The sequence below is a fragment of the Rattus rattus genome, chromosome 11 (genome assembly GCF_011064425.1).
Source record: "Rattus rattus isolate New Zealand chromosome 11, Rrattus_CSIRO_v1, whole genome shotgun sequence".
Classification (NCBI taxonomy): Eukaryota; Metazoa; Chordata; class Mammalia; order Rodentia; family Muridae; genus Rattus; species Rattus rattus.
The window spans coordinates 53,438,706-53,510,794 of record NC_046164.1 but is presented as its reverse complement, the minus strand read 5'-3'; the positions used below and the strand labels follow the sequence as shown (position 1 = coordinate 53,510,794).

The following is a 72,089-nucleotide window of genomic DNA, read 5'->3' as shown; positions in this document are numbered from 1 at the left end:
GTATTCTGGCTGTGTCTCTCAGGATCATTTAGTTATCTTTAAAGCCTTCATAGATGCTGCTGACATGCAAGTCCCCATCTCTTAGCCTCTGTGGGCTCATCCCAGTAAAGAGTCCTTCCTGAATCTTCTTAACCCAGAAACCAAGCAGGCTCCTGTCAGCCTTACACCCTATCCCCCAACACACCCCTGGACGCTATGGATGCCATAGGCCCTTCCCAGAACAAAAGGATCTGTGTGGCAGTTGATGCCTCTGCCACGGACACACAGCCCTAGGCCTTACTTAGTACCTCAGAATGTGACCTTACTCTGACAGACTGCAGGTGCCCAAGGATGGTGGGTCCCATCCAACATGACTAGCATCCTTATAAAAAGGGACCTTTAGACCCCGGAGCACATGTAGACAAACCACAGACGGCTGAAGACAGGTGTGGGGAGACCCAGCTACAGGTTCAGGAGCCCTGAAGATGGCCAGTAACCTTGAAAATCAGAGGCCTGGAGGGACCAGCCTGCGGGATCTTGTTACTCCGTAAATCCCTTCTCTCCACCTAGTCTGAGGCCTTACAGGACTACACAGTCAAGTAATAAAGGAAAGAGAGAAAGCTCAGCAGGGGACATTTGTCAGCTGCCCCCTCTCTTTCTGGAAAGCTGTCCTGGCTCCTGATCAAGGTTCTTCTGTGCAAAGGGCCTGGAGGAGAGAGGTAGAGGGGCAAGGGGACTGGTAGGATGCTGTCATTATGCAGCAAGGCGGGTCCAAGATAAGGCGAAGCCTATCATTGGATGAGACGGAAGGGTAGGCGGGGAAAAGTCTAGGAGGGAGGGAGGAAGAGGAGGAAGGAGAGGAAAGGAAGATGGAGACAGGAGGGGGAGAAGGAGGAGGAGGAGGAAGGAGAGGAAAGGAAGATGGAGACAGGAGGGGAGAAGGAGGAGGAGGAGGAAGGAGAGGAAAGGAAGATGGAGACAGGAGGACGAGGAGGAGGAGGAGGAGGAGGAGGAGGAGGAGGAGGAGGAGGAGGAGGAGGAGGAGGAGGAGGAGGAGGAGGAGGAGGAGGAGGAGGAGGATTCTGATCCTGGTGGTCTAGTTCAATTTTATCTGGTCTAGGTGGGCGTTTCTATCTTTATTACTTGGCAGTGAATTTATTCTGTGGATGTGTTGTAGATTGAGAATTTATAATATAAATCTAATTGTTGACTACAAGTTTCTAGAGCTTTGATTTTACCGGGTTACAGGGGATGTGAGCAAAGTTCCCGGAGGGCAGGGAGACCCTGTCTCACTTCTGGACACAGTGTTAGGCTATAGAGTGCCTGGGGCTAGTGTGGTGTGGTGCCACACTAGAATGGCCCACAGAACGCCGTGTGTGTGTGTGTGTGTGTGTGTGTGTGTGTGTGTGTGTGTGTGTGTGTGTGTGTGTGGCGTGGTAACAACCCGCCAAGGGGACAGTGTGTGAAAGCCGCTGGCAGAGAAACAGCTGGCGCACGCAGTGGCTCCCGTGGATCTGCGCGGAGGGAGAACACGGATACCGGTAGCCACCAATCCATTTTTATTATTACCACAACAGAGACAATCAGGAGGTATCCCGTGTGCTTGTCAATTACAAAACTCTCCTGCCCAGCATTCTCAACTCACAGTCATAGTCCCCAGGGGGAATACTGAGAAGCCAGCCTCTGGCCAGGATCAGTGAATCTCAATCAGAAAGACAGCAGTCCCCAACTCCTAGCCTGCCCCAGGGTCCTACAGCACAGCAGATCAAACCACAGTTGACTGTGACAGGTCCCGACTTGGTTTTAGCAGGAAAAGAACAATGTGCTTGAGAGTTCAAAAGTTTCCCAAGCAAAGGAAGGAAAAGGTCCATGCAGGAAAAGCCACTCTCCATCCCAAAGCCAGTGCCAGAGGGAGCAGCCCGAGACCCACATGAACGAAGGCAGATGAGGGGTAGTCCAGGGAAGGAGACAGCTGGCATGGGGCTGTCATGATTTCTGGATTTCCCATATCTACTCTTTGATGGCTTGTCACCATCCACACCCCCCCCCATGAGATGCAGACTGTCACTTTGCAGCTATGGACAGTGACAATGTCAGCTGTCCTCTGGGCAGATGCAGAATTCCGCTGACCAGAAGAACTTCATGGAGGAGTGCTCACGACGTCACTTGGATCCCATGAAGCCTGTTCTAGCCTCCAGGTCCACAGACCCTGAGGTCTGAGGATGAAGAATCTTCTGAAACATCTGGGAACCCGAGGGCTACCTAAGCAGGTGTCACATATCAGCTTCTACCTCTGAAAGGTGAACAAGAATGGGAGGCCAGCTAGGTCCCCATTTGTTAAGTGGACGACAAACCTGGAAAGCTCCTGGGTCCCTACACTGGCAGCCTCTTCAGCACACAGTCTGGGCCTTTTCTACCAGTAACTACAGTCACTGAACTCAACCCTGGCCTGGGACTGAATTATGTGGGAGTTGAGAGAGGAGATTTTCTCCCAGCCTATTCAGTCTGCAGGAATGGCATATGATGGGTGTGTGTGTGTGTGTGTGTGTGTGTGTGTGTGTGTGTGTGTGTCCATCCAAGTCAACTCCCTCACCATCAGTTTGTCCAGAAGCCAAGACATTGTCCGAGGAGGCACTGGACCCTGGGAGCACCACACTTGCTGTGGAAGCAGGTCACTCACCAGTGCCCCTCAGCACTTCACTGTAGAAGCCGCAACACTGCATTACAGATAAGGAAGTCAAGGTATAAAATGACTTTCTCATGAGGAGGATACCTGCAGAGGAGAGGAGACACCTCAGGCTGGCCTGGTGAGTAGTGCAGACATGAACTCAGTCTCTCAGTCTTTCCTTGATATGTGAGGCATCAGGGCTGGACATTCTTAGAACTGATGCCTGAATCGTGCTTTCATAGATGGGAGCAGTGAGATCAGAGTATAGAAGCTTCCTCCATGTCAGCAGGCTCAGGGTGGCGCCTCACTGGGGCCTCTCTTGTCCCTTGAGGTATTTAAGCTAATCTTTGGTAAGAAAAGGCAGTAATTTCTGAGCTGAGGACATGCTGGGATGTCCTGTACCAGAGTGTGGAAAGGCCAAGGTATCTAGAGGAGCCAGGGTGTCCAATCTCTGGATTTGAGGAGGACAAACAGTTCAGATGAACTAAGCTTGGTCTAATCAGTACCACCCATATCCTGGGGCTACATCTGAGTCACTGCTTTTGTTTTTCTGTCCCAGAAGTCTGAAGCAACCTGTGCTGTGCTCAGTCTTGAAGCTGAAGACCTCAAAACTAAATCATGGGACCTACTCAAGATGACACGCTGGACGGATGACTGAACCAGCTTAGCCCACTGGCAAGATCCAACAAGATACCTACTTTTAGATGGCCATGAGCTGAGAATGGACTTGATGCTTTTAAATGACTGGAAAAGAAAATCAAGATGAGTGTTGTGTGACCTGTGAGAACCATCAGAGATCATATTGAGGGACTAGCTTCTCCTGGAGAGATTCAACACTCAATATCTACTCAGCCCAGATAAGAGAGCCCATGACAGATGAAAGCATGGCTACCACCATAGTCCAGCTTAGCGAACCAGTGAATATAGGTGAGGGGTTATTTACAGGAGCAGAAATGCCTCAAAGAGAGCTACCTCAACAAAACTACACTGGCATGGATGACTACTCATAGTAGCTGGATACCTGGATCACATTGCACAGGCTACAGGCAGCTCAATGGACTGGTGACAGTCCTTTCAGGTGGCTCAGTTGGTCAGAGCTCCTTCTGGTCAGCTCAAGTGGACTCTATCTCTTCCAGATTGCTTAGCTAGTTTCTGCAGATACTGTTCTAAGGCATGCTGTGAAGAGACACCATGACCAAGACAGCTTAATTTTAGGAATAACATTTAATTGAAGGTTTGCTTACAGTTTCAGAAGGTGAGTCCATGTTGGAGAGCATGGTAGGAGCCAGGCAGACATGGTACTGGAGCAGTAGTTAAGAGCTCACATCTGATTTGCAAATTGCAGGCAGAGTGAGTTTAGGCCCAGAAAGGGCTTTTGAAACCTCCAAGCCCACCCCGCAGTGACACACCTCCTCCAACAAGGTCACACCTCCCAATCCTTCCTAAACAGTCTACCAATGAGGGACTAAGCATTCAAACATACAAGCAGATGAAGGTCATTCTCATTTAAACTACCACAGGGAGTGACTCACAGCAGTCTTTACCACTTATCTACTTTGGGGGAAACTAGTGAATCTGGTCAGTTTCAGGAACTTCCTGAAACTATTTTGTGTTGTTTGCTTCTTATTGTACCAAAGCTTTCCTGTAGATGGAGTGCTTCACTTTCCCCTCTTAGAATGCCCTACTGTTTCACCTCCTTGTAAACATCCTGTCCTGAAGCAGCCTGTCATTGAACTTTTCCTTTACCTCTTGTCTTAAGAAGTTTCCCTCCACAATGGAAGGTTTTAACCTTAGAGGAAACTGCTATACAACGATACTTCTTTCAGCATCTATGTCTAAAGTTTCACTGGGATGGCCTGGGCTCCTTCATCTCTAGATTGTGGCTCTCTCAGATGGTTACAGCAGGGTGGCCTCAAATCTGCTACCTGGCACATCTTCAGACAACAGTACCCAAAAGCACCATATCCCAACCCTGTATTCCAATATTTCTAAGGGAAGCTCTAAGACCAGAGTCAGCCTGAGCCCAGGACTCACTACTCATCACTGTATGAAAGGGGTTTGTGCCCTTTGGGAACCACAATTAAAATTTGTTAGCCTCTAGCTGTGCTGGGATGCCAAGTAGAAGTACGTGCCTTCAAGAGGTGATATCCCCGTCTTTAGAACCAGGCCAAACTGTTTCTAATGAATTATCCAGTCTTGGGTATTTTGTTATGGCAACAGAAAACGGAGAGCACAGCCTCTACCCTTGTCATGAGTCTAAACAAGTCGGTCACCAAACACCTCTGCAAGATGAAGATGATACTCCCAAACCAGCCCACCACAGGTCACAGGATGTCAGGAGGGGCAAATGTGGGAGGCACTTTTACAACTTGGAAAAGAAATGAGGCAGTTGGGGGAGGTAAGGCAAGTGAGTACTGCCCGGCTTTTGTATGAGATGTCAGTAAAACAGACCGTGGTGGTAGATACTGTAGAGAACCACCTGGGAGACCACCTGCTAAACATGACTATGAGGAAGTTTCTAGATTAGGTTGAGATGGGAAGGCCCTGACTAATACATTCCACGGGCTGCGGGCCCCAAACTGAATGAAAAGAAACAGCTCGCGAACGACACCAGTTACTTTTCTGTGGCTGTTACAAAACACCATGACCAAGGCAATTACAGAAGGAAGAGTTTATTTGGGCTTCTAGTTCCACAGGGTCAGAGTCCATAGCGGCAGAGTGAAGGCTCAAAGCTGAGGGCTCACATCTGGCACCACAAGCATGAAGCAAAAGGCAAACTAGAAATAGTACAAGTCAAAACCCATACCCAGGGACACACTTTCCCTAGCGAGGTCACATTCCTAAATCTATCCGAACAGTGCCACCAACTGGGAACCAACTGAACAGAGCCACCAACGAGGGACCAATTATCCAAGTGCTCTAGACAAAGGTAAACATCTCATTTACACCACAGTAGTTGAGCACCGGCACTCACCTCCATTTTCCCTCCACGGTGCACTGCTTCTTCAACACTGACACTTGGGATCAGTGTCCCTGTCTCCAGCCCAGAGGTGACTTGAAGTATGTTCCCAACCTGGGCCTTCTTTCAGGGATGGGCTTCCACCCTCAGATGATTTTTTTTCTTAAAGCAGAGCTGGATTTATAAAGATATTTTTAATAAAGATTTAAGTATCAGGTTACTATAGAGAGAGGTGCTGAGGCTGGGGGTGGGGGCGCTGTAAAACACAGCCAGTATGAGTGTGGGCTTCTCAATGGAGACTCCTGAGGTGACCTTGAGTGACTAAGAAGGGTCTCCAACCCAAGTCACCCTGCTCTTTCTGCTCAAATTCACAAAATGTCATTCTGTTGTTTCAAACCTGGTAAAGGTTACTTCTGGAGTAAGCTTTGATGCCATAGCTTCTAGCGACAGTGTGAAGAACATAATTGCTAAGATCCCACAAAATGGACCACAAGGAAGGCAGTTAATTGGGAGTGGGAAGTGGCATCTGGTGTGAGGGTGCTGCCATACTTCAAGATGTTCAAAGACATGAAAAAGGAAACACACCCCAAGTTCCCGGGAGTGTTTGGGGTGGGGTCAGTTTGCAAGGAGGGGGGAGGTTCTCTAAAACCTACAAGTCACGTTCTGTGGAGACAGGCTTTGATCTTGTTAAGGTGGAATCACAGATGCTGCAGTGAACTCCTCTCCTCACAAGAGAGGCTACAGTGCCGCCTTCCCTTCTTAATACATATGTAGACAACGGCAGAGGTGCTCTGCCCCCCCCAGCCCCCTGCTGGCACCATAAATGTCGACACTCAGCTGATCTTTTAAAAGTGAGACAAACAAAACTGTGTGCCGAATTGGATGTTTTTCCCCACCATCTGCATGGCAATACAAGTTCAGGTTGTAATGGCATCCGCTCTCCATCAGTATTAGGGAACCATTTAAACATCCAGAGCCATTTACTGATTATAAACACAGTGGAAAAAAAAAAGGCAGCAAGTGGCATGTGTCCCCACACCTGCTGCCTCCCCGCGTCAGTCAATTTCATGCCTAGGAAGCGCCGGGCTCCGTGGGGATGGCTCTATAAGCAGTGTGGTTGGTTATGAGTTCTACTTTATTTTCCTTTTCCTCCCCCGTAGGGACTGGCGGAAACCAACTTGGCCCCAGAATACAGTGGCTGCAAATAAATGGAAATAAACAGAAAATAGACAATGATCATAAATGCACACCAAAAATGCTGATTTCCCAGTGTTAAAAGGTCCATTTGCTTTGAGTTAGTAAATAAAAACAGGCGCATTTTCACTGGGCTTCAGCAACAGCAGAGATTGTTCAAAAGGCTCCTGCCCTCCCCTGCCTCACTGCATCCAGTCTCCTAGGAAGAGGTGAGTCTCCAGGCCAGTGGACAGTGATGACATCAAGTGCATGGGGCAAGTGCAGACAACAGAAGCTGAGGGACACACAGAAAGGGTGCATTTCACAGGGAAGAAAAGGCCATGGCCAGAAAGATGTTCTGGGTTTCTGCACCCTCTCAGGCCCAGACATGAGCTGTGGGTAGCTCCAGCATCCAGGACCAGCCTCTGTTCCAGCTCCCACAGAGCGGCTCTAAGTGGTTCTCCACAACTGGCTTCTTACCTGGGAAATTCCAGGAGGCTCACAGATACCCAAGGATCCTGAATACAGATTTGCAGGCAAACTCTTCCAAAGGAAGGTTCTGATTTAGTTTTCTTTTGATCTCCATCTCCTTCCTTTTGTCCCTCCTTCCCTCCTTTTCTTCCTCCCTCCTTCCGTCTTTCCCTCCCTCCCTCTCTCCTTCTGTCCCTCCCTCCTTCTTTCCCTCCCTCCCTTTGTACATGCAGAAGTCAGAAGACACAGTCAGGATCATTCCGCTTTTACAGGGGAGCATCCCACTGCACCAAGGACTCAGAAAGTAGACTCTAGTGACCGGCCAGCGCCTCAGGGATCCCGTCTCTGGCTTCCCAGTGCTGGGTTACAGGCATGTGCTACCACGCTCAGCTTCTTGTGTGGATCCTGGAGACTGAACTCCAGTCCTCAGGCCTCTGTCCCATTAATGGCCTATGAGCAAGTGTTTTGAAGAACTGGAGAATATCAGCTTTGGTCTGATCAGAAGCTCCAAGCTCCACTTCCACACTCCTGTCTCTCTAGTTTGATCAGGAGACACATCAGGAAGTGTTCTTTCCCCAGGGCCAGCCCACTCCCTCCTCTCATGTTTCCCAAGCATACCTTTCTGCCTCTCTTTCCCCCTGAACAACTGTTGAGATGTCCAGGTTCCACTGCTCTGAAGCCCGACATAGTTCCATTCACCTTCCACCCATCTCAGAAGAAAGGTGACCTCTGTAGCTAGGATAACTGCTACCACACAACCTTAAGAGCCCAATCCTACAGGGATTCTACTAGGAGACTTGGCATAGTATCCAAGAGCAAGGTCCTAAACAGAATGGGATACAAAATTCAAGTCCAGCCCAGGAAACTTAGCAAGATCCTGTCTCAAAATAACAAGAGGGCTGGGGGATATCTCAGTAATAGAGCATTTGTTAAGTGCACACAAGACCTTAGGTTCATGGGGGGTGGGGGGGACACCAGTATTCCCTCACCTTGGGGCCATGTCTGGTTGAGTCTGAGTCCCACCCACAAATATCTCAGATGTACTTTGCAACCAGAGGTGTGGCTAGTGGGGCCAGTGAAACAATGTGGAACTTGGTCAGTGCCAGTTACATGGGCAGGAAGTACTTACTGCTGGGCACTTTGAGCAGCAGACACTAGACAGCTTTCTGGGAAATTTTGAAAGTTTCTATGCTAAAGTTTGGCTTCTTTTTTTTTTTTTTTTTTTTTTTTTTTTTTAAAGCCTATTCTTCAGGAACATCTGATAAACTCCCCTCAACTAAGAAGTCCTTAACTGATAAGAATAAGCAGTTATCTGTTTCCGGAGGCATCTGTGTTTTTAACAGCACACACAAAAAAAGCCTTAAGACAAAGAAGAAAATCCAGCGGTAGGAGGCAAGAACCGGGAGGAAGGGCAGCTCTGAGACCGAGGCTCATCTCCCATAGCTGCAGTCTCGGTTTTTATTGCGATAGATAGGACGTGATAAATACCAAGCCAACACAGCTGCACCGCATAAAGCCCATTTCCGATGCTATTTCATTAAAGATCTTTTCCATTTTGGTGTGTTGTGTTAACAACCATTCAGTGATAGCTACTATCAGACCAGGGGCTACATATCCATCCTCCCCTAACCACTTCACACACATAAAGTTTCACTGGATGCTTATCTCAGTCCCGGGGGGTCTTGTTATCCTTTCAGATGAGTCAAAAGTTAGCTTTTGGAAGGTCAGGTCGCTTAGTGATCTGGTTTGCTTTTCTGCTGTGGTGATAAAGCCCTCTGACCTCCAGCAATCTACGGGAAGACTTTTTTTCATCTTATGCTTCCACCACAGTCTATCATGGAGGGCAGACAGGGCAGGAATCCAAGCAGAAACCACAGAGGAATTGTGGCTACTGGCTCACTCTCTGTTCGCTTTGTAATACAGCCCAGGCTCGCCCACCTACAAAAGGGGCTACCCACAGTGACCTGGGCCCTCCAACATCAAGACAGTCCCTCACAGACATGGCCACATGCCAATTTGATGGAGAAAATTCTACAATTAAAGTAGAATTCCCAGGTGATTCTAGGTTGTATCGAGTTGACAAGAAACCATAAGCAGGCCACTCTGTCATGATGTGGCAGGTTAAGGATGAAGGTGGTCTCTCACTTTGTAGTTATTATTTGACCATGACAGAAAGTCTTTGTAGAGATTCTCCATTGGATGATCTATCACTCATTCGGGGTCTATGGGTCACTTATAAAAAATGTGCTAAACCTCAAGTCTTGACACGTTTGAAAATAGAAATTGGAATTTTAAAATCATAACTTACAAAATGATGCCAGACTAGGGGCTGGGAAATGGCTCAGTGAGTAATGTGTTTGCTGTGCAAGCATGGGGACCTGACTTCAGATCCCCAGAATCCACATAAAAGCTGGGCATGGTAGCACCAAGAGAGGGGATAGGAGAGGATACCAAGGGCTAGTTGGCCAACCAAGTCCAGTCAAAATAGCAAGCTCCAGATTCAGGGGCAAGGCCCTGTCTCAAACATGAGGTGGAATGTGATAGAGAAAGATATCCAAAGTCGATCTCTGACTTCCACACATGCACACAAGTGAGTACACACACACACACACACACACACACACACACACACACAGAGTGATGTGAGATTAAAACAATGTCATCATTTGCAATGGCTACCAAGTGAGATTCATCCAGCTAAAGAACTGTATTCAGCATTATCTGAATACTATAAGTGGTGTACCCCAGGGCTGGTTTAGAGCAAAGAAGAGGGGTTGGGGATTTAGCTCAGTGGTAGAGCGCTTGCCTAGAAGGCGCAAGGCCCTGGGTTCGGTCCTCAGCTCCGGAAAAAAAAAAATAGAGCAAAGAAGAGAGGCAAGAGAGGAAGGGTACAGGAGCATGGAGGCCACAGGTACTATAGGTCAGATCCTGTGAGCAGGAGGCAGCCATGTTAGAGAAGAAAATGTTTACTAGAGAGCAATGCCTGTCAAACAAACAGGAAAAGCAGGCTAAGGCAGAGGAGTCACCAGCCTGACATGGTGTGCTTGCCAGCGAGGCGAAAGTCCCCAAGCAAAGTCTGCAGCCCATTTGGAGGTACGCACAGTGGCAGGTGGTCTTACGGCACAGCCATGTCCAGACACTGGCCAGTGACTCTGGCCTGGGCTTGACAGGCTACAGCTGTCCCTGAAGGTAAGCAAGAGCAAGGGGGCTGTCGGGTGAGGCTGCCCCGTACAGCTGGCAGGGAGTGGGGTGTGAGGTTCCCCTCGCACAAGGAGAGATGAGCAGGACTTCTGCATCTGCACCTCAAGGAAAGATTCTGGGATGTATTAGAGATGGAACGATTGGAGTTTCAATCAGACATGATGGGATTCGCAGCTGCATAAATATTTAATCCCTCTTCAATCTTTCATACAATAAATAGCGGAGTGTCCTGTGGCAGCTGCTGCTTTGGTGCTTGGAATATGAGTGAACAGTACGCTATTCTGGTGGTACTGATGGCCTACCCAGGGACAGAGGGAAAACACACACTTTCACCAACCTGTACATTTCATGCTATGTTAGACCTCTGCTCCTCAGCATGAGGCATGGCCAGTAGGCTAAAACCACTAGGACAGCTATCACAGAGGCACCTGCTACGGGAAGCCTAAGCCCTCACATACTGAATCGTAATCGGCCACAAAGCTCTGGGTGGCTCCCAGGACACCAACAGAGTCCCTTGAAGACAAGGGAGAGAAGACAGCTCTAGCTCTTAAAAGGTCATGGGAGTAGACGTCTCTCACAAGATTTAATAAAACCATGAGGAAAGTGAGTTAACCAAGGAAGTAGGTTGACCTTCCCAGGCAGAGAAAAGCCAGAGGCAAAGCTCTGAGGAAATGTGTTCTGGGGGACTGAGCAGCAGCAAGCTGACCACTTTGGCTGGACAGTAGTAAGGACAAAGGGGAGGAGACAGAAGGATGGAGGGAAAGGGGACAGGGTTAGATGTGGTCGGGCCTGGTTTTAGAGGAGCAGGAAGTAGGCCCTATAATAACATAGCCAAACCACGGGCAGCTCAAACCTATTACAGAGAGGTGGTCGGGCTTGACTCTGGGGAGGTTTTTAAAGTAAGTACAACATGGCTATTATTTACTTGACTGATTGGCAGTCTCATCGGTCTGTAGCCCCGGTGATCCTGAACTCTCAATCCTCCGGTCTCAGTCTCCTGATTGTAAATATTGCAGGAATGCACAATCATACCCAGATTTGCATGACTTCTTGATATAAATACAGAATGTGAGATAGTCAAAGCTGCTAGACTTTTGGCCTCACAGTGGGAAGGAGTATGAATAATTGAGGGAGGAAGGCTGAGGGTGAACACATTTTGAGGAGAGATCTAAGAATTCCCTTAAAGGACTATACATCCAAAAGACGTGTACTAGAGTTGGGTTCAGGAGCCTGTTTCATGGGTAAATGTAGGAGCAGACCAGCCGCCTTCCACAGTGAAGTTATGTAGAAACAGGCTCTCTACATCAGTCATGTTGCCTATACAGCAATCAGCGGCAGGCTAACACGCCCCTCCAGAAGTCAACTGTGACGTGAACTTGCTCTGAACGTCTCTTAGGTTATAATCTGTAACTTCAGGTGCAAAAAAGTCAGCACACATCAATATTTTCCTTAATTCTCAAATGTAATTGCAACACCAAAGGAAACTCATTAAAAGCCAAAATAGAGAGACACTGAAAATTAAAACAGAAAAAAAAGGTCATCTAAAATCAAATTAGTTTTTGGAATTTCCGCTAGAGAATGTGTAAAATTCACCAATAATCCACTTCACAACACATTTTCATTTAAATGTAGCATAATTTAATACAATATGGCTTATCAAGAATGTCACTCCTTATAGGCTCACATTGTTTCAGGCCCTCAAACAATTATTAATAATCTTTGCACTTAGTGTCCACTTGATCCTCATTGGTCTCCATTCCACATCTGATGAGACTAAGATCTGGAGATGTTATATCATGAGTTCACAGGGAAGTAACAAGGACACTCGAACTCCCACTTAACGGCAAATGCCTAATTTCAAAAAGCACATATCAGAGTGAGGTAACCAATCAGAAAAAGACACATGGTATGCACTCATTGATAACTGGATATTAGCCCAAATGCTGGAATTACCCTTGTGAAACTCAAGAAGGATGACAAAAATGCGAATGCTTCACTCCTTTTTTTTTTTCCTTTTCTTTTTTTCGAAGCTGGGGACCGAACCCAGGGCCTTGCGCTTGCTAGGCAAGTGCTCTACCACTGAGCTAAATCCCCAACCCCTCACTCCTTCTTTAAAAGGGAAACAAGAATACCCTTGGGAGGGAATAGGGAGGCAAAGTTTAGAACAGAGGCTGAAGGAATACCCATTCAGAGCCTGCCCCACATGTGGCCCATACATATACAGCCACCAAACTATATAAGATGGCTGAAGCAAAGAAGTGCAGGCTGACAGGAACCGGATGTAGATCTCTCCTAAGAGACACAGCCAGAATTCAGCAAATACAGAGGCGAATGCCATCATTAAACCACTGAACTGAGAATAGGACCCCCGTTGAAGGAATCAGAGAAAGAACTGGAAGAGCTTGAAGGGGCTCGAGACCCCTTATGAACAACAACGCCAAGCAACCAGAGCTTCCAGGGACTAAGCCACTACCTAAAGACGATACATGGACTGACCCTGGACTCTGACCTCATAGGTAGCAATTAATGGCCTAGTAAGAGCATCAGTGTAAGGGGAAGCCCTTGGTCCTGCTACGACTGAACCCTGAGTGAATGTAATTGTTGGGGGGAGGGCATTAATGGGGGGAGGATGGGGAGGGGAACACCCATATAGAAGGGGAAAGGGGTTAGGGGGATGTTTGCCTGGAAACCAGGAAAGGTAATAACAATTGAAATGTAAATAAGAAATACCCAATTTAATAAAGGTGGAGAAAAGAAAAAAAAAGCACAGATCAACAATAAAATATAAAGTTGACAGGTATGTCTTATTTTCAAATGACAGGTTTTTAAAAATTATTATGTTTTATTTTGTGTGTGTAATGCACAATGGTGTGTGTGTAGTCAGTTCTCTTTCCATCATGTGGGTCAACAGGTATGTCAGACTGGGTGGCAAGTGCCTTTTCCCACTGGGCCATCTTGTCTGCCCTGGAGTGTTTCTTTTAAAATTCACTAAATTCTCTTAAGTATCAACCTCCTACAGTCAGTAGCCATGACACGTGATTCCCATTCCAACTTAGACTTTACTTTCTGACTTCTGGGCAAGCAGTGATAATAAAACTAAAGAGTGCAAGACTTGAGTGTGGGTTATTTGTCCTTCCAGATTTCAACTGTAGTCATGATTCAGTGAAATAATATAAAGTACTGTCAATGATTTATTAAAAACTTATTTCATGTAATAAATTATACAATTTGTTTTTATTTTTAAACAGTCTATACCAAAAATATTTCTGGAATTGTTTCCCCTTTTGATAATACACAAGTCAGGAGGTTGATGTCCACATCACAGTATCGAAGCTCAAACTCCCACCCCCAGTCATAGTTAGACTCAGCCTTCCTTCACCTTTCCCCCAAAAGCTCCGGTTGGCATTATTTGATTTAAAAAAGAAAAAAAAATGGTATAAACACAATCTGACTTTGTCCAAGTCCTTAGCTTGAACTGCAGAATATTAGCTGGTAAGTTACAAAGTAATATTCATTAGCTGCAAAAGCATCATCTTATATCACACAGACCACGGGGTAAAATAAAAGTAAAATGTAAGGCATAAAGGAGGCATCAAATCAGACCTGCAGACTAAGGCTGGCCAAAGAGCAGAGCCAACAAAGCCAGACAAGGAAGCACCTAGCACCGGTTAGACAATCCCGATGCACACATGCATGTGCATGCACACATGCATTCTGCTATAAGCATGGCCAATTGGTTACCAAATTATTCAGAAATTATGAAATATCTAAAATTAACCAACTTCTGAGCATATAAAACTTGGTTTCATTCATATAAGGTCAGTCTCATCAATGTAAAACAAACCCATTCCCCAGCTTGGCAAAAATTAGTGCATCCTAGATTGGGAGGCAAAGGAAATCCAATTTTTATCTGCACCAAATTTTCAAAATTTTCTCTGAGAACAATATGTGTAGGATGACATCATCATACAGGTGAAGGCAGGTATAGGATAGAACAAGGCCTGTCATTGGACGAGAAGGAAGGATGGGTGGGAGAAAAGTTTTAGAGAGGGGGAGGGAACTGAAGCAAGAGAGAGGAGAAGCAGCAGCAGCTGAGAACATGGAGGTGGATGTTAAGATTCCTCTCTGCACATTTACAGATTGTTATGAATATTCTTAAGGGATGGATGTGTACAGGATTTCGTGTATCTAGATGAGCAAACTGTATGTTATCTAGGTGGGCAATTATATTTTATCAACTGGATCAGAGGTTATTGTGTTGTGTGTTCTTTTATTTGGCAATTTAATTGAATTCAAGAGAGTGTGTGATGGCGGGAGACACTGGGCCACCACGGAATTGGGATGTGTATGTCTGGCATGGTGGCAGCCTGCCTTGGGAACTAGACAGGTAGAGAGATTGTTGTCAGGATCAGAGAGTAGCCATCGGCAGTGTGATATGAGATGGAGCAGAGTGTGTGAGACACTTTGCTGACTGAGATGAAGATCTCTACCAGATGTCACGGGGCACCATGATGCTGACCCTAGTACAGGGTAAAAGAAACATTTTTTATAATTTTACTGCAACAAAAATTTTTTTTATTGCTGTTGTTGTTAATTGTTGGCTGCCTACTTCAGTGAAGAGACTCAGAACTGAACTTGTCAGGATGAGGTCGCATACTTAATATGTGTGTAAGTCCCACTAACACCTATGGAAGTGATAGCATAGCATAGACATATTATGTCTATCTAGGACCTCAGTGACAGTCCTTACTTTCCTGTGGTTAAAGAAATAAAGTCAGTGAATAATTACGTGCTGGGTCAAGGAATTAGAAAAATATTTATTTAAATCATACTTAAATTTACCATTTGTACATCAAAGGTGGAAGAGAACTGTATTACATAAGTCATCTTGTATAGCTGCATTCAACTACTACCACAGCCAGTAGGAAGATTTACAGTTAAGACAGGCTTACAAGGCTCTGTCACACCATCCCTGACAGGAAGAACACATCAGCAAAGACCTAGGGCCAAGTTAAGACTCAACTGAAAACACCTCTCCCTGCAATGTGAGTAAGGTGCACCAGAGACCAAACATCCCGCGATTCAGTTTTCTTCTCTAGGCAGCGTACTCCAGCCCAGTGCCTTTAAAAAACAACCTCTAAAGTCTACTTTAAGGCCTTATTATAAGAGGAGTTGGGCCACAGTAGTAGTGTCTTAGCCAAGGCCTGCACGGTGTCCTCCACCGTGAGTTCTGTGACCTTAGGGTCAAGCATGGGGCCAGGAGGAACAGAGCTGGAATTTAAAAGTGCTTAAAAAGGAAAGGGTTAATAACCAAAACTGCAGCAGATTTTATGCACCAGCAATAAAATGTTATACCATATCTATCATTCACATGTGGGTTCATGTAATTTATCTTCAATTAGAATTATTATCTATTCAGCAGCTGACGCCCAAGAACTGCTGATACTCGGCAGATGAGGAAGCATCTCGTCTCTGGACTCTGGCCTTTCTTAAGCAAAATGATGATCACACAGTATAGATCACTTGTTCTAGAAAATCATTTTGGCCTGATGCGTAGGAAGCTGCATTGCCAGCATTTCCACCAGCGGCATCATCTGACCCTCCCTTGTAGGCTCCACAGAGACTTGGCCTCTGTGGCTTCATCTCACTATGGTGCAGTCCCAGATCCACACAGAAAACGAACAGAGATTTTCAATCCAGTATTTACTCCCATATAAATTACTATAGTTACCTAAGAGCCACTTTAGTGTCTGGTCCCCAAAGGTAGAGTACATTAAGGAACCACCTAGATATCTGCAAGTGAGTTCTTTATCTCCATCCAGCCTTGACTTGCATGTTCATCAGTGGCTCACAGGGTCCAACTTACACACTCCAAACATTTTCCTGCTAAGTTCAACTTTATAAACCCTCTAAGATCATATACAAGGAAGACTCCCTTTTCATATATACAGCTTGGTGCCAAACCAATACAAGAGTAGAATCCAGAGGTTAACGCATTTGATCCATTGTGTTGGGAAAAGCAGGCCCATTTTACTAAAGAAATCCTCTTGTAGCATTTAATACACCAGGAGCAAATTTACAAAGGCATGTCCCCCAATTATTCCTCTATGACTCCTTCTCCCCATGAATATGCTTTGGGTGGAGTGACGCTCTGCAGAGCAAGTCTGAGAAACACGGCTTTGGCATAGTTGTTTCCAAGAGGTTTCACCAAGCCCCCAGTCTTGTTTTTGTTTTGTTTTTGGTGTTTTTGTTGTTTGGTTGGTTGGGTTTGTTTGTTTTGTTTTCTATAACTAACACAAATTATGGTTAGGGGTACTGGGCATAGAATTCCAGTCACTCCAGAATTCCACACATATACAATGAAGCCAGTCCAGTTGAGGACACTTGCCCTTAAGCTTATGACTTGGCTCTGTTTCCTTGGGAAACGTCCCTTCTATAGGCACTGAGACAGCTAAATAAACATCTGGTACTTAGCAGCATTAGAAACAGATCTTTCTCAATTCTGTGTGATTGGGGGAAAAACTCTTTGAATGCTGAAGAATGGCTAAGAAGCAGCACTCTGTAGTTGAATGAGAATTACATGTAGCTTTATATTTTATATTAGTAAGAATCGTCTGAATTGTGTTCACTGCAACTGCATGTTATAACCTGTTAAGAATCATAAAGACTGAGGCAATCTAAGGATAGAAAAATAATCACCAATGGCTACCCTCAGACCAGTCTCTTCCTTGATGAAATATTCTCCATAAAATTCTCAATTCAAAAACTTTGCATGTACTGTTTAAGCTGCTTGTATGAACTGGCAAAAAGAGAGCTGTGTCATAAAGCAGGGCCTCGGTCCACGTGACCAAGCGCATCATCTAGTTTCAGAGCCATTTCCTCAACGTCGGCATCTTCAGCTTTGTTGCCGTCAGCTCCAGACACAGCACTTGCTTTACTCTGTTCTTTCCTTACTGTGTTTAAACACTTGTCAAGTCTCTTTATGAACAGGTCCACATCCTGCACCTTCATCCCGATGGCTGCGGCTGCATTGAGGTAAGCACAGGGGTAATTATCTGTGTGGGACATGAAGCCTCGGAAAGTATGGCCACTCACAGTTTGCACAGACCCAAGAGGCACAGCCCTGAAAGGGAAAAAGATTTATTAACCTGACATGTCTCGTGATGTTGATAGATACCACCCACCCCGAAACAAGGCGACTGTCTCACTAAGCTATACAGCCACCAGTTAAGAAGCTAGACACAGGCATAAATTGTGGCCGGTGCAAACAAACTGTCAGCTTAAAATGAAACTGTAAAATACAATTGCAGAGTCCTGCTTAGTAATGACCATTTACTCAGCTTCTGTAATAGAGAGCAGGAAGATCATCTTCATATCGTCCTCAGAGAAGTAATAAGACATTTAGTTTTAGGCCAAACCTAGAATCTGACATCAACTATGTAAGCCAAAATGCTTTGGTTTACTGTCACCTCACCATCAACAAATGAACATTTCAATCATGCAGCCAGCAGTGTGCAATGAAGGGGCCACAGCGGGATCTAGGAACTAGGTAACTGCTTCAGTGGGAGGTGGCCAGCAGACAGCAACAGCCACCAACAGCTTATGCATTATTTAAGGCTGACTTCCATGGCCTCCTTAGACACAAGCAGATTTTAAGAAACCAATTAAAGGCTGGGTGTGGAGGCACACACCTTTAATCACAGCACTAGGAAGGAAGATCTTTGTGAGTTTGAGGTCAATCTGGTCTACAAAGCAAGTTCCAGAATACCTGAGGCTACTACACAGAGAAACCCTGTCTGGGGGAAGGAGGGGAGAGAAAGGTGGGTTTGACAACAAACAAACCAAAAGCATCAAAACTATTTGGCATGCAGACAGTTTCTCAAGTTAAAAGCTATACTGACCTAAGTTTTCATTTTTTTCTTTGAATAAGCTGTCATTAGCAAGCTGTGGTTGGAACTAGAAGGCAGGAGAATCCCAAGACCAGCCAGGCCACAAAGCCAGTCCCTAGCTAAGGGCCAGATGGATAGCTCATGGTTAAGAGCTCATACTGTCATTTCAGAGTACCCAGAGGATCCAAATTCCATTACCAGCTACCAGAGCAGCTAGCTCACAACATGCCAGATTCGGAAAGATCCAGTCAAAGCACATTAAAACCCAAGCCCCTTGACACAGGCATTCTGTCCTCTCAAATGTGGTGGTTGTTAGTACGAACTGCCCCCTTAGGCTCATACACTTGAATGCTTAGTCAACAGAATGGCACTATTTAGAAGAATTGGAGGTGTGGCCTTGTTGGAGTAGATGTGACCTTGTTGGAAGAAGTGTGTCACTAGAGGTGGGCTTTTGAGGTTTCAGAAGCACAGCCATGCCCAGTGACTCTCTCTTCCTTTCTGTTGCCTGAAGATCCAGATGTAGAACTCTCTGCGACTTTCTCCAGTATCAGGTCTGCCTGCTGTTTCCCTGTTCTCCACCATGATAAAAATGGACAAAACTTCTTGAAACTGTAAGCAAGCCCAAATGCTCTCCTTTGTAAGAGGTCCTGTGTTCATGATGTCTCTTAGCAATAGAACACTGACTGAGATAATGTAAGTCAGAATAAACTGCTTTCAGAGATGTATATGATGAAAAACATTTAAACTAAGATACATCATTTTTCTCTAAAATACCTGATTTTGATGCCACACAAATGTGAGTGGAAAGTATGCTTTGTAGTTGCCAAGAACAGCATGACTCTCTTAGTTCAGTGTTCTGGTTAGTTTTTTGTGTTTTGTTTTGTTTTGCTATCAATACAATCTACCGTCAACTGGAAGATGGACCTCAGAATGGACTGGCCTCTGGCTTATCTTGGGGATCAAGATTTTAATTGACACAGGTGGGCCCAGCTCACGGTATTACTATCTCTAGGCAGGTGGTCCTTGTTCCTGTTTGAGTTGCTACCCTGATTTCCCTTGAGGAGGACCATGACCTGCAGGATAAGTTACAGAAATGCTCTTCCTTCTTAATTTCCTTTTGTCGGAGTATTTTAATTACAGCAATATAAATCTAAGTAGAACAATTAAAAAACAGAATTTCCTTAACAACATGTCCACTTGAAATTGGTAGGAAAGATGCCATATTTCTATTATCACAATGACAGTACTGAAGATCACCTCAGAAAGAATTGGACAAAAAATCTACACACAACTTAGGCCTATGGGGGAAGCTGAGACAGGAGACTTGCAAGTTCTAGGCCTGAGTGGGCCATATAGTAAGTTCAAGTCCAGTTTGGAAACCTCTGTAAGACCCTGAAAATCAAGAGTTGGGGATGTTATCTGTGGTCTCTGCTTACCACCTTGCTTCAGGCCTTCCGCTCAATCCTAGAACCACTGCAGCAGCAGCAGCAACGGTAACAACAATCTATCCAGAGAGGCCCTGAAACAAGACTCCTGTCTTCCTAAACTTTGATCACAGAGTCCAGAGGTGGGGCATGAGCAGCCTCATTGTTCTTTGGCCACGGTGAATTCTCAGGCACAGGTCAGTATATACAGTGATGGACTACTGAGGAGAGTTCTTGATTAAACTTTTTTTTTTTTTTAAAGAAAAGCCAACACAAGCACTTTTATTGTAATAAAACTTGAAACTCATTATGTGGGGATGGGTGGTGTAAAGAAGTCAGACAAAAAGAATAATTTATCTCACAAAATCACTATACAGGACAGCAAAGGGCAAGAAGGGCTGGGGAAAAAAAAGCAAAAAATCTGGAATCAGCAAAAAGCCAAGCACTAAAACCCAGGAGGTACTAAGGCCCAAACCGACAGCCTCAGTGTCTTGGAACAGTCGCACCGCTGGGCTTTCGCTCGGCACAGCCTAAGCAGCGCCTTCCATCTGAGCTCTGGAGTTCTGGAAGTTTAGGAAGTGGAGCTCGGAAGCTATAGGATTACACAAGTCCTGAAAATCCACTAGAAAAACCACAGGATGAAAACAAACAGGGTCCAAAAGCTACAGCTGTCCCTACTGGAGGAGGGACATCACCGTGTCCTACAGGGGATAGGAAAGCAGATGAACTCGTCTCTCCATCCACTCACCTGGCTCCAGAGACCTGTCTGGTAAAAAGCATTGAGCCGAGCTGCGTGACAGCTCTGTCTTGGTGCCCATCTAGCGTCTCAAGTGTCATAGCTAGGAGAGAAGAAAAGCCAGCAAGCTTTTGGATTACAAACCACTCAAAACAATGGTAAGGACACTGCTGTCGTGCACTGTCTTGTGGCACAGCAGCACCTTACTGTGCTTGATAAATTATAGCAAGTATTGTTTCCATACCAGACAGATTTAATTCTGAGAAAACATGTTCACAATCATGGACAAAATTCCCATATCTTGCTTTTAGAAAGTTAATTTTCCAGCTAAATACATTGGACAGTGAAGTGATCAATGGAGCTGCTAACTGAATTCAACTAGCTTGGAAGAACTTAAGCAGTAAGAATGTGGAGTCCTCTATCTCAATCCATATAAGACCAAGATCAATTTCTGCACACACAGAGGTAAAAGTGTCCCTCTGACACCTCGTGGTAAGCTGCACCCTTGCACCCACCACTGCCACAGCCACTGCTGGCTGAAGCCTTGCTTGTCATGCTGCACTGTTACAGACATCCCGACCATCCTTAGGCAGCTTTGCACAATGGGTTATTATCTCCACATCAGAGGCAGGGAAAGGGAGCGGACAGCAAAACATGGTAAAACTGACGCTCCAACTACCCAGCAGGACCTGCTATGTGGGCAAAGGATTAGGGGCTATGTTTTAGGTATTGGGGCCCACTTTTCTCCATAGATGCCCATTCCAAAAAGGCTTTAGTTATAATGATTCACTTTCCTCAACTGGATAAGAAATATAAAACATAGTCTATACTATTCATATATTCATAAACTAATTTTGAAGCTTTTAAGTTAAGTATGTAAAAGTCAAGTATTCACTTTTTTTGTTATTTTTGAGTCAGGGTTTCTCTGTGTATCCCTGGCTATCCTGGCACTCCCTCTGTAGCCCATGTTCAAGGCTGCCTCTAGAATGAAAGGCATATGCTACCACAGCCTGGCTCAATTATTCGCTTTCTAAAAGTGCTTCCTATCTATGTATTTGTTTGTAGACACGTGCATGTGTGCTTAGGGGCCTCAGAAGCTAAAAGAGGCTGGCAGATTCCCTAGAGCTGGAGTTAAAGGCAGAGCTAGGAAGAAGAGCAAGCATTCTAAACCACCGGGCATCTCTCTAGCCCACTATGCTCATTTCAATAGTCTCAAACTACAGGACAGAAATCCCAGTCCTTATATCAGCAGATCAATTCACAACAGTACTCCTAACATGCAGAAGCCGGGGAAAACAAGCAATGGCACTAAAAACACCATGTTGGTGCTTTGTTTAGGTTTTACATTAGAGAAACATTAAAGCATTTTTAAAGGCCAAGTAAACCAGTTACCAATTAATACTGAGATTGATTTAAAAATATCAGCATAATCAAAACAAGTTACTGTTTCTATAAATGACGACTTCCTTCTAAGAATATCCCAAGTGTCTTTCTATTAAGGGAAGAAAATCACCTAAGGATATGGGGTTGTGAGGTGTCTTCAGTAGTCTTTCATTGTGGGCCTCTGCCAACTTCTGTAGTTGGGTGGATAAATAGGCAAACATTTCCTGAAACGACAAAATACCACATTTAAGTAAAATCCAACGCAAACCGTAATACAAAATGTGGCTGGTATGAGGTCTATGCTATTCACCACCTCGCCCACGTCTCTCCTTTACCACATACAGTGAGATGCAGAGGCACTGCGAACAGCAGAACCAGGGGACTTGGGGGAAGACAGCCTCGGCCCACTTCTGGTCTTGGGCTATGATATTTCTCATCTCTGCAGAACTTTTAGAGTTAACACTTCAGAATCATTTTGGTTGGAAGGGAAGCACATTGTTAAGTTGTTCAGGCTAGAGATGAACTTTTGATCCCCCAGTCTCAGCTTCCCAAGTAGCTGGGATTATAAGTATGTACTGACACACTTGGCAAGAGCAAGCACTCTACCTAAATAGCCATCCATTTCTGGACACAATACCAGCACAGCAGATGACTTCTCTTCCAACCCTTCAGCACTCTGCACTGTTCTACACAGGGGCCAGAGTGGTTCTTCCACACTGTGGTCAGTTCCTGTCCTTCTCAGGTGACTTCCTTTTGTAACTACTAAACGATCTCTTCAAAGCTAAGATATATCCATTTAGTATGGAAGTTACAAAGTACATGGTAGTTTAAAAAGTGCACTGCGCCATGAATGTGTGTGAACAAGTGTGTGCCCCCAGGTCAGACCAGGACCTGTGTGTGCCAGGGAAGTGTTCTACCTCTTAGCTAAATCCCCAGCCTCAAATCTATTCTGTTTAAGGTGAAACAGCTAAAATTAACAATTCTTTTAAGTCAAAGACTATAATATCTAAAACTAAAATTTGTACTACTTTCCCAATAGCATAAAAATGTAATACATGTTTCTAAGTATAAAATGTCATACATACAGACATGGTAATATAGCTGAGTCAGCAGCTATTAAACTGAAGCTATTTTCTTCTGTGTCTGCTTTTGAGATGGTGCAGACTGAAACATGCCAAGTCCACTGCAGTAGAATAAGTCTACTTTCACTGCCCTCCACCCATAACCAAACCTAAGTTCTAAAGAGACACCAGGGCTAACAGAGGAAAATGACACTTTGCAAATTCAAAGGCCACAAAAGCTGCTTCTGCTTCCTCCCTAAGGTAGCCCTCTCACTGCAGCTTTTGAGGTCTGAAGTCCATAGATGAACAACTATACCTGGTAATAAATAAGGACTGAGAGAGGAGGGGGAATGCTGTCTATTATTATGAATTATCAGATTCCTTAGAGCTACAAAGGCCTCACCCATGCCAACAGCAGTATTTTATATTCTCACCTAACGTGTTATACTAATAATCATTCTTAAACTGGGAGTATTTAAAAGAACAATTCTTAGCATGTCAAAATCATGAAATATTAGATTACTAAAGTAGTTCTTTTTGCAACCAAAAAAGTAAAAAAAAAAAAAAAAATCACAACTGATATCCATTAGATAGGATAAGGCTTCCTCTTGTCATTCATTCATAAATAAATAAATCATGATTATTAGCTATGGAAAATGTAAATTATTTTCAATATTTTTAAAAAAAGTCACATATGGGTGTTTTGCCTGCGTGTGTGTGTGTGTGTGTGTGTGTTTGTGTGTGTGTGCCTGGTGTGCGTGGAAGCCAGAAGAGGGTATTGGTTTCTCTGAAACTAAAGTTACAGATGCCTGTGAGCCACCCTGTGAGTGCTGAGCCCACATGCCCTGGAAGAGCGTCCTTCCAAGCCCATTTTCAAGTCCTTCTATTCTTGAGGTTTGCTTTCAACAGTGCCTACGTTTTCAGAGCTGGGTAGAGCAGTAGTAACTCATCTAGCAACTAACATTCTTTTTTTTTTTTTTGGTTCTTTTTTCGGAGCTGGGGACCGAACCCAGGGCCTTGCGCTTCCTAGGCAAGCGCTCTACCACTGAGCTAAATCCCCAACCCCGCAACTAACATTCTTAATATACTCTTTTTTCCAAGCACATTTAATAACCTTCGATACTTACCTGAATCCCAAAATACATCTCTGTGTGCAAGCTATGTTTGATAATGATGGCAACAACTGTCATAGACAACCAAAAAAATTCCCCTTGTATTGAAGAATTAGTATTCTACTTAAGTTTCTACTTAAATCTTTTACATCTTTTTCCTGTATAATTCATAACTTCATTAAACTTTAAATAAATACAATTTAAATAAATTTTTTTGAGAAATATTTAAGAAAACTGTGGTCATTTTCAGAAATGGGATGAAAAAACTATGTGAAAAGATATCTTTTCTTGTACTTTTTTATAAAGATTTTCCTAGATCATTTCTAATACTATTGCTATTCTAATACTCCTTCAAAAAGTAGAACATGTAAGAATCATACAGAAGTAAAAACACCAAGAATTTTACGAACAATTAGAACAACTCAAAATCTCTTACTACTCTATCGGTTCCTAAAAACAGAATTCATGAATTTCATGTGCATATTTTCATCTCCTACAAAGTACACATGCTGCTAATTTTAAATGCTCTGCACTTTATATTTTTTTAAAAAGCCCCTTATTTCTACACAGATATGAGATGCTAATGTTTCATTATGTGTACTAGTTACTAAAATCCTAACTTTCATCAATAGGTCTAACACTTCCAAACTCTTGTTAGTAGGAATAAATCTGGTAGCCAAGAAATGTCCTTTAAATGGATCCCTGTGCCCTGCAGCAACAAGGTTTGTCACTTATTATTAAGGGTATACTGAAGGAACAAAGTTCTTCAGTTTATGTACTTGAGTGCTGAGACCCAGTTTACAACAATCTTCCATCTAGTATGGCTGGCACGCCTGTAGAGTGGAACCTAGTGAGTACTTAACTTGTACCTAAGCTAGGGTTTTTCTGGAAAAGAGAAATGTTTCCTCAGTAACATCCCCAGAGAGTGTCTGCAAATATGACCATGCATATATGGTTATTAGGAACTAAATTTGTGCATGTTCAATCCTAATCCATTAATAAATTACTTTTAACCAGTTCTATCAACCACTGGCTAATGCCAGCAAAACTGAGAGATTGGGATGTGCTGAGACCTGGTCTCACTATGTAGCCTAGATGGTCTTGCCTTTCTGAATGCTGGGATTACAAGTACCTACCTCCATCCCTAGCCAGAGTTCAGTTTTAACAGTAACTAATATCAGTATGGAAATACTTACATTATAAAGTAACTAAATCTCATGTATCACTAGTATTAAAGCAACACAATCTTTAAAAATTATTTTCAAATGAAGTTCACACCCAACAGCAAATATTTTCAGTGTCTTTACTGAGTGTAGAGGTTGTAATAGGTAAACTAATAGCTCAAAGTGCAATATATTGAACTGTAGAATAGTCCATGTCTTAGAGTACTAAATGTCCTATTAATATCACCAACTTTAAAAATATCTTTCAGGATACTGTATGGCTATCCTACGCTAACACTGAGCTAAGCAATTTTTACCTGATGCATGAAGGTGATACAGAACTTGTACTATTTTCTGCTACAGTTAAATCTATAACTGACATTTACTATAAAATACTTCTGTAACGGAAGAAATTTATAAGCAGTCCAAGCAAATGTGTATAGAAAGATCTTACTTCAAGAAATGAAATAATATTGATTTTCTATGCCCTTTGTGCTGTACTTAACTTCATTTTAGAAGACTTTCACTACAGATAAACTGAACGGTATACCTGAATGTTAATGTCAGCTATATTTCTAGAACAAAACCACAATACCTTATACTATAGTTCACGATGTTAATGAAAAAGGAGCTGAATTATATTAAGTATTATATTTTGTATGTCCTTTGGATTGCAGAATGATCTGCAGTCATGAAACCCAACATCCATACGATCCCTCACCAGAGTCCAGATGTGCATAGTTCACTGACCTTCCAAGAGAAGGTCTGGGGCTACGTCTGTGAAACATGCTGCTTCATGTGATGGGGTGAGCAGAAATGGTGACCCACATCTGTCCCAAAGTGTGTAGGGAACCACAGCATGGACAGATGGGCAATGGCATGGATGCATACCCACACACGAAGATGTCTACAGCTGAGGAAAATGGCACTATATATTGTGGGACACCCCTTCCTCCCCCATAGCTGGCACCAAGGATCTACACACACTCAGTAAGTCTTGCCTAAATGGAAAAACACTGCCTTCAAGGTGCTGAAGCCCCAGATCCAGGTCCCGGATCAGACATCTGCAAGATTCAAGAATTCCACTTTTAGGGCACAAATAAACCATTGCTTTTGAAACTTAGCTCTGTTATGAGATGCTGGAGTTATGAATCTGGTCTTCTGCTAGAACACAGTTTGTCCTCTAAGCTTCAGCTCACAGCAGCCACTCTACTACATTCCTCTTCTGTACTTGTCCTACTCAGCAGACACTTGCAACAATAAATGATCATCCGCCACCCTTCAGCAAAGCATCCTCCTCTAAGGAGGGCTGAGCAGAGTAGTGGCCTTCTCTGGAAGCAAAGCAGAAGTGAGGACACACTTCTAAGGCTGATCTTTCCTTTGCATAAACAGACTCCGAGACAGCTCTTGTGTTTTAACCTCTTTTCTTACAGGCGTCTTCTGTTCAACTCCTGGTCTTACCTCCCCACTATGAAGCAGAGGCACTGATCAGGAAGGGGCTAAGGGCAAAGAGGCTCAATTCACACACAAAGTTCCACTCTCTGATCCTTTCACCCTTCAAAAAGGAAAGCTTGAGAAAGGGAATGGCTTCAAGCTGAGTTCTTGTCTGCCTCTACTGTGACAAAGGTAAAGCCTTTTCTGAAGAGATATAGCTGGAAGAAATAACCTCTAAAAATACCATTGTGGGGAATAAGGGCACAGAATAAAAAGAAACCCTAAGTTTTCCTTTAACACTCCTTTTTTTAGAACACATAACAGCAATAACAAAAAAAGGCTCTCTCAGTGATGGTTTATAAATAGCTCTGGCTGGCGCAAAATAGCTTTGCCTCAGCTTCTCCACAGCTGAACCAATAAACAACCATGATGAAATGTTCGCAGCAGAGAGAAGTCCATTTAGACAAAGCCCACTACATTTCTGCATCAAATCCAATAAGAAAAAAATGTTTATGCTACATATATGCAATTGTGGTTATGGAAGAGATCCACATTTTCCTCAGGAAGACCTACTGAGTGAAAACATTAAAGAACAATTTTATTTTCATGCAATGTCAGAGTTCTCAGAACAGCATTCTACTATTCTGAAAATTACTCCAGTAGACAGCTTTTGTTCCATGTAAATTCTACACAAAGAATTTAAAATAAAATCAACTAGTGCATATGCGAGCTTCTAGACTTTTGAATACCTCCACTAGATAGCACAGGAGGATCCCAGGATCAATCATCCTCGTGGCTCAAATGCCTAGCATGACAGGACTAATCACTCCACTCCCTCAGTGCTGCGTGAATAACTGCAAAGAAGAGGAGACAATGCTAAGACAGGATACAGAGGGGCCTGGGCAGCACCCAGACTCAGGCTTCACCAGCATTCTGGGACTTGCAAATGGCCAGGCAGTCCTCCGGCTGTTAGTCTTCCCAGATCACAATTTCTTATGTTAAATGGAGACAATCCCTACCATGTGATGAAAACTACACTGAAGAATGTATACAATGAACCCAGCAGAGGACCAGTGACATGGCTTACTAGGCCGCACAGGCTGAACCACCTGAGCTCAATCCCTGGAACTCACAGTGGAAGGGCAGAACCAACTCCTGAAAGTTGTCCTTTAACACCTACAAGCATGAGCCCATCACCTGAGGATCAGTCTATAACAGCGACACTTTCATGGCAGTATAAAACTACAGCTTTATTCCTGTGTGTAAAAGCTTGTTGTCTGGCTTAGCCGAGTACAATTTATCCATGTAAAACTTCAAGTATACGTTTTCCAAATGCTCATGTTCTCTGAATTTTGAAAAACATACAGAGCCACAAACCCATTCCACTAAGGACATAATTGTAAGGCATCTCACCCCCAAAAGGTGCCTCCCCAATCCTAGTCTCCAGCGCTCATCTGTGTTTGCTGTCCCTGTCTCTTTTAGCTTTTCCAAGGTGGCATACAGATGCGACCACAGGGGAGTCTTGTGAGTCAGCATGTCATTTCTTATAATGCACTGGAGTCGTCCTTTGCTCTATACCTGGAGTTGGATCCCTTCCATTGCTAAGGAAAGATGTTCCAGTGTGTTCCTCTGTTCACCAGATGATTAATACTTACTTCCAGGTTTGGGCAATTATAAACTGAGTCATTATAAGCACCCGACTGTAGATTTTTTCATACATACTCAAGCTGTCATTCTCTCGAGTGAACAGTGAGAAGCAGAAGAGCTGCTTTGGGGGACCATGTCTAACTTTTAGGGCACTGTCACAGTAGGTTCCAAGCTGCATTTTATATCCCTATCAACAATGCCAGCTTGTTCCAGCTCACTGATGGGATGGGATCCAGGGTTGTCAGGTTTTTGTTGTTGTTTTAGTTGTGTCTTTGTTTTTACTCTGTGTGTGTTGGTATCTCTAATGAATCACCATGTACATCTTAAAAAATATCCTCACAATTTAAACAGTAAATAACTACTTGCCCACAGATTAAATTATTAGGAAAAGGAAGATTGGAGTAAAATGCCACAAAAACTTAAACATCAATTCTGGGTGAGGGATAACACTGTGAGAGAACTATTATGATTACAATTATGTCCACATGCTTTAACATATGTGAAGTACGGATGAAAGATTCCATGTCTAGTTGATGCCATAAGGCTGCCTAGACACAAACGCCATGCCAGTGGTCTCTAGCACTGCTGGACAGATGAATACTCATTCTAATCTGACCCAACCCATCAACAGTTATGGAACTGTCTCAAAGGAAACTTTTCTATGTTAGTTTGTTTTAAAAAACACTGGGTCTCACTATGTTGCTCACAAATTCCTGGGCTCAAGTGATCCTCCTACCTCAGCTTCCTGAGTAGCTGGGACTACTTTAGGCCAACACCACCAAGTTTATCACCCCCCTCCCCCAGCCTGAGTCCAGTGTTTCAGCAATGATGAAGGAGAGAGGGATTTATTATTTTAATGTACAAAGGTGGCCAACTCCTACTGGTACTTCCTCCTGGGACTAGCCCATCTCACCAAAACCAAGCCTTCAGGCTTCCAAATCACTCAAAAGAAAACTTTTCCATTTGTTTTTCAAGAGCCTCTATGCCAGAAGTGGTAATGGATGCTTGTAGTCCCAGTACTTAGGAAACAGAGGCGGGAGGACTACACCAAGTTCGAGGCCTGCCTTATTTACATAAGCAATCTCCAGACCAGTCACAGCAGCACAGCAAGACCCTGTTCAAGAAACCACAGTAGAGAGCTGCTGAGACTGCAAAGCAGGCGAAGGCCCTTTCCTCTTAAGCCTGGCGACCTACACTCAATCCCTGCTCCCACAGATTGTCCTCTGATGTCCACACACACATGCCATGGCACATGTCCATGAGCACTCAAATACATGTAAAAGAAAACTGTTGAATAATAATGAAAAACATAGAAGGGGAGTTCCTTTGCCTTTTGGTGAACAAACGATTTGCAATCCAGATGTTTCTAAACAAATACTAGCTGTATGAGCAGTGCCTGTGAACTGTTCCTCAGCATCTGGACAGACAGGAGGATCATCCTCTACACTAGAGAGGACAGAACACTGACAGTGGCTCCCATCTGCGGGATATGCAGGCTAGAAGAGCAGCACTCAGTGCACAAGCAGACCTCACCTTTCTCTCCTTCAACAGCTTCTTGTAGCCATTGCAGCCGAGTGACAACAAGGTGATGAGGACGTCTAAGGATGGCGAAGCTGAAGCTCTTCCTGAAAACAGACACAGGGTACATACTTGAAGGGGGGCTGACAGGGGAGGCACTGGAAAATAACATTCATCACAGAAGGCTATGCCCGTGTGTATTTTGTTCATTAGTTACTTTCCCCAAAACCAAGTTATCTACTTACCTGGATACATCTTGCTGATTTCCTGAATGAAGGAATCATTAAAGCCAGCAATTATAGCACCACCTACTGGAACCATAAAATTTTTGTCCAAGCTCTGAACGAAAACGTCAATTCTACCAACTCGAGCCCCCTAGAATCAAATAACATGTGGGTCACATGTTAGTCACTGTGAGGACAGACAACTGCTATTAACAAGTAAAGGCCACAAGAACAACAACAAAATCATGTTCTACAAAATGATACACACAAATTTAATTATATTCCCACATTTGCAATGGCTGCTACTAATTCTGCCTTCATTATAAAGTAAAAACGAGTACCCCTGAAACTGCATAGACTCTGTTCAAAAGCAGGTGAAGGATAGTAGTGGGCTCTGCAGCAGGGCAAGCCCAGGGTTTACAGGACACAGCTCTGCGCGCTGCTCAGATAAGCAGAACACCGGCACTCTGCAGTGACGACTGCGTTCACAGATTAATCGCCAACTCTGTGAAGCAGGTGGGATTTCATTACCAGTGTGAGCAGGAATTCCCATGTAACAGCTTTTTACCTTGAAACTGAGAGAGACAAAGCATGCCCCCATGCCCTGCACCTGTGTCCTTTATTTGACAATAAGGGCTGCAGTGATGAAGTAGTTTAAATACTGGCACCACAATCTAATAAACTGCAGCTGCCCAAAGTGCCAAGCAGCTAGAAAATTAAGTGCCTCTCCGGTACTTGGGATAATCTACTTTTTTCCTTTTAAGGGTTGTTTGTTTGTTTGTTTGTTTCTCAGTGCTGAAGACTAACCCCAGGGCCAGGCAAGCAATGGACTCCAAGCTCGAACTTTAAACAAGCTCTATTTCCATATGACTGATCACCGAAGAGAAGCCAAATTTTAAGTTTATCATCGACAAATGGCGATTTCATTTGTATGTTCCTGGCAGTTCCAAAAGCGATGCTTCTCCATGACTTGTGGTCCTTAACACTGTGACCTTAGTCTCGTTCCACAGCAAATGAACTTCAAATGGAAGTCTAATATCCCAGCACAGAGCGGAACATGCACCTACAGGAAATGTGGAACCAAGTTCTGCTTCCCATCCGACACAGCAGTGACCTTCTGTCTAATGTGGTACAATTTTCTCCTCTTAAAAATGGAGATACTATCTAAATTTCAACTCACATAGTTTTTCTTTATCTGCAGCCACAGATTTTCAATCTGTATTCACAATCTACATTCCTATTAATATTATAACCACATTTGACCTTCGTTCTCACGCCTCCTGCCCACCTCTGTATCTCAGCGAGAATGGAAATCATAGATAGCTGGTCTAATCTGACAGACCAGATGTGGGCAACAGGTAGAGGCAGCAGCCGCTGGGAGCAGACCACTCAGACCATCGCCTGACTGTTTCAGTCCTATTCTTGCTGGGACTCTTATTTCTTAACAAACTATGAACACAGGAAAAGTCACCTCACCTCAGGAAGAGGAAGCAGCACAAACACCAACAGAATAAACAATGGGAAAGCACAGCAAGTTGTCCCAGGTAAAAAGTGGCTGGAAATAACTGTCTAGGCTTTCTGAGAGGAACCTGAACCTAAACTGTAAGTGGGAATGCTGAGAGGAGGAGGAATCAGCACTCCACACCACTACAGCACCGTTACCATGAAGACTGCACACTCCATCACCAGAGAACAAGCAGGCCACACTAGATCTCAGAAATGTTCAAGGGCCACACTCCCCATATTAACAAAATGTTGCCACTAATGAAGAAAAAGAAAAAACCAGCAGGGCAGAGGCTGACAAGGAATAGGACATCACTGTGTCCTCAGCATGTATTTTAGTAGCTCACACACTAATGGGAACCCAGAAGAGCTACTGAATGAAATGACAATCAGGTGTGAGCTGAAGTAGCAGTAAAACTCTTTGCTCCAATTCTTTTTTTTTTTTTTCTTTTTTTTGGAGCTGGGGACCGAACCCAGGGCCTTGTGCTTGATAGGCAAGCGTTCTACCACTGAGCTAAATCCCCAACCCCTGCTCCAATTCTTAACAAGTGAAGTTGCTGCTTCCCACACTTTGGAACTTCACGTTCCATTCTCAACAGTCAACCCCACACATACTTTCATAGCTCTACTATGTGACTCTCCATTAATCTGTCCTAAAAGCTCAAATAGGCATTTCAGTAAATACAATGAGCTAAGTGTACTTCTTAAGACTTATACAGAATGTCCTATCTGCACAGAACTAAGTCATTCTGGGGCATCTTTTGAAAATGCAACATTTCAGATCTGATGGTTTTCTTCACTGACCACGTGGTTACTGTGATAGTGTTTTCTAAAGACTTGTGGTTTTAGTGTGTTGAAGGGGAGATCTGGGCCCTGGTGTCAACTGTGCTATACAAGCTGTTCTGCAGCTCTGAGACTTCAGGCCAGTCACTCAGACTACTGAGCTTGTCTCCTCACGTATGAGCAGGAACAATAATTACTACACCTTAATTTATTAGGATAAGGTTAAAAACATTAAAAGCCTAACTAATGCCTAACACACATCGTGGGTCCCTGCCTTATCACCGCTATGAGGGAAAGTTAACCTTGTAATGCCATGGCATAGCAGTCAGTACTCAACAAGACCCAGGTATTTATGTGGTTTAAAGCAACAATGTCCCGACCTCTCCTCATATAGGCCACTTTGCAGAAATGTCTATTTACTACTTAAAGATAAATCAATTTTAGGAAGCAATATAATACCTACAAGGCAGAATCTGCATCTGAGAAACATCTCACACACACGGAAGATGAAGGACACCTTTCCCATCGGCTCCACAGTTCCCTCACATCTTGCTCTCTAAGGAGAACACTCCATTTTCTAGTATTCAAAGGTATGTTGTGAGCCCCAGAACACTGAACACTTTTCAATTAGAGAATAACAATAGCAATTAGAACAACTGCTGCTCTAGCATAAAGACCAGAATTCTGATCCCAGCACCCTATGGACAACTCACAAAACACCTCGAACTGCAGCTCCAAGGGATGGAATGCCTCTTCTCAATCCTCAAGCCATCTGTCTCCCACTAGCTCTCTCACACACACATTAAATAAATAAATCAAAATATATCTTTAAAATGATGTGTGTGAAAACAATACAGCCATGCAGAAAGTATAAACATATAACTAACAAGGCCTGAAGTACTTTGTAAAATATACACAATGACTACACTATGTGGAAATAGTATGCCCACAGGAACAGAAACTGTTCACTATAAAACACTGAAGGTGCTTATAAGATAGCTAGGATCACCTGCTCCTTCATTTTATAACCTCTAGAGATGCTAATGCATTTGAATTTGGAAAGCATTAAAGATACAAGGGGGAGAGGCAGTGAGATACCCCAAGGCTAAAAGCATTTGCCACCCACCCTGACAGCTTGAGCTCAAGCCCCAAAACCCACAGGGTAGAAGCCAAGAATTGATTCCTACAAGTTGCCCTCTGACCTCACATACATGCTATGGCACACATGTGTGTGCATGAACACACACACACACACACACACACACACACACACACAATGTCGTAATTCTTAAGTATTACAAATTAAAGAGAACATGAGGAAGGAGGGCATAGAAATGAGTCATCAGTGTAAAGCATTTTCACAAGCCCCATCACAGACCTCTGTGCGCCCTTCTCCTGCTCTAGACACATCACACCTGAGCCAATGTATGGATCTGTGAGACAGCCTTGAAAAGTTATGAAATGATGAAAAGACACCAAAGGTAAGAGTCGATAAGGAAAGATCAGAGGGCAGGAGCTGAAAAATGTTTAAATTTTTTTTTTAAGATTTGAAAATGTATTTTTATGTATTCATATGGTTCCTTCTTACTCTTCTTATATTCTTTTTTCCTCTATATAAAAATATAATCGGGGTTGGGGATTTGGCTCAGTGGTAGAGCGTTTGCCTAGGAAGCGCAAGGTCCTGGGTTCGGTCCCCAGCCCCGAAAAAAAGAAAAAAATATATATATATAATCATCAATATAGATGTAATTCAATACATTCGAAAAATAAACATCCTGGGTTAAAAAAAATTCTCAGAATGCCACTGAAATATTTCTATGTTCATTCAGGACCACCAAAGCTATTTCACAGGGACTGAAAAAAATGGCTCATCCACCAAGAACACTGGCTGTGCAGCCATGAGGGTCAGAGTTCGAATCCCAGAACCCATGTGCTTCACATATATGTGAAACACTAGCTCCAAGGAGGATGAAGACAGAGGATCACCAGGGCTTGCTGGCTTCCAGTCTAGCTGAGAAAATTCAACCCACAGATTCAGGAGAGACCCTGCCTCAAGGGAAAAACAGAAGAGCACTCAACACCCTCTTCTGACCCCCAGCTACACAAACTAGCATGCTCACACAGACACATAGGTGTGCACACACTTACATACAGAGATACATGCACACACAAAGTATATGCATAAACGAATAAGTCTTTAAAAGCTACTGTCCAATTACCATCACACTACCTAGGAATAAAGGCTTTTACTAATAGAATATTGTATACAAGTTCTTAATGTTCTCAGAAGTAGAGAGAACTAAACAGTGTTTACTGTATTGGGTTATAGGAAAGTCATAATCCTACAGCATATAATATTAATATAATGATTCACCTGCTGAATGAGATGCATGCACTTTGAAGACTGTAATCCGTAAGCGTTGTTGACTACATGCGGAATGTCATAATTAGCACAAATCACAGCCAGTTCTTCTAATCTATAAACATAAACATTTACAGAAAGACATACTCATACTGTGCTTTATAAATAAGTATGGAAAGTTTGTATTAATAGCCAGTCTTAAGATACACCAGGAAAAGGGAGAGGGGATGACAAACTGAATTCTCTCTGTAGTGTCGTTACATGTAATTCACCAGCCTGGAAATACAAAGCCAACACTTTAGGAAGCCTAGAATACCTTTTAAAGTTACCAATAAATGAGAAAAATGTATTTATAAAGCTTATGACTCGGGAGGCAGAGGCAGGAGAATCTTTGTGAGTTTGAGGTCAGCTGGGTCTACATAGTGAGTTCAAACCAGGTCTACACAGCAAATTCCAGGCCAGCCAGGCTACATAGTGAGACCCTGTCTAAACAACAAATGCTTATGATGGTAACATTTAACTAATTTCAAACCTTTTACAAATAGGACAAAGATGCTATGACTCTCCCAGCATGCTGTGAGTCTTCTCTTACTGTTCTGACTGCTCACCATTCTGAAGCTAGTGCTGGCCAAACAACGTGCATGTCTGGGACCTTAAGAAAGCTCACAGAAGGAACCTTACCGCATTGCCTAACACCCTGGATATGTCCTTTAAACACTGCTGGCCTAAAACCTACATCTCTTCACTCCTCATTTGACACTCCTCCACAGAAAGACAATTTGAGTTTAATGTATGTTAAATATGGTCACCACAACACAGTACAAGTCTTTGTGACTAAAACCACCTGTAAAAATGTTAGCACACTGAGAAACTATAACTAAATCCTATGGTGCAATTAAACTGATTTTTTTAATGTTTTGCTTCACGAAATAGAACAATTTGGAAATAAAGCACTTTAAATTTTCTTTCCAAAAGGATGTATTTAAATACAGGACATCAGGGGGCAAGCGAATCTCTGTGAGTTTGAGGCCAGCCTATTCTACACAATAAATCTTAGGCAAATAAGGAGATACACAAGACCTTGTCTCAAGTAAATAATGAGTGGTATGGTCTTACTACTAAGCTATGCATGATGTATCTTTTTTCTCTAGATGTGAGCAAATATGTTTTAAAACTATAAATGGGGATAAGATCAGATGTATCAGAAACTTTTAATTCGCTTCCTTCAAGTATTATAAATTGTGGTGGTGGTTTAGGTAATAATGGTCCACATATACTCAAACACTTGAATGCTTAGTCATCAGGGAGTGTCACTACGTAAGAACGAACAGGGGTTGGGGATTTAGCTCAGCGGTAGAGCGCTTGCCTAGCAAGCGCAAGGCCCTGGGTTCGGTTCCCAGCTCCAAAAAAAAGAAAGAAAAAAAAAAGAACGAACAGGACATGCGGCCTCATTGGAATGTGCCATGAGGGTAGGCTTTTAGGCTTCAAAAGCCCAAGTCAGGCCCAGCTATTCCTCCTGCCTGCAGATCTTGACGTAGAACTCTCAACTTACTGTTCCAGCACCATGTCTAGCTATGTGGCACTATGCTCCCTGCCCCGATGACAATGGACTAAACCTCTGAAACCATAAGCCAGCCCCAAATAAACGCTTTCCTTTGTAAGAGTTGCCGTGATCATGTTGTCTATTCACAGCAATAGAACACCGACTAAGACATGAATAGAACCTAATTTTTAGGGCTGGAGAGATTGATTATTCAGTCAGAAAGTAGTTCTGAGTTCAATTCCTCAGAATCACAGAAAAAGGCAGGTGTGGCAGCATGTGCCTGAAATCCCAGCAATTGGCAGGCAAAGACAGGACAATGTCGGAGCTCAAGAGCCAGCCAAGCTAACTGAAACTGGATGCTCCAGTGAGAAGCCCTGTCTCAACACAACAAAGTGGAGAGTGATAGAAAAAGACATCCAAAGTCAGCTGTTGGGGCACACGCGCACAAGCATGCACATAAGCACACACGCAAGTATGCAAACAAACACACACAACATGCCTGAATGACAATCAATACCAAAATGTCTTCTGCCACTAACAAAATAGACTTCGAACACACACCATATATTCTTCAAAAGATAAAAGGCACTTTTTTTATGTGTGTGTGCTCTAGAGAGAGTTCTCTACTAACCTCAAAAATAAGGTATCATAATATAAAACTTGTTTAAACAAACAAATAAAACTTGTAACTTTAAATGATCTAAATCAGATGTTTTAATAAGACATAAAAATATTCTAAATGAAAGGCAAAAAAAGCAGAAAATAGATTTTCCATGTGAACCCCACTGTATTCTAAATCACAAGCTAATTTTAATAGCCATCAGAAGTGACATTCTTTTAACATTTCTTTTACGAACATTTACTATTCAATACTCCACAATAATTGACCAATAAAAATAAAATAAATGAAATACCACTAAAAGACTATAAAATCAGAAATTCAAATATACTACTAAGCCTCACTCATCAAAAACATTCATTACGTCCGTCACACAAATAAAAAGTAACAAATGACAATTTGCTGACTGTTAAACCCTCCGACTTTTTCTACAGGTCTAGGTGTACACAGATGCAGCACCACGCACACTGAGACCATGGCTCAAGATGAAGCAAAGCTCCCCAGGGAGAATAACTCACTGCTCACAAACATTCACAATGTCCTGGGAAATGAGGTTTACTTCTATTCCATTCAAATTTTCTAGGTATTAAAATTATGAAAGATACCATTTCTTTCATATTTTGATAGAAATTTTAAACGATTGGTCATTAATAAACTACTACAGTATATGCAACATAATTTTTAAACAGAATTCATGGGCTCATGAATGACACAAGGTAATTTTTCAAGAGCATGGCTTCAGTATGATCTTTTAAAATTTGCCTGTGAAATAATAAAAACTAACATGTGGCCATCACTGCCAAACAGTGTGAGTGTACAAACACCAGAGCTTAGCAACCAGAGTCCAAAGTCAACATAATTCTTATTCATTAGGACTTCCGTTAAAAATATTGAAATGAGACCAAACTCGAGCTTCTGGCAGAAACAGAAAATTCTGTTAATAAACCTAAGCCCTATGACATTTTCAAAATAAAATATTTATGACTATCTTTTAGAAAAGTGAACATCTGCCACCCCCACGGCTTTAATTTTCTAATTTATATCATCTTCAAAACACAGACAAACACTGTAAACAATTAGTGTAATCTCCCCATCACAGAAATGTAAATAATCCTAAACTATTTTATTCATAGTCTGTTAATGACTATAGTTCCTATTTAGCAAATGAATTGTAAGGCCAAATTAGAGGGGGGGGGCCTAAGCCCAGCATTTCACTTGAAAAAGCTTAAGCAATGAGTAAAACAAAGCAGAGGCTGGAACTGGCAAGAGCAGGAAAGCAGACAAATTGACTAAGGTTTGGATAGACGGATGTCCACCTCTGCTTCAGTTGATTTTCCTTCAGCATCAAACTTCTCCAACTCACTTCAATAACTGCCCTAGATGGACTAGGACCTGGCCAGTAGACTCGCTACTCACTACAAAACGTCATCTCAGCATGCTTGAGACTCGGGGACAGCCAGTCAGTCAAGACTGCTGAGTGAGCATCCAAAGACGAGTATTCCAAGTGCGTTGTTACCTATCGGGCACCCTTGGAGCAAAACAGGCTGTGGTAGAATGAAGGCACAGGATATGCTCAGGCCCAAGCTCCTGGATTTTTGCCTCCACGGCTTTCAGGTCTGTGCGCAGCTCATCGCCTTCCAATACATTTTCTATTACCACGGGTTCAAAACCTAATCAAGTCAACCAGAGAGCTAAGCATTAGTGTCAACTAAATGTGAGATGATTCTAGAACTCTAAGAACAATGCAATGGCACACAGGGCTCCAATTACTTATTAAACTAACAAGTTTTCCTCTAGTGATAAAGATGGTGGCTCAGAGCTGGCAGTAGTCAGAAACCAGTAGAAAGGTGTAAAGAACAGTAACAACTAGGACTGGATCTTAATGCTTTGAAATGATACAGAAAGGAGTTTATACTGTAAGGGAAGCACATATTAACCAGAGGTTTACAGAAATTAATTGCTCAGATGCTGATAATCAAAAAGAAACCTGTTCGGGGTTAGAGAGATGGCTCAGCAGTCAAGAGCCCTGGCTGCTCTTCCAGAGATCCTGAGTTTAATTCCCAGCAACCACACCACCATCTGTAATGGAATCTGATGTTCTCTTCTGGTGTGTCTGAAGACAGCTACAGTGTGTGTGTGTGTGTGTGTGTGTGTGTGTGTATTATATAAATAAATCTTTTTTAAATAAGAACCCTGATCATTCTCTAGAAACATTTCAATTTGAGTTTATTAAAGAGCTAGAGATAAATAGTAATAAAATTCAAGCACTAAAATAAATCATACCCATAAACTTTGTTTTACCATATACACACACATACCAAAAAAAAACAAAAAAACAAAAAACAAAACCCTACAACTAATTTCAACAGCGTGGAGATCACTAACCCATCTCATGGTCCAAGAACCCTTCATATTTTTAATTGAATATTGTACTTAACTAATACATAATTAAAGATCACCTCACAAATAATTATATAAGCTTTAATGGTAAAGATAAGTAACCTTTAAGTAAGTTTAAAAGTTGCATAAAACAAAATATGTACTAAATTTTATAAATACTTTACTACAATTCTTTAAAGCATGGATGTAGAGTACATTTAATTTTTCATTTACCTATCTCTATGTAAAATCTGAATTTTCCCACTGGATGTTTAAAATATCACACATGCTGAGTGTCTTTTTTTTTTTTTTTTCGGAGCTGGGGATCGAATACAGGGCCTTGCGCTTGCTAGGCAAGCACTCTACCACTGAGCTAAATCCCCAACCCCCGAGTGTCTTCTTTTACCTGCAGTGACCATGGACTTAAAGCAGGACTTCTGATCTATCCGTGGCCATATGATATACTTGGCCTTCGGTCTTTTGTGTCGCAGTGTTAGGAAACACAAGGTTAGACTCATCCCAGTTGCCATAGGAACTACAAAGCAACTGGCCACTGAATGAACACCTACAAATAAGAAATAAAAGAATTTATTATCCCATTAAAACCTTTCTGGAAGAAATGATACAGTTCCTTTATCAAACAACATGGACTGTAACCCTGATATTTCTTTCTCATCTGCTCTCATGAACTCATTGTTGGAGCCAGGGGTAGTGGTGCGCACCTTTAATCCCAGCACTTGGGAGGCAGAGGCGCTGCAGGTGGATCTCTGTGATTCTGAGGCCAGCCTGGTACAAAGTGAGTCCCAGGAGAGCCAGAGCTGCATAGTGAGACCCTGTCTCAGGAAAAAAAAAAAAAAAAGGCAAAAACATTGCAATTTGCCAGGTGACTGACCTCAGGAAGCAGAGGTAGGCAGATCTCTGAATTCAAGGCTGGCCTGGTCTACAGAGTAGGTTCCAGGACAGTCAGGGATACACAGAGACCCTCCAAAAACCAAACAAAAAAGTCATTCCTGGGGCTATTTTCTATCTTATTCTGAAATAGGTTTACATGTGTGTCCTTTTAAAAACCATTCATATTGTTTGTGAAGACACAAAAATGTAAGAAACTAGTGGGCTATGTACTCATAGATCATGTTATGATTGACGTGATACATACCAGCCAGCTTTATGACATTAAGCACCAAAGAATTAGTAATTTTGTTCAAGAGGCTAGAGCCTGCAGCTTTTGGTTGTACAGCAGAAATATCACCAGATCGTCCAATTCCATGGATGAACCTAAGCAAAAAATAAGCCAAAACCCATACAAATATATTCAGTGTTCAAGTAATCGATACACACAGTTAAAAAGAGAGAACCAAAAACTAGCAGAGGCTGTTTTCTGTTGTAACTATACTTTATAAGCCATTGATGTGGAAATACCTTAAGTTGAAAGTTTCAGTATATTATAGTAACTAATCTCCAAAGACCATCATTATTTAATTCCTTTCTCATGGTGGTCCACATCAAGAGATACAGTTTAATTCCCCATCTCTGCTCTGGATTGGGGGCAGGGGAGGATGTCCTTACTGACTTGCCTTTGACTGGGAAGAACATAAAAAGTGGTTGTCTGGAGCCTCTGAGTTCTAAATTATCATAAAAAGCACTAAAGTCTTCTTGGCTTCTTTTTTTTTTTTTTTTTGGAGCTGGGGACCGAACCCAGGGCCTTGCGTTTCCTAGGCAAGCGCCTCTACCACTGAGCTAAATCCCCAAACCCATCTTCTTGGCTTCTTAAGAGTCTGCTAGTGTGCACTGCCTTCCAAGATCCAGCTGCCATACTGGGAGGAGCTAACAGAAGAGAAGATGGGCTCTGAGCCCTTAGCCACATCAACAAGTCATCTTTAATAGACTGCCCACTCTCACCTTCAATGACATTTAAAACTACACTAGAAACACAAGACACTCAGCTGCTGAGTTAACACAGAACCAGGAGGAATAACGATCATTTTAAGTCATCAGCCTTTGGAGTGATATGTTTAAAACCACAGTACAGGTAACATTCTAGTCCCTCTTTTCTGCCTACCAGAGCAGTGGGACAGATTCCAGTCTGAAAGAGCTGATGCTTTAGAAACTGTCCCAATTAGCTGTTGGCAATTGACAGTGGTCTTTTGAGACAGGCTCTCACGAAGTGACCCTGGGTGACCCTACTTTGGACCCTTGCCCCTGTTTCTGCTAAGTGCTAGGATTACAGGCAATACCACCACCCAAGCAAAACCTTTCCTCATTTTTAAACTATGTTTCTTGAAAATGAGTGCACAAATCCACTTGTGTTAAATTAGATGGCCCTATACACTTACACACCTGTGAATACTCCTAATTAAAAAGAGATGCATGCTCCATCTCTTACATTCAATTAGATCAGAAACTGTGTATACTGAGAGTATCACAGAGCACTAACTAGCACTGTACTTCCTTACAGGCATGCCTTGTATACAAGACTTCCATATACATTATATATGGACCTTGTTATCAGGGCGCTGTTAGACAGGAAATCTGCATCCCTACTCATTATCAGGTATTTCGCATACCTGACTGCAAATGTTATTAAAATATAATTTTAATATGCCTCAAAAACTTCACCTTGATTTAAAAAACAAAAAGTTTTTAAGAGTCTATATTTCTCACAGAAAGGGTAGAAGACAGAAATAGCAGTCATATCCAAAAGCACTACCGGTTAATGATTAAATCATTTTTTGCTAGGTAGTGGTGGCACATGCCTTCAGTCCTAGCACTCAGGAGGCAGAGCAGGTGGGTCTTTAAAAAAAAAAACACTTTTCAGAATGGGCTAAAGCTTCAAAAATAATACAAATAATGCAATCATCTAATACAATTGCTCCTCCATCTGCTGGGATTGAGATAGTGGTAAGCCATGCTTTCAATTTCATTACTCTCCAATAAAACCTGTAGGTTAAAAAAGAATTATGGCTGCTCATGGTGTTGAATGCCTTTCATCCTATGACTCAGGAGGCAGAGGCAAGTGAACCTCTTTGTCTGAGGCCAGCATGAGCCTAGGCCAGCCACAGTTACAAAGTGAGGATGTCTTAAAAAAAAAAAAAAAAATCAGAACACAGCACACAACCATGACGTATGTCAACTGAAGTTAAAACAAAAAGAAAAAAGGCCACACCCATGTTGAACAAGGCTGGCTGACCTTCTATGAGGGTGGGAAGTCAGCAAGTTGCAGGTCCAGAACCAAACATCTTCCCTCTGTGTGACCTATCACCTCTGTGACTACCTTCTGGACTTGGCAGAAACCCCCTAGCTTCACCTACCCAAAAGCTAAGAATGTCATCAGACAGCACCCGAGGCCTGCGACAGGGTGTCCCTGCTTTCCTGAAACATGCCTACCTCCATATTTCTATTAGTGAATTAAAAAATGTCTTGGTCTGTGATTTTATTCTACGACTATTTTATAAAAAATTTCATGAAACTGTTACCACTCCAGAACATGATATTTGGGGTCACCTGTCATTTATATGTATCTCTAGAATATTCTTATTCTTTTTGAAGTGAACGTTTTTAAGATTTGTTTATTTTATGTATCTGAGTACACTGTAGCTGTCCTCAGACACACCAGAAGAGGGCATCAGATACCATTGCAGATGGTTGTGAGCAACCATGTGGTTGCTAGGAACTGAACTCAGGACCTCTGGAAGAGCAGTCAGTGCTCTTAACCACTGAACCATGTCCCCAGCCCGACCAATGTTTTTTTTTTCTATTAAGCTTTCAGAACAGATGTACTAGTTTAAATATTATCAGAACATGGCACTTGTGCTGTGGACCAGCCAGCATCGGAAGGGGGAAACCACCACATATCAGAACCCTAGCTCTATTGTCACGAAAACCGCCTGCTCCAAGTGTTCCGTTTGATTTCCATACCCATTTGATGACAGAAGAAATTATATATCTCAGTGGAAACTTTATAATTTAGTAGGAATATCATCACCATTATTTTAGGTTCCTTCCACTCCCATTCCCAGAAAAAGATAAATAAATGTTTTCACAACTAGTTTAAGAACCATACCTGTAATGACGACGAGCAACCAAAGCAGAGGCCACTCTCCCTTCCCTTTCTCCCACACCACAATTACCCAAGAAATTGTTGCTATCCATGACTGCAAGCTCATGCAGAAAGAGTTCGAGTGTACTTTCATCCCAGCCATCCTCTGGACACTTGCCCTTAAAAAAAAATAGTAATGACGTTCATGTTCAGGAAAATTATCGGTCCCTAAAACTCCACATCAATGTACTTGAATTCTTTTTAACGTGTTTTAATGACCCTTGATTCCTCACATCGGAAACAAACTCAGCAGCTATGAAGAAACTGCTAATTGGCCAAACGCTCGTATTCTGTTCAACTATAAACTAGAGATTGCGAATGTATCTAATACGGCTACTGAAGTTTGCTGGGACTCTTAAATCTCAGTTAAGTTAGGGAAACTGAAAAGGTAATGTCCTCAGTTTAGTTTTCCAGCTAGGAGCTGGCCAACTTCGGGGACACTGAAGTTCAGGACTACTGTCAAGGAGCGAGGTCTGAGAGGTCTGGAGGAAAACTGCCGCTGGAGTAGGTTTAGCGATAGGTTGGCCGATAGCACGCGCTCCCAGAGTGGCCCAGGCAGACCAAACACTTGGACTTTGACAGTTCCGCACACACTGAGGAGCGCGCTGCCCCTCCCCTCCCTGAAGACGCAGAGCCCGAGTGCCGAGACGGCGGGATACCTGCTCTAGAAGCAGCCAGATGAGGTGCTCGTGTGCGCGCCGAGCCTCACAACCCTGCCTCACGTAAGCTGGAGTCACCCGCCGCTCGCCAGCCGCGAAGCTCTCGGGGTTCATGACGGCGCCCACTAAGCGCACGCCGAGACCCAGGATGCAGCGCGTCGCCCGGACGGTACGGGGCGGCCGTGGACCCAAAACACTCTAGGTCTCCGCCTTCGGCTTCCGCGCATGCGCAGAGCCTTTTTAGTTGTCTTCCACCAACCCACAAACCCTCACTCACCCCAGCACTACAACCACCTAGGAAAAAGTTCAAAACCTTGAGTATTCTTGAGAGTTGGCAAGATTAGCGGGTTTCCGGGGACAGGAAAGGAACGTTGGGTTGGGCTAGGTAAACCCTCTTATAATCAAGAACATTAGTACTTCAAGAGAGGGCAGAGAAGGCAGAAGGGCCATTGTGTGGGCTTCTCGAGAAATGACTATATGATCAGCTCCAGTCATGTTGTTTGAGTCTTCCCGACTGTGTCAGATTCCAGAACCTTACATCCATCCCTTGATATATTTCAGCATTTCCTACTGCCTGACAACCTTATGAAAGGACAAAACCTTACTCCTCTGGCAAATTTATCTCATGATAGTTACTCTTTTCATTTCAAATTATGCAATAATCTGCAATGACTTAATCTATCAGTGTACTAGGGGAAGAGGAGGCCCACGCATGTCTTACCTGAGATCTAGAGTTTTCTGTGCTTCATTTAGATCTACAGAATTCCTTTAAGAACTTTGTACTAATACTTGTCCATGAATAGTATTTCTTTGGAATATAGCAGAAGTCTACCAAATGTAGGAATTCACCAATGGCAGAACATATGTACTTGCATGTTAGCAAGCAAGCAAACATGGCCTACAAATTCTATATGACTCTGAAATGTTTGAGGGGAGAAGGGTTCCTCATCTTTTTTTGGGCACCACAACAAAAATGGACAAGTTATGGGGCTCTGCAATGCACTCCTATTTTGTAGGTTCGTAGCCATATAGAAGTAAAGGCTCATGTGAAAAGACGGAAGTGTGGAAAACAACAAAGATGCTCTGAGAGATCACTGCCAGCCAGCATCCGTACCCATTAATAATCCTTGCACAGACAAAGGTCACGGTCCTTCAGCTAGTCAAAGACACCATTGTACAGTACTGGTGCTTAGTCCCTGCCTTTGAAAGAATGAATGGGGGAAATGGTTGGACCTTTTGATCAGCTAATCTCTGAGCCTCCCAGGACTTTTGCTTGAGGCTATCAGATATCTTCAAAAGGATGTCACATGTCTCTATGGAGCCATTCATTGCAACATAGACAAGCTGGTTACTCTCCCAAGTCAACATTTGCTGTGAAGCTTTACAAAGATCACGGAGGTTAACCGAGGATCATTGTAACCTGCCTACAGCATGGTCTAGGAAAAATCTACAGCAGTGGGCTGAGCCATGACCTCAATGGCCATTTCATCATTTTTAGATTGACTTTTTAAAATGCTTTTCAGATAGTGTATGTCCATTTTCAGAGTGGTCTATGGTATTTGCTTACCAAAAGATACAGCCTGTACAGTCTCTGAAAGTTCTGATTCAAAAAAAAGTCCTAAGAGTGACCAAGCCACTTACTTCCATCAAGGAGATAAAATTCTAGTCAAACCTAAAACGGCCTCAAAAGAATAGGAGATGGAAGGACCTCTGCCCTGTCTTATCCTGTCACAGAGGGAAGGAGGGAACAGAGTCCATGTTCACATGCAATGCAATCTAGGCTCTTGGGGGGAGGGAAAGGAACACTGATGGGGGGAAGGACATGGAAGAAGGGAGGAAGGGGTGAAGAAGAGAGGAAGGGGATGGAGGAAGAGAAGAAGGGGATAGAGGAAGGAAGGAGGAGATAGAGGAAGGGACGAAGGGGTTGGAGGAAGGGGATGAAGGGAGGAAGGGAAGGAAGGAAGGGGATGAAGGGAGGAAGGAGATAGAGGAAGAAGATAAAGGAAGGGAGAGAGGAGATAGAGGGGGAAGAAGGGGATGGAGGAAGGGAGGAAGAAAATGGAGGAAGGGAGGAAGGAGAAGGAAGGGAGAAGTGAGATGGAGGAAGGAGATGAAGGGATGAAGGAGATGGAGGGAGGGAAAGGGAAAGAGGACTCAAAGCAAAGTATGTATGGAACCCACTACTCTGTGTACTAATGATCTATTTAGCTGAAAAGAAAGCAGATCAGAATTCTGTCAGCATGAAAAGTTAATCCAAGAATGAGAGTTTTAACGAGATCGTTCTAAAACTATAGGCTAAACGGGTCCTTCAGAACAAACCAATGACTTCAAAGTAGACGGTTCCTTTCGGGGCATTAAACCAGGGCCCCCATTTACTTGCTTTCACTATAAAATCCGCTCCCATCCTTCTCATTTTAGGAGAGCCTGGCTTTGGCCTCTTCTCACTCTTGTGTTGGTGTAGGCCAGGCCATACGTATTCAAATGCCGTTCACTTCCCTCAGCCACGGTGGCTGCTACATGGGCGTCTATCACTGTCCCCATCACTTAAACACCCAAGCAGTTTCAACCTCATTAAACAGGACTAGAAGGAAGCTCAGCCACCAGGGCTCCCACTTGCAATTATATGAACAAATGATCATAAACGATTCAGCATAATCACTTCACTGGTGTCCATCCCTCCCCGGGGGAAAAAAGATTATTACAATATTGATCAGACCAACGGTGTTTCTGAATTTGAATTCAATCACCTTCATAGGGTAATGGGCCAAATCCTTGCCAGCTGGGAATGACTAGTTGAGATCCAAATATGTATCCCAGCTAACGTAAAGCCTCGGTTTCTACCTTGCATCATGAGTCACACATAGTCCCCACCTTCTATCTCCCTGTGTCTCCCATTGAATCCACCTTCCACTTGGAGAGGACACTAATCCTATTTACTTCAAGGTCATACTTCTAGTACTTTAGGACTGTAATTCCAAGATACATCTGTACATATTTTGCCCTTACGCCAACTCAGGATCACCGTTTCCCAAACCAATCATGGAAGATGTCCCATTTCTAATTACTGCCTTCAACTTCTCAAGGCTGTCATCGGTCCCCAATCTTGGCACACCTGAAACATTTCTTTCTTTTATTACATTTTCCCACTCCCCTGCATAATTTCTACAGAAATTGGGCATCAGCATAAACAGACAAATGCTGATCGGCCCAAGCAGTGGTTTTATAGTCCTATCTGAGTGCATCTGCTCTTTCTCATTAGCTGGGTGCTTGTACAGCATAGAGTGTAGCCCCACCCCAAATTCCCCATCTTCCTGGGGCTTGGGATCCCCTCCCCGTCTCTCTGACAAGTGGGCTTAGGCATAGAGCAAGCTGTAATTTTCTTTCTCTTTTTTTCTTTCTTTTTTAAAGATTTATTTTTATTTCTGTGAATGTGACTTTGTGTGAATGTATGGCATACATGTATGGGTGCCCTGGGAGGTCAAAAGAGTCTAATCCGTGGAGGTGCAGGAGGTCAGAGCCAACAATGTTGGGTAGTGGGAACCAAAATAGGTTCCTCTGAAAGAGCAATGAGCACACTTTACCTCTGAGCCATGTCTCCGCCTAAGCTAACCTAACAGCACAGAAGCCAGGCAGGCCTCCAGCTTCTGTGTGATATAGTAAACTTAAGTCTATTAAGGAATCTTTGGTTTTGGAAATAGACCATTTCTGTTTTATTTTTTACATTAATTACTAGCACTCGTTTCCTTTTTGAGCCCTATGAAATGCTGGCTGTAGAGACTCAATTCAGTTGAGCCAAAGCAGACATGGACTCCAGGTTCTCCCAGCATCCCTCAGTACCTACATGTTACAGGCATGGCTGGCATACCCTACCCTCTGCCCTGAACTTTCCGTCTGAGGGCTGGGCCTCCCCTCCCCCTCAAAGGTCTTCCTTACATAATCCAGACTTTTGGGACCCCTGTGGTCTCTCCATCCCCAACCCTACTCGGGAAGCCCATCCCTGAATTTCTTTCTCCCTGGCTGCATGCACACTTTCTCTCCCCAGCTCCCTATGGTGACTTCCCTGCCCTTCCTTGGGACCAGTAAACCTACCCCAGAGTGGCTTCGCAATAAACCTGACTTTATATACTTTAATTGGCTTGAATTGGCTCATTTCATCCATGCGGAATAACTTAAATCTGTTTCTCTTAGCTCCAAGGCCAGTTTAAAATCTTAAGTTGTGCCCCTTTTTATTTTGTGGTTTGTGGGTTTGGCAGTGGTGTTAGTAGTGGTGTGTGTGCTCACGCATGCATGAGTGTGTCTGTTTCTCTTTCAGATAGGGTCTCACTTTGTACTCTTGACTGGCCTAAAAGTCACTATATATATACATATACATACACACACACACACACACACACACACACACACACACACACACACCAGGCTGTCCTGGAACTCTCAGAGATACACCAGCCTCTGCCTCCTGAGTGCTGAGACTAAATGTGCCCCATCACATCCATAACAAACTGCTTGCTGACATATTAGTATTTGAAAAGTTTTCAGCTGCTTTTTGAGACTTCATCTCCCAACCCCCTAACTCCTTGCTTTACCCTAATTAAACCACAAATCTAAGTGCAAAATCTGAGGTTGAAATCTGAATTCACTGCCCTTTGCCTTCTACTCCCACAGTCAAAACATGCGCAAAAGCACTTTTAGTTATCTATATATGGCTTATTCAAAAGCAATGATTTTCCTTCAACTAGCTGCCTAACTGAAACAGTCATGCTCAAGGCAAATTCAAAGGATGAATTAGTGATCCTGGGCAAGTGACTTCATTTCTCTGTGCTTCAGTTCCATGTCCTTTAAAGGAACCAGTAGGAATAGCTTCTTTATATGAAGTTTAAAATGCATACTTGACTCCTCTAGCAGTCTCAGGTACTGGTTCCATCTTGTGGAGTAGGCCTTAAATCCAAGCAAAAAGTGGTTGGGTTTTACTGCTGTGAACAGACACCATGACCAAGGCAACTCTTATAAAAAAAAATGTAATTGGGGCTGGCTTACAGGTTCAGAGATTCAGTCCATAAACATCAAGGCAGGAGCATGGCAGCATCCAGGCAGGCATGGTGCAGGAGGAGCTGAAAGTTTTACATCCTTATCAGAAGGCTGCTGGGAAAATACTGGATTCCAAGCAGCTAGGATGAGGGTCTTAAAGCCCAAACCCACAATGACACACCTACTCCAACAGGGACATACTTCTAATCATGCCACTCCCTGGGCCAAGCACATACAAACCATCACAGTTGCTGTTAAGGAGTTTGTAACTCCTGGGAAAAGACTACAGACTCAGTCCAATTATAATTAAAAGATTTATTGGTCAGCAGCTAGCCAAAGGAACAACCTCTGAGCCAAATTTGTGATTGCTGTGAGAAGCAGGGTGAGGAAAAGATTCTTAAAGGAGAACACCACAAGACCTCCAGTGTCTACACTGAAGCAAGCAAAAATTGGTCTGTTCTGCCAAGTGACCCAAAACAATCATTGGTGTTTGTGTAAACAAGTTACAGAAGCCAGAAGACCAGTCAGTCACATCTTAACAAGTAGGTAGTCATTTCTGGGTGGGGGCACTAAGTCAAGGTAACTGGGAACTCATCTTCCAGGGACTAGAGTAAGAAATAAAAGACTAGTGGGTACCAAGATGGATGCCTAGCACCAAATTTCTTGAGCCATCACTGTCACTCCCGTCACATTTGTCACACCGCTGCGCCAGCATATTTTGCAAGCAAGTTGCTGTTGAAGGTCACAGGTTTTGTCGTGGGTGATGTTGATGAGTCTATGCCTCCTCTGGTAGCATACCAGTACCTTCCAGCACTAGTAGGGATGAAGTTTCTAGTAGGCACCAGTTCAACTTGACCATGTTTGAGGACATAGTAAGTGTGTCCTTTAATAATAAGGCCTTACCATCAGGCCAAGAACCTAAGATCGGACAGGTCATAGGCCCTAGGGGAAAACCGAATCCTATTATTCTGCTAAGGACACAGCAACCAAATGGCTCCTAATGACAGACTGCTAGACCATAGATCAGCGCCTCGACGCTCATCAGAGACGCCTCTTCCTGTATCATATGGGAATTAACACAGAGTCCCGTAACTGGACAATGTGCAGAGAGTGAGCGACCTTAGAACACTCAGTCCTAAGTGATGGGCTGTCTTCGTCAGACCCATCCCCCTGAGGCTCAGGGACCTATGTGGAGGAGGAGGCAGGAGGGTCGTAAGAGCAGAAGTGATGAGTGACTCCAAGGAAGTAAGTCTTCCAGACACAGCATGAGAGGTATGTATGTGAACTCACACACTGTGGCAGCATGCACAAGCCCTGTGGAGAGAGAAATGGACACCGGGTCCCACCCTAACCCACATGCTATTTGCAGTTGGTATCTGCTGGCAAAGAGAAAATCCATTTTCTTCTATGGAGTCTCTCCAGCTGCATCAACCACACTTCCCCGGAGGCCCCATGCTCAGGGATAATGGACTCCATGGTGGGTTTTGGTGGTGGCAGTGTTTTTTTTTTCTTTGTCTTGTTTTGTTGTTTAGTAGACTTTCTGCTTTGCCATTTCATGTCTTACTGATTCTTTGTTTCCATTTTCATTCTCCAGCTTTGGGGCTTTTGTTTTTTCTTAGACAGGGTTTCTTTATGGCCTTAGTCCTGGAACTCACTGGGTAGTACATCAGGCTGGTCCCAACCTCAGAGATCTGACTGATTCTGCCTCCCAAGAGCTGGGGTAAAATGCATGCACTACCACACCTGCATGTGGTTTGTTCTGTTTTGTTTTTTAGAAGAGATAGAGGAGACCAAAGTTGGGTGCGTAGAGAAGTGAGGTTCTGGTGGAGAATTGGAGAAGTGGAAAAACCTGATCAAAATATATTGTATGAAAAAAAAACCTAAAAAATAAAATAGCAGTACCTAGTCTTTGCTTGGCCTTACAGATATGCAGAAGGAGCAAAGCCCTTGAGAAATAGCTGGTCTCCTGTGGTAGCTCACAAGGACTGAGTAAAGAGTTGTGGCACATGACTAAAAAAACCTTCATCTAATATAAAGGAAGCATTTCAAAACACTCAACACTCGAGGAGGATAAAGGGAGGTGGAGGGGGGAGGGAGGGAGGAAGTTCCAGCAAGAGGGAACAGTGAAAGAGCCACAGTGTGTGGTACAAACAAACCTGGCAGACCTTTCTGGGCCAGCTTCAAAGGCCAACTTGAACTTAAGTAGTCAGATTTCAAAGGCAGTAGCAAAGGCTTCCCTCTGGCAGCATCTATTTCCTTAGGCAAGTATGTTCCCTGTCCCATCCTGTCACTGGCATTGGCCGTGCCAGTGTGTCTGATCAACAGGAAGAAAGTGGAATTGAACAAGAGCTTGCACGTAGGGGCAGACGCTGACCCACTTGGAATCTTTCTGCCATTGTGGGAACAAACCTACTCTAGAGAGTAGAATGACGGGAAATATGTGACCCCCCCTAACTTCCAGAACTGACAGTCATAGCAACCTAGTTTCCTAGAATTAGCCTCAGGTGCACTGGTGAGCTGGCCAGGACCAGAAAAACAAAAAAACAAACAAACAACAACAACAACCTGTTCAACAGAGCCCAGGCCAGACCTGTGACCAAAATAAATGATGGTCATTTTAAAGCCACTGTATTTAGGGTAGTGTTAGGTTTCGAACCTGGGACAAATGGCTTAGGTGCCTATGTAACATATCAAAGTGGACCTGGCCACCAGGATCTCCCTGCAACAGCCTCTATTCTCTGGTAACAAGGCCTCCCTGACTGGCCTGCCCTGCCCCTACCCTGAACTCTCCAGTCCAGGGTTCTGGGATGCTCTTCACAACCATTTTGGTTACCTGCTTTTTTTGTACCTTTGGGCCTCTTGGCTGCTGCACTAGGCTACCCTTTCTCCCTTCTCCTTTCCCCACCTCTCCCTCCCTACATGACCCAGTTCAGTCTGGTCGTGACCTCATCTGGACTCTCCCAAATGTCCCTGCCTCTAACTAGCTCTCCCACACATCTGCAATAAGTTTTCTCCCCCACCATACCTAGGAGCAGGCATGTTTTCTTTCCTTTTCCTCTTTCTTTCCTTCTTTCTTTCTTTCTTTCTTTCTTTCTTTCTTTCTTTCTTTCTTTCTTTAATTCAGGTACCTTTTGAAAACGTTGGAAGCTTGCTGGGGTTATTGGGTGATGTCTCAATCAGTAAGGTGCTCACCTTGACAACAAGAGAACCTAACTTCTCCAGCACTGTAAAAAGCTGGGTGTGGTGGTGCGATGGCTAGCCTTTGTAATCTCAGGGCTGTGGAGGTAGAGACAGGAATGCCTGGGGCTGGCTTGCCAGAGTCAGTCTAGATGAGTTAATTGCTAAATCACAAGCTCTCAAAACAAATAGAAGGTAAGAACGATTGGAGAAGACTCCCAGATTTGGTGTCTGTCCTTTATACACATGCATACACAACACACCCTCCATGGGCATGTAGACACGGACACATCAGACACATTCATACATAGTCACCTATAAAGCCTAGTGCTAAGAGAGAATGGTTAAAAGGTGTGGGCAGGTGTCTGTGCACTTGGGAAACCTGAGACACATTTAGATATCAAAATAATTACAATGTAAGTTTGCCTTAAAATAAATAAGCTGACAAGTGATTACTGAGAATAAATGACAGTAATTTATGATATTTCAGCCTTTTACTCAAGGTATCTGAATCACTCAGAATTTATGTCCCAGATCTGAGGATCCTCACTGATTATTTTTATTATTTATTTAATATTCACACATGCATATATGTTTGGATCCTTTCCACCCTTCATTTCCTACCTTCCAAATGCTCTCAGGTTCATGTGTTCTCTCTTTGTCTTTTAAATTCAATACCCACTAAGTTCACATGTGCTGCCTGTATGTGCATGGGTGTAGGACCGTCAACCAGAGCATGTCCATCAGGGCCTTTATCCTGAAGGGACTAACCTTCCATCTTCTAGTAGTCAACTAGATGACTGCCAGTGGCTACCCAGCTAGGGGTCAACTTCATGAGCCCCTCCATCCATGCTGGTTTGGGCTAGCTTGATCTTGTGCACGTCTTATGCATGCAGTCTATGAGTTCCTGTGTACAACCATGTTGTCATGTCCAGCAAATACTGTTTCACTACAGACATTCATTCCCTCTGACTTTTACAATCTTCCCCCACCAGCTTTATGATAACCTTTATGATAACATCTTGACAAGCAACATCTAATCTCTAAAATGCCATCAGAGAGAGAGAGAGAGAGAGAGAGAGAGAGAGAGAGAGAGAGAGAGAGAGAGAGAGAGAGAGAGAGAGAGAGAGAGACAGGATTTCTTTATCCGCAACTCTGCTCAGCTCTGTAAACCAGGCTGGCCTTGAACTACAGAAAGTGGCTGCCTCTGCCTCCTGAGCGTTGAATGGGCACCTCATCACTGACTCATAAGTTTAATTTTTTTAAAAAAAGCAAACAAAGAAGCTGGGCATGGCAGTGCACACCTTTCTTCCCAGTGCTCAGGAGGATCTCCCTGAGTTCAAGGCTACCCTGCTCTTCATAGTGAGCTTTAGGACAGCCAGAGCTACACAGAGAGACCCTGTCTCAAAAGCAAAACAAAAACCACAAACAAACAAAACCATAAACATAAACAAAAAATGTATGTTATTTTTTCTGTAAAAGGATGTGTGCGTTTCTTAGGAATTGTTTTTTAGCGATGTATTTACTTTATGAATATGAGCACACTGTAGCTCTCTTCAGACACAGTAGAAGAGGACATCGGATCCCATTACATGTGGTTGTGAGCCACCATGTGGTTGCTGGGGATTGAACTCAGGACCTCTGGAACAGCAGTTGATGCTCTTAACCACGGAGCCATCTCTCCAACCCCTCCTTAGGAATTTTTAATAGAAACCAACAAATACAATTGCTTTCCCTGAGCAGGTTTTCAAGCAACTAAAACAGTCATTTTATTATCTGTGAGGGCGAGAGTGGGAGGTGCACATGCTCAGAGGACAGCTTTGTGCAGTCAGTCCCCTCCTCCTGCCTTTAAGATGGTTCTGGGAACCAAACCGAGGTCACCAGACCGGGCCTTTACTCAACAAGCCACCTCACCATTTTTAAATTGGCTTCCTCCACCTGAAATCCCAGCATTCTAGGAGGCTGAGAATCATACTACTACAAGTTCAAGGCCAGCTTGGGCTACAGAAGACCCTAAGAGGAGGTGGGGTAAGGAAGCTGTAGGTCACAATGTTATCTTTGTCCAGTAAAGTTTGTTAGAGGCATGGCCAAAGGCTTGCTTCCTCTGCAAGATCCAGAATTAGACAGACTTACCTATGATCAGTGTGGGGGGTGGGGGGGGAGGCAGTCTCTCCCCTTCCCACTGGCAGAGCAGCTGCCAGAGGGGGAGGGGGAGGGAGGGAGGGAAGGAGGGGGGAGGGGGAGGGAGGGAGGGAGGGATTGGAGAAGGATAGGAGGGAGGCTGTATGTGCTTAACAGGAAGTACTAGAGACTGCCCAGTGCAGCTCAGCAGAACCCAGTGCTCAGCACATACTAGCCTGTGGTTCGACCTCCAACATCAGCACCACCAAAATCAACAACTAAATAAAGTGCACAGGTTTTTAAAGTGCGTGGGCAGCAGCAATGGGAGGGATGCTGGAAAACTGCATCATCATGTTGCTTAGAAGTTTCTTAGGTGCAACATTGTTTAGAAACACTCCTCTAGAAGACAGTTTCCTGATGGGAACTTCTGCTGAAATGAAAGCCCCAGATTGTCCTCATCTGTAAGGTTTTAAAAGTAATATTAGGGTTTGTGATGAAAGCTAATGATAAGTGCTATGGTCTAAATGCCCCCACCGTCACTCATATTTAAAACGTAATCCCTATTGTTAGGTATTAAGAGGTGGACCCATTAAGAGAGGATTAGGTTGGGAGGGCTCTGCTCCTCATCAATGGATTAATCCATTTGAAGATTAGTGGATTAATGGGTTAATGGGTTATCTATGAGGGGGTGAGTTTTAAACCAACTTGGCCCTATCTCTTGCCTGCATTCTACTGCCCATGCAATACTGTTTGTCATGTCTGGACTTCAGTGTGTCAACACCAGCCCCTGTTACACATGGCTTCTCAACCTTTGACTTCCCAGCCTCTAGAGTCACAGGCTAGATCATTCCAAATATGGTCCTTAGTCTGATATTCTGTCATTGTAACTAAAATGGACTACATCAGTAACAAAGAAGAAGTCTGGATGTTCATGAACAAAAATAGCAATTTTTAAAACATGCTTACCATGAATGACTGGGCAGAGTGGAGCAGCTGTAAACCCAGCAGAGGAAATACAAACGGAAAAACCGAGGCATTCAAGGCCAGCCTCGGCTACTCGGCAAGTGTGCAGTGAGATCCTGGCTTATAAAGGGGGTAGCGCTGGCACATGCCTTTTCATCCCAGCACTCAGGGGGCAGAAGCAAGTCCATCTGTGAGTTCAAGGCCAACCTGGTCTACAGATCTACTTCCAAGACAGCCAAGGCTATACAAAGTAAGCCCTGTTTCAAACATACAAACAAACAAACAAAACACAGGAAGACAAAACGCTTGCTAAACATTTTCCTTCGATTCTTCTGAGTAAAAACTAACCTTTTGTGTCAGCTGGCATGCAAATATTTCTCCTGTGACACTGAATTGATATGGTTGAAAACCACACACTCAGCAAAATTATACATTAAAAAGAACGTGTTTAGGAATTATAGTTTGACCACTAAAATTTTATGCAACTTTGTAACTAGAATGTTAACAAAAACAGTAATTGGTATCTTGAGAGATGCTTGGATGGCCCAGGCAGGCAGCCCTGCTTGGTTGGAGTTTGCCTCAAGGCTATTAAAATGCTATTAAAATGATTGTGTGGAGTTACAGGGATGGAAAATAGATTAGACTTTGCTAGGGCTAAGCGTGGGGGTGGAAATGGAAGGGCATGGGTGTGAAGGAGACCTTTTGGTGGCTTTCCTTCATCTACAACTTTGATAAAATTGCAAAGAACACCCCATACCTACCGCCATTCATGCCAAACTGATAAAAACTAATAATCCCTGTGGATCATTCTAATGACCGATAACTATTTTCTTACTTTGACATGGTACTACAATCACACCAATTTCTATTGAAGAGGATGGATATGTGAGCTCTCTCTATACACTCTGCCTTGGTTTTGGTGTTTGTAAATTCCCTGCAAATCTATAATTACACAAAATCAGGAGATTTAAAGTAGCATCCAAGGACAGTAGAATGAGAGCAGTTCAGTGCTTGTCTTGCAAGGGTGAGGACCTAGCTCAGTTCCTACAAACTTATATAAAAAGTCAGTCATGGTCACACAGGCTTATAACTCCAGCACCAGGGAGCCGGAGATTGGGCGGGGCATGTGAGTATGTAGGACTTGGTAGGCAGCCAAGAGGTCCTGTCTTAAACCAAAACAAACCAAAGCAAACACAAACCAAAAAAAAAAAAAAAACACACACTCTCCTCTCTCTCTCTCTCTCTCTCTCTCTCTCTCTCTCTCTCTCTCTCTCTCTCTCACACACACACACACACATACACACTGGTGGCTGAGGTTAGGAGAAAAGTTCTGAGTGGAGCCGGAAGGATGGTATCTAAGGAAGCAGAGGGCAGAGCGACATGCCCTGGCTGGACCTGGAGTCCACTTATCTCAGAAGGATGATCCCAGCGGTCATTGTTTGTGTTTTCTTATATACACCAGAAGGGGTTCTATTCCCCAAATTGAAGGTTCTTTTTCTCTTGCTGTTGAAGACTACACATAATTTAGCTCCCACTATTCAAACTTGTCTTCCTTCAGAATACATTTACATTTTGAATATGGTTGCTTTCTTTGTTCAGGGCCTACCTGGTCATTTAGGAAGACATTATTTGACTGTACGGGATTTTATTTAAGGGGAAAAGTGTTGGGAGGAAGGCTTACATCGGATGAATGCGCCTTCCCTGTGGAGACAGTCTGGCAACTGGCATCTGAAGAGTGATGACCCACGTGTAAACAGAGACAGAGGAGTCAACCAAGCAGGGGTGCTGAGTGTGGAACCCCTCAACTCAGGCATCAAACCCATCGGGGTAAAGGGGTCACCATGGGACCTTTTTAAAGTGCAGTTCACCTGAGTGTGTTCCAGAGTTTCAGAGTCTATCGATCTACAGATGAGGTACAGGAATCTGCTCTGTACAGTGACCCCCAGGGGATGTTGATGCTGTTTCTCTGAGAAACACTTTGGAAAACACAGGCTTAAATCTTCAACCAGGAAAAGACTGTCCCACTGGCTTTTGTGTAGTTAGCCGACTTCCTGCTGAAGCAGTGCAGTTTGGAGGAACAGTGAGCTGTGGAAGAGACAGCCCAGCCACGCTTCAGAGACATGCTGAGCAAGCTAAAAGCATGTCGACATTGCTTCCAAAGCTGGGGACTGACAGCGCCTGACAGCCAAGCTGGTACTGGTGTCATTGGGCATCTTGGCTTATTTCACCAGGCCTAAGACGTTAGGAGGAAAATATCCCCCTAACTAGTTTCTTCCTCTGAAGCAGCACTATGGAATAGCAATGTGGGGAATTCGAACATCAACTTTCTAGTTACCCACTTATCACAGGGGAGAGCTCTAAATCATCTGCCCCTAGGCAAACGGCGAGGTTCATGAAATTTCTTGAATGTCGGAAAATGTACTTTTGAAAAATACATGCCAAGTTCTTTAGAGCTTAGGAACATCTCACGATGTGAGGGGGAGTGGAGTTGAAGTGGAACTGAGCATGGATGCAGGCAAAAGGCTCACTGGCGGGTGATTAAAAACATAAAGAAAATTCCAAGCCCGTGTGAAACTGTGCTGCGTTTAGGTTCTTAAAAAGGTACACACCAGAATGGTGCGTGTTTATAGGCATTGTGTATTCCGGAGAACATTATAATAGCATCTGTATTGGGGTAAACCTTTCTAGCTCTTCAAATCTATTGTCCTTGGACAGAGGACATAGCAGATAAGGAGCAGGGAGGATGCTTGATCTTAGCCCAAAGGAAGAAACAATTGTGTTTGGGCTTCACAATCTTAAAACCCGGAGCTAAAGAGATGGCTCAGCAGTTAAGACCACTTGCTGCTCCTGCAAAGAACCGGAGAGTGCAACTGCAGCACCCACATGGAGGCTCACAACCATCTGAGACTCCAGTTTCCAAGGATCTGATACCTGTTCTTCTGATCTCCACAGGCAAGTGCGTGGTACACATACAAACAGGCGGGGACTCACATAGCCTTCACTTATTGAAACACTGTTATTTGTTCCTCCCCTAGGTGAAGGCAGCTGGGAGTACAATGGCGAGCCAGCAGGGTCATGGTCCCATTCGGTTATTAACTTCCTTTTGTTGGATTGTTGTATGGGTAAAATTCATATATAGGGTCTCGCATAGAAGTTATGGCTTTATTACCAGCCTTAGACCCTGTCAGATCCAAATGTCCGATTACAGTAAGATGACCGGCGCTTGGTTTTATTAGTTGAAGATCTCCAGCTTTGAGGTAGCTGTGGGACTGCTGGGTCTTCCGTTCTGTTACCTTTTCTGTCCTCATCTAGCTTAAGTAACGCTTCACATCTCAACAGTGATCAACACTGAAGGCTGAAAGGGAGCGGTCTCTGAACAGCCACTTAGGTTGTTGAATGTGCGGACCGGTGCCACATGCTCCTGTTTCTTATTTGTGCTGCTCTGTCTTTTTCTGCATTCAGAGTCACCTCTAAACGCTGCCATGTGAGAATATTAGCAACCACTAGGTGGAGTCCTTACTTACCATCGAGCCTGGGCGCTTCCCAACTTGTGCCCCCTTCGAAACGGAAGACTGCCACTCTCAAGTAAGCCAGGTAGCTCTTCGCAATCAAGATAAAATAAGGCAGACTGGCATCATGCTGGTGGCCTTGGTGGATATATAACATTCACAATGAGTAGTTTGCCAGGTGTTGTGGTGTATGCCTGCAATTCCAGCACCTGAGTGGTAGAGAAAGAAATCGGCAGGAGCTTAAGTCATCCTCAGATACACAGGGAGTTCAAGATCAGCCTGGGCTATGAAACAAGTCTCCGAAACAAACAAACAAACAAACAAATGACTATTGTTGGTAGAGGGGTGAATTGTGGCCCTCAAAGTATGTTCACGTTGTAATTCTTGTCAGTATAACCTTACTTGGAAAAAAAAAAAAAAAACCTCTTTACAGGTCTAATTAAGTGTCTCAAGATTAGGTCATTCTGGACTATCCAGATATTACCTTAGTCCAATGTCAAGTATCTCTGTAAGGGCAGAAGAGGAGAAAGTCCTGTAAAACACAGACGATGGAGTGATGCAGTCACAGGCCAAAGGCTGACTGAAGTCACCAAAGATGGAGGAGGCTGTAGGACTTTCTTGGATCTTCATGGGACGAGGCAGATTGTGGCACCTTGATTCTGGGTCTCCGGCCTCCAGAATTGTGAAAGGACATTTTGCTTGCTTGCTTGCCTGCATGTATGTATCTGCCATATGTTGCTATTCAGAGGCCAGAATAGGGAACTGGAGTTGCAGGTGATTGTAAGATGCTCCCCGGGGATGATGGGAACGGAACTCCGGTCCTCTGGAAGGTCAGCAAAGCACTCTTGGTGCAGAGCCATCTCTGTAGCCCCAAAGAATAGTTCTTTAACTACTAAACGTGTGGCATTCTTTTTATAGCAACCTTGGAAACTGGTTTTTGTTCTGTTAAGCAAAACTGTGTCAAAATAAAGGAAAGTGTTTAATGAAATCACAAACTCTAGTACTTACGTAAATATTCAATCTGCTAGGACATAGACCTTCTATACATGCGCCACTTGAGCACCGGTGTTCATGCTGTTGAGAGGCAGCATTACACTAAAGACTTATATTTTGATTCCCTCATAGATAACAAACCTTGTCCCCTTCCTGAGAACGTACCACTCCCATACGTCAGGAACAATGAGGTGTTCAATTGCCCGTGACAATTTCTCTAAGTGCAGCATTAGAAGCAAAGCAGGGATTACATAGAGATAAATGCACATTACAGCTGTCCCTGAATAAGCCATTCTTGTCTTATTTATTATGACCTTGCAGGGCACTCATTCAAGTCCAGTCAGCAAACACTGGGCACGTAGCAGGTGCCTGGGACTCCCACCAGGTGCTGAGTGGGCAAAGAGAAATCCAAGTTCTTGCAGCCTGGTTCACTGAAACAAGTAGGACTCAGGCATGTGATAGAGTAGAAAGCACAGGTAGGAGACACCTTCACCCAGGATGCAGTAAGAGAAGATGGGGCTGGGGTGTGTGCCTTGAAGTCTTATCTAGCAGGATGAAGGTTAGGGGTATATTGTAGGGGAGAACTGCTGCTTGAAACAGAGGACCTCGTGTGACCTTTAGTCTCCATTGTCAACTGAGTGAGGTCTGGAATCACCTGGGAGGTGAGCCTCCAGACATGCCTTGGGGGATTTTCTTGATTAGGTTAATTGGAATGAGATGATTTGCTCACTGCCACCACAGGTGGTGCCATTCCCTAGGCTGCATAGAAATTGGAAGGTGAGCCAAGTACAAGCATTTAGTGTGCTCTGCTTCTGGAGTAGCTGCCTGGAGCTCCTGACTATGGTGGACTGTGACATTGAACCATGAGCCAGAAGAGGCTCATTCCCCTTAAGTTGTTTTTGTCAGGACATTTTAGCATGGCAAACGGAAAAGGCTCTAAAATAACTAGAAACCAGGAATAGGATGTCTGGATTAGAGTTCCACTATGGGCAGGCTGGGGAACGAAGTTGAAGGGCCTTGGGAAGGAGCTTGAGTTTCTTACTTAAAACCAGATGGAAAGTCTTCCTACAGGTTAACATGATAGGATCATGTTGCTTTTAGGAAAGAAAACCTGCTGGTGTTCATTTCTAGATAAGAATAGGACAGGAAGACCTGGGGTGCAGCCCAGCTGTAGCGTGTATGCCCAGTGTCTGCAGGGCCCTGATTCACTCCCCGGTGCTAAAAAACAGCAAATGGGGCAGGACTAGTCCAGGTATCAGGGAAGAGGCATCAGCCTGGGGCTGAAAAGGAGGTCTGGAGGATTTCTGGAGGATTCATTAAGGGTTGCTTTTCAGAACTGGTTGAGAACAAAGAAAGGAAAAGCAGAACTCGAGACTTTTTTTAGTTTTGAACTCCTGAAAGATCAACCCCAATCTTTCGATTCATCCCTACACCAGCTTAGTCACCTGTATAAAATAAGTCCTCAATTTATTAGCAGTTGAATCAAACTTCCCAGGTTGCTCTTGGAGGCTGGAGTTTTGGGGACTTGCCACAGACTCCTTGAATCCCCTTCAAGTATATAAAGTTGCTAGGCAAGATGACTGGCAGCTCTCACAGGGCATTCCTGGTCTTGTTCATCTGCCCACGTGGCTTCTTACTGGATTAATGGCCTGGTTCATGAATCACATCGACTGTCAGAGCAGAATGGAGCGCTAACTGTAGGTTTCATTTTGCTCTTTCCTGACTCTGTTGTTATTCTGAGCTCCAGGCAAGGGTCAGATACTGGTGAAATCGCAAATACCACTTCCCCTGCTCGCAACTCTCTCAGGTATGAGTAGTACATACATACATACATACATACATACATACATACATACATACATACACACACACACATTCAGTCTTACAGAAAAGCCACTGTTCATTTCTCTCTTAATATAACCTCTAAAAGAATCTCAACAGCTCAACTGACTGAAGACTTTATAAATTTTGTTTGGACTGGGTGGCTCAGCAAATGTAGGACCGTGCTCTTGGAATGATGGATGAAGTTCACCTGCAGACATGCTTCCCATGCCTCCAGGTTCCTCAACAGCTTCTATACCAAGAAGAGAAGGAAGGCAGGAAAACAGGTGTGCCTTCTACAGAGGCTTGAGGCTGGGGAACCCTGAGCCTTGCCAACTTGGTATGTCCAGGCACCATTGTGCACTAGGCTGAACTCAAAGGAATGAAGCTTAGCTGGGCAGGTGGTAAGAAAGGAACTCGCCCTGTGTGAGTGTAGAAGGAACAGCCTTCTTCAGGGATGGTTTTCAGTGAAATACTTCTCTTTTTCAGGGGTGAACAAGGGCTATATAAGCCTAGGGGAATCAGTAGGGGTTTGGGGGCTGAGTATACATTATTGGCTGGGGCTAAGGTGCTGGGAATGTTTCATTTGCATAAAGAGGAATTCCAAGTTCTTGTCGGACATGTCCTTACAGGGAAAGGGGAAGTTCAGCCTGTAATTTGGCCACTGGGCTATGTGACCACCTCAAGGATGGCAGAGATCCGGATCATTAGGTGTAGGTGCACTGGGTCATGCAAGCCAGAGCAAGGAGGAAGCAGTCCTATTCCTGAGGAAGAGATTTTCTGGGGTTGGACTTGTCTGAACCTCATTCTTGCTCCAGACTGACTCCCCCAGTCCAACTCCACAAAGTCTGGAGGTGGCTGAAAGTTAAAATGAGTCTAGACTTTATCAGGATTCGGTCAACATTTTGGAGGGAGAACTCTTAGCACCCAGAGCTGGAAGATTTATTCTAAGGGTCTTGCATGGTTTCTTTCTTTTTTTTCTCCTCTTTTTTTACAATGAGTCTTGCCCACCCAGTAGCAGTTGGTATAAACTGTACCTCTCCACCCATGCACTTTCAAACCCCCCTGAAGGACTGTACTTCCCTAGGTGTGAGCCACGGTGAGAAGGGGAAAGTGAGCATCAGAGGAGGCACCTGAGGCTCGGTACAGCACCGCCTGAGCAGCGTCACCATCCAGGAACGGGAGGCACAGATCACAGCGCGTTCAAAGGACTCTGAAGATCCAGGTTAAATGTCAAGTCCAACTGTGAAGTTAGGAAAGGTCGTGAGCATTGAACTCTAACAAGGCAAATCTCAGCCCTTGCTGGCCACGCCTTTGGGCACATTGGTCCTATACTCTAATCAAGCTTTAATCTTAACCATACAGACTCTACCACTTCTAAGAGCTGGTGCGGTGTGTACCAAGGGCCATCATGGTACTCAGAGGGCAGCGTGAGGGTCTGTATTAATAATAACTGGTGGTCTTGCCTAATAGTTGGACCATGAGAAAAATGAGCAGGAGGAGGATTTTGGATCATTTTCCAGGGATGCATTAAAATCAAAGATGATCTTGATTGGATTGTTTATTCAAAACCTACGTGACAAATTCTATTGACTTATTTAACTCAATGTTTACTCTCAGAGACAGACTTACAGTCCTTGGCTGAGAGGTAAATCAAACACAGACAGTAAATAAGGTGCTCAGAGTAGGTCAGAATTAACTACTCCAATCCCTACCTCACATCAGTCACCAACAGTAACTGGGAGATTAAACTTAAGTCCAAGTGGATCAAGGACCTCCACATCAAACCAAATGCACTCAAGCTAATAGAAGAAAAAGTGGGGAAGAGTCTTGAACACTGGGGAAAATTTCCTGAACAGAACACCAATGGCTAATGCTCGAAGATCAAGAATTGACAAATGGGACCTCATAAAACTGCAAAGCTTCTGTACGGCAAAAGACACTGTCATTAGGACAAAATGGCAACCAACAGATTGGGAAAGGATCTTTACCAATCCTACATCTGATAGGGGGCCAATATCCAAAATATACAAAGAACTCAAGAAGTTAGACTCCAGAGAACCAAAAACCCTATTAAAAATGGGGTAGAGCTAAACAAAACACTCTCAACTGAGGATTATCAAATGGCCAAAAAGCACCTAAAGAAATGTTCAACATCCTTAGCCATCAGGGAAATGCAAATCAAAACAAACCTGAGATTCCACCTCATACCAGTCAGAATGGCTAAGATAAAAAAACTCAGGCGATAGCAGATGCTGGCGAGGATGCGGAGAAAGAGGAACACTCCTCCATTGTTGGTGGGATTGCAAACTGGTACAACCACTCTAGAAATCAGTCTGGAGGTTCCTCAGAAAATTGGACATTGAACTACCTGAGGACCCAGCTATACCTCTCTTGGGCATATACCCAAAAGATGCTCCAACATATAACAAAGACACATGCTCCACTATGTTCATAGCAGCCTTATTTATAATAGCCAGAAGGTGGAAAGAATCCAGATGCCCTTCAACAGAGGAATGGATACAGAAAATGTGGTACATCTTCACAATGGAGTATTACTCAGCTATCAAAAACAATGACTTCATGAAATTCATAGGCAAATGGAATGAACTAGAAAATATCATCCTGAGTGAGATAACCCAATCACAGAAAAACACACTTGTATGCACTCATTGTTAAGTGGATATTAGCCAAAAAGCTCGAACTACCCAAGATGAAATCTACAGACCACAGGAAGCTCAAGAAGAAGGATGACCAAAATGCGGATGCTCCCACTTCTTCTTAAAAGGGGGAAAATATCCATAGGAGGGGATATGGAAGCAAAGTTTAAAGCAGTGACTCAAGGACTGGCCATTCAGAGCCTGACACACATGTGGCCCATATATATACAGCCACCAAAACTAGATAAGATTGATGAAGCTAGAAAATGCATGCTGAAAAGGACTGGATATAGATTTCTCCTGAGAGACACATCCAGAGCATGTCCAATACAGAGGTCAATGCTAGCAGCAAACCACCAAACTGAGAATCGGACACCCTTGGAGGGAATTAGAGGAAGAATGGAAAGAATTGAAGGAGCTTGCAACCCCATAAAAACAACAATGCCAACCAATCAGAGCTTCTAGGGACTAAACCACTACCAAAAGACTATACATGGACTGACCCAGGGCTCAAACTGCATATGTAGCAGAGGATAGCCTTGCTGGGGCACCAGTGGAAGGGGAAGCCCTTGGTCCTGCCAAGGTTGGACCCCCAGTGCAGGGGAATATGTTGGGGGCACTAAGGGGGATGGATGCGGGGAATACCCATATGGGGGAGGGGGAGGGGAAGGAATGGGGGCTTATGGACAGGAAACCAGGAAGGGGATAACATTTGAAATATAAGTAAAGAAATATCTCTAAAAAAATTTTTTTAAAATGTCCAAACATAATTATACTACTTTTAGAAAATAAGACAGGACAATGGCTTTCTAGCCTTGGGGTAGGTGAAGTTTCTTACCAAAACTACAAATTGCTAACATCAAAAGCAAAACAGTATACCCTAGATTCTGTCAAAATTAACACTCTGATCACCAAGTGCTTTTAAGAAAGTGTCTTACTTTGGGGTTTGAGAAATGCCTTAAGAGTGCTTCCTACTCTTACCAGAAGACACGAATTCAGTTCTAACACCCACGCCAGGCAGCTTACAACCACTGAAGCTCTAGACCTGAGAGATAGATATGGCACGTGAGCACAAATACACACAAACACACACAAAATATATTTGCCTTTATCACTATTCTACACTCCTGCTCTTAAAAAACGCAATTAAGGAAATGAACAAGAAGCCGTAGTCTGGAGAAAACTTTGTAACATATAGCTAGCAAAGACTTGTATGCAGATATGTAAAGACCTCCAATGTGGCATTCAGAGTGGGTAGCTACAGTGGGAGAACCTATCATCTGTCATTCAGCGATAGATGTCTTTGTTCTTGTGGGTATGTAGAAAAAGTGATACAAAGTATATGGGAAGAAGAAAAACCTAGAGGGCATGGTGGCACATGCCAGCACTTAGGGGCAGGAGCAGGAGGGTCACGAGTTCAAAGCCAAACTAGGCTACATGACATGATCCTGTCTGAAAACAATAAGCACAACAAAATCCCTTTTGGTTGGTGGTGTCAGATGCATGACACTGTCCTTTGCCTCAGATAGAAAGCCAGCTCATCTGGATTACTGTTCGTGGTTTTCCCATCTAGTCTATAAAATCAAAGGATCTTGTTTTGAAATTTGTCTTCTTGAAGGTTAAATAAATGGACTCGAGATTGAAGAAAGTGAGGGATTTTTGTGGTTCCGAACAAATACACATTTTGAAAACTTTGGTGTTTTTACTAAAAAGATAGGTCTGCAACTACATGTGGTACAGACCTAACTCAGATACATTCTGTCAAAGATCATAATTTTAGCTACCTCAAAATTTGTAAATATTTTATACATATGCAGAATAACCGAATCAAAAACTGTTGTGACAGTACTGATGTTGATACAAAAATACTTCAGGGCTAGCAAGATGGCTCAAAAAGGTAAGGGCACTTGCTACCAAGACTGATCACCTGAGTTTAGTGTCTAAAACCCACGTAGTGGAAGGAGAGAGCCTAATCTTCTGACCTCCACACATTTATGAACACACACACACACACACACACACACACACACACACGGATCTAGACAGTCCCTCAAAGGTCCATGTATTAAATGTTTGGTCTTTAGCTATTGGAAGATGCTAGAGAGAGAGAACCCTGCCTGAGGAGAATGGAGTCCTTTTTACAGCAGCTAAATGGGGTTACCTGTCATTGATTCCCAGGCTTTCTACTTGAATAGAGAAGAACTAGTCAGCTTCTCTTGTCAGGTAGTAAATTTTCTGCCACCATTTATCTTACCTGAGACTGGCCATTTGGGGCGAGGCACTAGGAACGATTGGAAGTTAGGTTTTAATTGATCATATAGAGCATCCCGAGTCACTGGGTCAGGCCCAGTCATGGTCAGATTACCAGAGAGTGGAGGATTTGGTTCTTATTTTTGGCCTTTTATTTTCTTCAGAATACTTAAAAAAGTGAAACCTCATAAAAGGTTTTAGGCCACTGGGGAAGTGCTCTCAAAGGAAGTTGTAGGATATTGTCCCTTCATCTTGCTCCCAGCCATGTGCAATGGCTGATCATACAGACTGGACCCTCCAGTACTGTGAGTCTCGTATGTTTGCTCTTGATAATTTATTCCCAGTACCTGTTACAGTAATAAAAAGCTGACTAGAGGATATTTAGTCCCCCGACCTCGGCTGTGGGCAACCACTAATCTGCTATCATAGGGTTTTGTTTGTTTTTGTTTGAGGGCTTAATTTAATTTTGAGACAGAGTCTTAGGCAGCCCTAGCAGCTCTCAAAGTCACTATGTAGCTAAAGATAACCTTGAACTCCTAATTCTCCTGCCACTACCTCCTATGTATTACCACATCCAGCTACTGTAGTTCTACATATAAATAGACTTATACTGTATAGAGGCTTTTTTGTGATTGAGTTTTCTCTTAAAATCATACCTTTGAGGTGTATTGGTTTTATCTGTGTCAATACAGCTTTTATTGATTGATTGATTGATTGATTGATTGATTGATTGCTGAGATGGCTTCTTGCCATCTGAGAAGTTTGTTTGCAGTTCTGGGCTTGGAGCCTGGCTTTGAATTTGCTAGGCACCTGCTCAGCCACTGAGCGGCTCTCTGCTTCTGATGGGTGGTTTTCCATGGTGTGGGTCTATTAACTTGGTTTACCTACTCAACAGTAATGGACATTTAGCTGTTTTCGCTTGGGGCCATTATGATAAAGTTGCTATGCACGCATGCCAGTTTGGGCTTGTTTTCATCCCCCATGTATAGATACCTGGAAGTAGAATTTCGGGACTGCATAGTAACAAATCTAATTTTTAAAGATAACCAGTGATTGTTGGGGGAGGGCGGCAATGGGGGGAGGATGGGGAGGGGAACACCCATAAAGAAGGGGAGGGAGAGGGATTAGGGGGATGTTTGCCCGGAAACCGGGAAAGGGAATAACACTCGAAATGTAAATAAGAAATACTCAAGTTAATAAAAAAAAAAAAAAAAAAAAAAGATAATACCAGGGCTGAGGATGTAGCTTGGTGCTAGCTTGCCATATATGAGGCTCTGGGTTCAATCCCCAGGCCAAAACCAACAAATAAAACTGATAGTATCCCATTTGCCAGTCATTGCCATCTGTGTGTTCTCACCAGCAATGTGCGACAGATTTCAGTCGTACTATATCCTTGTCAGCATTTAGAAGTGTCAGTCGTCATGACTTGTCCATTACTGTGTAGTGATACTGTGAGTCTGCATTGTCATCTTCCTGATAAGTAACAGAACTGACACCTTTTCCTATCAATTACCCAGCAAACAAAGTGACAAAATAGCTAATCAAACATGATTTGTAAACAGGAAAACAAGCTGCATCCTGGTGGTATCGCTCAGGGCTACAGTGATTACTTTAAACTCTCAAGGCATCACCCAAAAATAAAAACAAAAGAAATAACCCCAGGCTTGCCCAATATAGGTACAGGAAACACAGAACAAATTAAACGATGTCTTCTCAACTGGTGCATATAATGTTGTCATCCTGTTACTGCCTATGGAAACCTCAAGACTGAATCTTTGAACCATTGACATAAGTAAGCACCTATATTCTATTGAACAAATTTATGTTCTGAAATGAAAGGGAGGAGGCATATAATTACATGAAATCATAAACAGAGATAGTTTCGCCTAGAAGATACTTGTTTCATAGCAATTTATTTAATTTTAATAATATATTAATATATAATATAATATGAGTGTGTTAAATCCCCTGGAACTGGAATTAAAGACAGTTGTGAGCTGCCATGTGGGCGCCAGGAATTGAACCCGGATTCTCTGGAACAGCCACCGGTGCTTTTAAACCACTTAGCCATCTCTCCAGCCCTAAAAATACTCGTTGAATAAAGGTATTTGGAATGGAGAAGAGACGCCATTTGTGACAATGACTTGGTTGAAATATTTCCACATTTCAACAAATTGTGTGAAGATAGTGAATATCTTTGTACTTGTGTCCTATGTCCTACAACTATAACACAGTATCACAGCCCAGGTGGCTTTAACAAGGGAAATAAACTCCCTACAGTTCTCCAGGCTTGAGGACCAAGGTCAAGGTAACAGCCTGTTGGATGTCCTCTCTTTTGGCTAGTAGATGTCTGTCTGTCTTGTCCTCATGATCTCCAATGGCTTTTGTTCTATATGGGGACACTGGGTCTTTTGTCTCCCCAAACTTATAAAAGTACTTGTCAGATTAGATGAGGGATCGTTCTAATGAATCAACACCTCTTTAAAGTCTGTCTCCCTGGATGTGGTGGAGTATGCCTTTAATTCCAGCACTTGGGAACCAGAGAAGGGGGATCTCTGAGTTATAGGCCAGCCTGGTCAACAGAGTAGGTTCCAGGAGGGCCAGATCGACACAGAGAAACTCTAATAATAATAATAACAATAATTAATAAAGGCTGTCTCCTGAGCAGAAGAGATGGCTCACAGTTAAGAGTATTTGCTAGGGGGTTGGAGCGATGTCTCAGTGGTTAAAGCACTGACTGCTCTTCCAGAGGTCCTGAGTTCAATTCCCACCAACCACACGGTGGCTTACAACCATCTGATGTCCTCTAATGTGTCTGAAGACAACGATACTGTATTCATACACTAAATAAATTAATCTTTAAAATAAAAGAGTATTTGCTAATCAGGTATAGTGGAGCATGGGACAGGGTAGGGCAGGCAGAGACAAGTAATCCATGAGTTTAAGGCTAGCCTAGTCTACACAAAGAAATACTATTTCAGAAACAAACAAAAACATTTGCTCAAAATGCTCAAAAACAAAAAGAAATGCTCAAAAAAGAGCGTTTGGTGCTCTTCCAGAAGGGTCATTAGGAAGTTTACAATCGCCTTGACTCTAGCCTTAAGCAACTCCGACTCTCCTCTGATCTCCTCAGGCTCCTACACTTCTATCTCTGGTACACAAGTATGCACATGTATATGCACACACATACACACAAAACACACACACAGTAAAAATAAATATCTCCAAATAGAATCATATTCTGGGAGTGAAGGATTGAGCTATAACAATCCATGAGGCGAGTCAGGTTTAGCAACTCCATAACTTCTATGTAACCCAGAAGACCTCAGCACCAGGATCCAACTAGCTAGGTCAGTCAGAGCAGGAAGTAAGCATGGTCAGCTCTGATCTCTGAGATAACCTCTGTACTATATGATTTGCCTGTGTCATGTATAACCTACTACCAGGCTCCAAAGTCCATCTCTTGAGACCAATGATATTTCTGCATATTTTAAATCACTGTTAAAAATATTTCTTTCTTCTGTTCATAAAATTAATGCATGCCCATTGCAGAAAAAAATCAAATATTAAATGTATATAAAAGAAAACAAATATCTTGGAAAGCTCTACCCAATGAGTAATATCCTCTGTTATTACCCTTTCTATAGAGCCATCAAAATGTTTTTTCTATGCAAATACTTGTACCTTGTGTGAGAGTCCAGATACCATTTGATCTCAAGTTTTATTCACTCCAATGACAAACATCAGTTCGTAACACACACATGCAGTACCTGACTCAGAAACAAGTGGCAGAGAGGCTCACAGGCAAGAGTCACAGTCTGTCCATCACTAGGTGAGTCTTGGGTGGTGGTCCCATCCTCTAGACCTTTTATCTTGGTACAGCCAGGGCAGCATGGTCAGTCATCCTCTGGTCAGAGAGCAAGACAGCACAACAGTCTTCACTGTTGCAACATCAAGACCTTTGCCTGCCTGCTGTGAGCCTCTGCTTTTATTATCTACAAGGGGCAGCCACACTGTAGTCAATCACACTCCAGCATTACATCATTATATAGTACTTCACATCTACTACACACAGCTGACAGGAGCTAAGTGCTCATTGCTGTAACATCCAGCTCAGTCCTATTTTTATTTCTTATTTCCATGCTCTCTACATTCCATCCCCTGAATCCTCAAGGCACTTGGGGATTCATGAGGACACACAGGCCAGGGGTACCAGAGTCGTGCATATCTTTTTCTGTAATATTCAGTTTGGCAAAGCTTGTATGGTGGTGTAATCTTAAAGTTAACCTCTCTAGTCTTGTTGGTAGGTTACACCATTTGCATTAGAGGTTTTTCATGAAATATGAGCATTAAGTTGGAACATGCTTTCCTTTAGAAATGGTTTTACCAATTGTCTAGTTCAATTTGCTTCTAACGTTTTTGGATCATGGCGTGGTATGGGAGATTTAGCTCCATACCAGTCTCCATGGGGCAAGTCTTTTGCAGATTCGCCATCGTGTATGATCAGATCTTTGCATAGATCATGTTGATAATGGCTGCCTTTGTTTATATAGGCTACAAACATGGAGGCTATGCAGTGAATTACCTGTCTAATTGGTTCCTTATATAGTGGGTATCTGGTCATTGGCAAGTGGAAACAAATATGGTTTACTAACATAAAGTAAGAGTCCCTGAGCTTAATGAGGACATGCAATACGTACAATTTTGGGGATTTCCAAACATGAACACAGGCAATCCGCTAAACAAATCTTTCAATGACTCTATAGTTTTATGAGAACAATTAACAAAAAAGTATCTGGCTGTGGAGTTTGGCAAAGCTTGTATAGTAGTGTAATCTTAAAGTTAACTTCTCCAGTCTTGTTGGTAGGTTACACAGTTTGCACTTGTTAAATCGTGACTAGGGGCTGTGTGACTCTGGTTGCGGAGGAGTTTTCTAGGTTGCATTGACATCCTGATTGCATCCCCCAAGTTCTTCCTATTAGGAATTGTTGCTTTTCTTATTAGAAGATTTTCTTATTAGATTTTCTTAGTAGATTTTCTTATTTTCTTGTTGTCTAAAAAGAAACAACCTTATTTTTACGGTTAGTACAAGAAGAATGCAAAATATCACAAATCAAAATATTTCTTTCAACCAATGAAACTAATTATATTTATGATAACACACAAAATCAAACTGAGCAATCCTAGCTAATTGGTCCCATACACCACATTTTTTTCAATTCCTTATTCCAGTCCCCATGAATGTAGGTGTTTGCTCTGAGTAGGCCTACCATATTGTGTAATTCTGCTGTCTTATGCACTAATAATTTTTCTTAGCTCAAGAGTGTTTGATGTATGCTCTGTAGTTGTGTCTCATTGTGCTCTGCTATTGCACCAATTTCTCTAATGGTTTTAACAAATTTATCCACGTGGTCTTTCTCCATTTTGAGATCAAATTGTGTGTCTGACAAGGAGTAACATTTTTGTGGTTATTCACGTCTGATTGTGTACTACCATCTGGGAACGATTATGTACTAGATAACATAATGGAACAGGCCAACGCTGTTTCTTCCATCTTTCTTATGGGTGTGTGTGGATATTC

The 72,089-nt window shown here is 43.3% G+C and overlaps 1 protein-coding gene across 2 annotated transcripts; it reads right to left on the bottom strand.

Moving 5' to 3' along the window:
• Positions 1 to 15,244: 15,244 nt before the first annotated feature.
• On the bottom strand, positions 15,245 to 44,154 carry Sepsecs (Sep (O-phosphoserine) tRNA:Sec (selenocysteine) tRNA synthase). Of its 2 annotated transcripts, none has more exons than XM_032916166.1 (11): positions 43,987 to 44,154; positions 43,292 to 43,446; positions 40,388 to 40,506; positions 39,638 to 39,796; positions 38,369 to 38,522; positions 34,703 to 34,805; positions 30,064 to 30,193; positions 29,834 to 29,925; positions 22,014 to 22,107; positions 20,513 to 20,603; positions 15,245 to 17,476 (listed from the first exon to the last, which is right to left on the bottom strand). In XM_032916166.1, exons 1-11 carry the CDS (start codon positions 44,098 to 44,100, stop codon positions 17,422 to 17,424), a joined length of 1,266 nt encoding a protein of 421 aa, XP_032772057.1. In that variant the 5' UTR covers positions 44,101 to 44,154; the 3' UTR covers positions 15,245 to 17,421. The 2 variants fall into 2 exon arrangements, with proteins under 2 accessions (XP_032772057.1, XP_032772056.1); XM_032916165.1 differs by having other exon boundaries at positions 15,249 to 17,574.
• Positions 44,155 to 72,089: the final 27,935 nt, after the last annotated feature.

Coding starts and splice junctions, on each gene's coding strand:
- Sepsecs (XM_032916165.1), bottom strand. CDS start 44,100: ATGAACCCCGAGAGCTTCGCGGCTGGCGAGCGGCGGGTGACTCCAGCT. Junction 39,797..40,387: donor TAATGTCATAAAGCTGGCTG/GTATGTATCACG, acceptor TCTTATTTGTAG/GTGTTCATTCAGTGGCCAGT. Junction 22,108..29,833: donor AGCTGTTGAAGGAGAGAAAG/GTGAGGTCTGCT, acceptor TTGTCGTTTCAG/GAAATGTTTGCCTATTTATC.